The sequence below is a fragment of the Papaver somniferum genome, chromosome 10, assembly GCF_003573695.1.
Source record: "Papaver somniferum cultivar HN1 chromosome 10, ASM357369v1, whole genome shotgun sequence".
Lineage (NCBI taxonomy): Eukaryota > Viridiplantae > Streptophyta > Magnoliopsida > Ranunculales > Papaveraceae > Papaver > Papaver somniferum.
Genome location: NC_039367.1, coordinates 144,511,185 through 144,583,273, shown reverse-complemented (window position 1 = coordinate 144,583,273; position 72,089 = coordinate 144,511,185). Strand labels below are relative to the sequence as shown.

The following is a 72,089-nucleotide window of genomic DNA, read 5'->3' as shown; positions in this document are numbered from 1 at the left end:
CATTTCCCATGTCTGACACCAAGTTGTACATCCTAGTCGCAGTTGATTACGTTTCTAAGTGGGTAGAAGCCATAGCGACCAGAACAAATGACCACAAGGTGGTACTTTCATTTCTAAAGGAGAACATATTTTCACGTTTTGGTACCCCTAGAGCTATCATCAGTGACGACGGTTCACATTTTCGTAACAAGTACTTTGAGTCTTTAGTACGCAAGTATGGCATAACTCACAAGGTTGCTACTCCGTACCACCCTCAGACTAGTGGACAAGTGGAAGTGTCTAATAGGGAAATCAAGCACATTCTGGAGAAGACGGTCAACCCGTCCAGGAAAGATTGGTCATTGAGATTGAATGATGCTTTGTGGGCCTATAGAACAGCTTATAAGACACCAATTGGCATGTCCCCCTATCGTCTAGTGTATGGAAAGCCGTGCCATCTACCTGTGGAATTAGAACATCGTGCCTACTGGGCAATCAAAGAGCTGAACTTCTCTCTGGACGAAGCTGGAATTCAACGGAAACTTCAACTCAACGAGTTGGATGAATTGAGAAATGAGGCTTATGACAGTGCCAAGCTGTACAAGCAAAAGATGAAGATATTTCATGACAAGCGTATTCTACGCAAATCCTTCACTCCTGGTCAGAAAGTCTTGCTGTATGACTCCCGATTACATCTTTTTCCAGGAAAACTGCGTTCCAGATGGAAGGGTCCGTACCTAGTACGCACAGTTTTTCCTCATGGAGCTGTAGAGCTGGAGGATGTCTCCAACAAGAACGTTTTCAAAGTCAACGGGCAGAGATTAAAGCCATTCCTTGAGCCATTTCCACCCGACATTGAAACAACCAACCTGGAGGACCCAGTCTATGTGGACTAAACTGGTCCACTCTTTCCCTAAATAACCAAAAAAAAAGTTTTCCAAATCTTTCCCTAAAAACCAAAATTTTTCGTTTTCCCATCAAAACCAAAATTTGTCTTTTTCCCAACAAAACCAATTTTTTTCCAAAAATCCAACCCCATTAAAAATCAAATTTTCTTGTAGATAATGTGTTAGTTAAATTTCCTTTTGTATATATTTTGTGCTCATCCATTGTGACTGCTAATATGATGGATTTTTGCCTTGAAATAACGGAGTTTTAATCGAGCTGCCGCCGTACAATCAGGTATTCTCTCTCCTTTTACTCTACTCAGCATGTTCCTCTTCATATATTGTTTTTTTTAATTCTTTCCATATTTTGAAACATTGAAGACAATGTTTAGTTTAGGTTTGGGGGTATAGAGTAGATACCATGATAATTTGCCATAATTGAAAACGAACTCCTTCTTCTTTTTGAAAAAATTGAAAAATTCCAAAAAAATTAAAAAAATCAAAATTCAATAAAAAATTAAAAAAATGAAAAATCATAAAAATGGAGCTCATCTACCTTGAAATGCTGACTCTTGTGCAAATATGTATTTTTATTAGGAGTCTTAGTCTAGATATTTAGGCACCCTGATTCTAGCACAATTCACATAGTGATAAGAAATTTGCACGCGCACGATCTACCAATACATGTATGGACTCGATCTTCAAGGTGTTGGATAGGAAGTTACGATTGCCAATCACTTTAGAATACTGAACGAAACTGGACTAGCTTGTTCTTTGGTTGGTTGGGATAGAAGGTGGAGGTTACATTAAGAAAGACAACCATCGAATTTAACTGGGTGCATCAAAAAGGGCTACCTCTTGCAAAGTGTCATGTAATCTTTTGTTTCTTTTTGTTATGTATCAAAAGTGTTTCCATTTTCAGTGAAAAAAAAAAAAAAAAAAAAAAAACGATGTATATATTCAGAAAAAAAAAAAAATATCAGAAAAATACAAAAAAATCAAGTATTTATCAATTCCATCCTCTCTTGTTCCAAAAATAAAAAGAGAATTGTCAATGTAAATAAGAGTCATGTAAATAGTCATCTTTTGTGTTTTGGTGTTATAAGCAAGGAGGGTGTATGCCATTGATGTACAACGCGAGCAATTGTGAAATACCTCCAACTCATTCACAATTCTCGTAAAGTCCGGACAGCTAGCTAGATTTCGACCTCAGTTCTTAGCCTGAGAAACTATCTCTTGGTGATTAGTAGTCATAACTTCAGATCTTTCTTTACACATGTGTAGATACACTTTACACTCTTATCACATGTCTTTTTTTGTTATCAGTGCTAGGATTGTGCCTTCGATAGCTAGATTGACATCTCCATTTTGCTGTGAGCTTAAAATGTTTTGCACATGTCACATTTGATGGAATCTGAGCTTATATTTTGACCTAGAACTTTGTAGGTACGTTCTAAGCAAACCTTCACGAGACTTCAACTCGTCCACTAGGGACACTTAGTGGTTTAAAAGGCTTAGTGCATGCGCTAAATGCATTCGAGAGACCAGCGACAGTGGTATAGTTAGGATTTCCTTAGTTTTGTTTTACTTGAGGACAAGTAAAATTCAGGTTTGGGGGTATTTGATGAGTGCCAAATATTGTATATATTTATCCCTTTTTGTTGGCATTTTAACTCATCTTTTGTGCATTAATTCTACATTTTATCCCATATTCTGTATTTTCATTGTTTTCAAGAATAAATATTTTTCTTACTTAATTTTATATTTTTAGGTAATAAATAAAGTATGGATGAATTGCGGAGCGGAATAGAGCAGAAAAGTAGTGAAAAGCCGGGAGGAGTTACGCAAGGAAGCCGCGAAGAACGTTGTGCATAAGACCAAGAGGCTAGGAATGGGCTTGAAGAAGAAGAATTGTCCTTAAAGAAGATATGGGATTGGCATACCCAAGGCCCAAAACCCTTTCTCAAACCCATTTCCACTATCCAAGCCCGTCTCGGATTTCAACCGTCAGATCGAAGCATTTCAGCATCCTACGGTCGCTCCATCATCGCACATCAAACTCCGAAGCTCCCGCTTTACATCGCAACGCCCATCTCCATCTTGGGTCGTCCTTTTCGTTGCATTCCTCCATCCGACGGTCGCTACCCACAGCCTCCCATCTCACCGTTGGATCCACCTACCATCGTCACATCCCACAGACCATAGCGCGATACATCAAACTTCGATGATCCCGCTCAACACTCAAACACCTAAGTTTATATCCCACAAACCAAACAACCCCTAGCCAAAACCTAATCGAGCTCACCCCATCTTCTTCCCCATTCTCTCTGCAAAAACCATGTCCGCCACCAACTCCGCCTGCCTATGCCGCAACCACCACCACGCCTCTTCCAAAAGCCATCATGGCTACTTGTAATCATAACCCATCATTACCCTACCTCTCTAGACACATATTCTATCGATTTCAACCCTTTTTCTTCACAGAAACCCTAGGTTTGAAATTGGTAGAATAGGTGAAGTTGGAGAAGAAATCAGAGCATGGGTAGATGCGATTGGATCAACAGAAGCATGGGGGGAAGATTTAGAGTTGTTATCAGTGTATTAGGTAAGTCAATTTCACCTTTTTGAAAAACCCTAATTTCTGACATTTGGGTATTTTGGGGGAATTGTAACTGACTATAAATTGGGGTCATGGGTTGTGAAATTGACATCTCTGGGCTAGCCAGTGAACACATGTTTAAGTTTCCATTTTACTTCATATATCAGTTACATTTTCAGTTCATGTGGAATGTTTGTTATGCATAAAAATTGACTGTGAATTGTATGTTATAATGTGGAGCATGTTTATACCTGTTGACATCATGATTACAAGCATGTTCATGTTCTAATTCATTTGCTAGGGCTTAGAGGAAGCTCTTGATCATATGCTAGGATAGTAAATGTATATGTATTATCTTGGATTGATTTAACTGCCTTAGGATTGTTGAATTGCCACTTGGGTTACCTCACTTGTGATCAGCTGTGCTGTTAGAAGACAGCTGATGCTAGGAGTGCAGCTAGGTCAGTGTGTAAGAATTTAATCCATTAGAGAGACTGCATTAAGCTCAGTTAACTAGTTGAGCTAAATACTTGTGATCAGTTGTGCTGTTGAAAGACAGCTGATTCTAGGGGTCATTTAGCTAGGTTAGTTACTCTATTCTTCATTGTAGTCTTTCATGAAAGAACAAGACATACATTGCATCACAATTTCCTTAGCCTAGGGTCAAGTAGTGGAATCAAAAGCCTTAGTACCCTCCCTTGAACTCAGATAACCTTAGAAACTCCCCAAAGAGAACTTTAGCAAATCCTCCAAGTCCCTGTGGACAAACCCTTTCTTACTCCACCTATCTACAACAACTCTGTATACTTGCAGGCTAGTTTAGGTAGTTCTTTTCCCCTTACACCACCTACAAAAAATGAGCGAGCTTCCCCTGTTCCACTAGACGAAGTATAATCCTCCATATGTTTCGACATTCGTATGATGTCTGTGAAACCGATGATACCTGCAGAATTCATGACTCCTCGTACTCGAAGGTGGTCCTCTTCCCAGATTTGGTGGGGGCGGAATCTCTTCTGTCAGTACTATCGCTTCTGATACCTTCACCACAATTGTATTGAGTTTGAGAAGCTTTACATCTTCAAAGGCTGGTACATTTGGTCTTCGTTCTCCAAACTAAGGTCCTTGATTGCTTCTGTGTGGATATCCTTTGATATGGCTTCGTGGCTCATAATTCCTTCGTCTTGACTCCTCATACCTCTGTTGATCGATCCACTCCTGATCTCCGCTTGACACAACTACAAGTTTCCCCGGAACTGGGGTTGAAGGTTCCCCTTTCTCATATTTCGGATCATCCTCCATGACATGTACTGTCCTTGGTAATAGCCTTGAATTTCCTTCTTTTGCTGGAATTGGTGTTACTTCGCTGACTTGCATCTGCTTCTCTTCCAACGCTATATTTTCCTCTTGGTATTCCCTTAATTCATTCATTGTCAAGGAGTTCCGGATTATGAATATTTGGGTGTATAACAGGTGGTTCGGGAATAAGGTGTTCACGAAGGCTAGGATAAAAAATTTCTCGTCAACTCGTCCCGCGAGTTTGCTACACAGAGTCCTCCATCTCGTCACTAGTCCTCGCAAACTTTACGTTGATCTTCACCTTAGGTTAAACAAGGTCTCGATTCCTTTCCTCAGTAGGTTGTTACTTATGTACATCGTTAGGAATATTCTCTGCAGGTCTTTGAATGACGAAATCGACCTTTCTGGTAGTCTGTCGAACCATGCCAACGCGTCGCCGGTCAAGCTCGTCGGGAAATACTTCGTTTCGTCCCCACTGCATCAATGATAAATTATATTGTTTCAAGTGTTGCACAACACTTTTCGATCCACTGAATATGCTTGAAAATGTCGGTAGCACGCACTTCTCAGGAATGTCCGCATACATTATCTCGTAGGTAAATGGAGATTTATCTGCCTCCTCTATCGCCTCTGCCAGCTGTACCCTGCCACCTCTTCACGAATTGTTTATTAACGTCCTCATATCTCATAGCTCATTGAAGGCCTCTTGGTTCCGGTTTCCTCCATTTCCTTCGTGATGGTCGCCTCTCATCAGGCTAAGCCTTCCCTCCCCACGTATGATTGCTTCCTCGTGTCTCCGGTTTACATCGTGTTTCCTTTCCTCCTCTCGCGTCATTTCGTCTTCGTTCCTTCTTTCTTCCTCATACCTTCGTCTTTGATCTTCCCATCTCGTTTCCTCCAACGTCCTTCTCATATTTATTTCTTCACTTTTTTCTCTTCGTTGTCTCCTTCGTCGGTCTCCATCGTCCTCGCGGGCGTACCTCCTCTGTCATGTTTCTTCTTCTCCTGACGATATCCTGTTTCCTTCCGAGTCCATGGCGTCTGCCGCCGCTTCCTCGTTAAGTTGCCGATTTTGTAGTGCCAACATAGAGTTTTGCCTCATCAATCGAGCATGCTTCTCGGCGAGATCCCTGTCTCGTTCCCGTTCAAGGAGAAGTGTCTCCCTTATCTGCTCCAGCGTCCTGTGTTCCTCATCAATATTTTCTTCCAACTCTTCATGGGTCATTTCTTCATCCATAGCGGTGTCCGTGTCAGAATTGTGTACCGAGCCTTCCCTAAAGTCATCTTCATCGGTCTGATTATTCCTTCGTTGGTTAACCCCTTGTTTCCCCTGCAATCGATGTTTCTCCCCTTTCCATTCTTCCTCCTCTCTTTGCTTCCAAACGTTTGCTTCTTCTTGTCGCTATCAAGTGCCTTGTTCGATCTGGTGTTCAGGCCATCAACTGATCCTTGGTTCAATCTCTTCCGACTACGACTAATTTCTTGCCTTCAATCTTCCGATGCAATACCCATGGATCACTCTCTCTCCTAGATTTCTAGCCTTGACTACAATGAATCGTTTAAGATCTACAAAACCCTAATTTTAAAACAACTCGCCAAAATCTCTAATTTCTACAATTTCAAAGCAATTTCAACCTTTCTCAAACTCTTAGATAAGGATGAATCCCCGATCTAAGTCCATGTTTCTGGACGCGAAAATGTAACTACTGGAAACCCAGTAGCACACCCAAGTAAGAAAAGAAACGGATCTAAGACATGATAAAGGTTTTGAATAGAAATTATTTATTGATTAACTATTCCGAATAGTGAAAAATATAATTTTTTGAGTACAAGGAAACCCTAATCTCTCACTCTAAGCAAAGCTCTCTCTCCAAAGAATCCGACCCCCCATACATTGCCCAAGGACCCCTATTTATAGACCGATCAACCCTAATGATGTACAACTCATTTTTCTTCGCCGGGATCTCGTGGAGATGCTTTATACTTCGCCCATATCGTTTTCCATGAAGTTTTCCCCTTTCTTTCGCTGACAACTTCGGGTGTTTGTCGGGACAACTATCTCCTTTTTTGCTCCATAATTTACTTACTTCACAGTTTATCTTTCTAACCAAGTAACTTTACTTCGTCCATCTTTATTTCGTGGTTGATGTCTTGCCGGGTACTCCAACTGATTCTTTGCAGTTTAGATTCCTTATACGAGGTACTTCGTTTTAGGATGCTTTGTGCTTTGTGTTAGTAGTTAGTGGCGAGGTAATTCTGACATTTGATTTGACAAGTCACTGACTGAGATCTTTAAGTGAGATTCTTCAGTCCTATTTTGTGCTTTCATGTGCGGCCACGTGGCGAACCTGTTTTCAGTACCTACATTAGTGACCCGCTACTGCGTATATTTTAACACCGCACGGTATCACGGGGAGATTATACCTACGCATGTTCTGGTTGGAGTTTATACTTGCGCTTAAAAATGCATCCACTCAGTGTCGATCACCTTGTTACATAAAGTTGCCTGGTAGGATTTCTTTGAACTAATTGGGTTTAGTGTCGATGGGCCAAAGATAAAGGTGTAACAAAGCTTCATTTAGAGGGAGATAGCCAGAGAGTGGTGAAAGCAATCAATGGAACCAAAGGAATAGTGAATTGGACCAATGCAGGCATAATAAGAGACTCGGTTTTTCTTTTAAAAAGTTTTAACACATGGACATGTACTTTTGTTCATCGTGAAGGGAATAATGTGACAGACACTATTACGAAAAATGCTTTATCTTTTACTAGTTCCCAGGATTGGTTACATAATTTGCCAACCTGGTTAAAATCAGCTATTACAGCTGATGAAACTTTGTTAAACTCTAGCTCTTAAGCTCATTATCAATATTATTTCTTTCGTATTAGAAAAAAAAAAAGCTAATTGGGTTTAGTGTGTCTTTAATTACGAATGGGCCCGTGAGAAAAGAGCTTACATGTTCCAACAAGAAAATTGTGTGAAGTCAAAGTAGCAGACAATCCGGTTCGTATCTTTGGGTGAAAATTGGAATATATTCCTCGCAAATAATTACTTCTACTGGGGAACAGGTTTCTTTCTCAAAAACACTCCGCGCCCTTGACTTTTAGTCTCTCTCCATAGCCAGAGTTCCCAATTTTTGCAACCCTGAAATTAAGTTTTTACTTCATCTGTCTGTAAGTCCCTCTTCTCCAATTCAATGGGGTACTTCAATCGTCTCCCAGCTGACATTCAACTTGAAATTATATCTCGTTTACCGATTGAATCGGCATTAGACTGCAAATTAATTTGCAGATCATGGAGGAATTTGGTTTCTCATCATCCATCATTCTCTCAATTGCATTTAGCTCGTGTTAATCAATCAGCTGATCCTGGTAAGTTGAGTTTTCTTGTCAGAGATAGGAATCATCAACTTTACTACTTTGAGTTTAATGAGACACATGTTGATTGTATTAGAAGGTTCAATCTAACCCCTCCATTTCCAGATCCGTATAAGTTTATTGGTTCGTTTAATGGTTTAGTCTGCCTATATGATTGCCATAATCATACTGCTTGTATTTGTAACCCGTTGACGAGAGAATATGTTCTTCTTCCGAGCGTTAACAGAGATTGTGATCGGCACTGGATTTATCGTTCAAGCGGATTTGGTTACCTTCCTTTAACGAATGAGTATAAAGTTGTTGAATTGTATAAGCTGAGTGCAGAATCTGATTTTATAGAGGTTGCGGTATACACACTTGGCGGCGGCAATGGGTGGAAAAATGTTGGGAGGTTGGATTCTAAATCTTTCAATATAGAAACTAGTCGTTGTGTCTTTGTGAACGGAGCCCTGCTTTGGAAGACTGCAATAGAAGGAAGGGTGATGGCCTTTGATTTGGCTGAGGAGAAGTTTCGTAAACATATTACACCACCTCCTTTGCCACAAGACTATATGTACTGCACTACAGGAGAGGTGGGCGGGGTTTTATGTTATGAAACCAGACATTACTTGAGCTCATCTTCTAACATATGGTTGCTAAAAGAGAAGAATAATAATCTTGACATGAAAGAGCAGGTGGAAGATGAGCCATTGTGCTGGAGGAAAGAGTTTAATCTTCGCGAGAGTACTCCGTTAGCCTTTACCAAGAGTGGTGGTGTTTTATGTTACAATTGGAGGTCTCTTGATATCTATGACCCAATAGCTTCGACATTGAAAAAGCTTGTGGATTTCGGTACGTTTCTTCAAATAATCCCTCACAAGAACACCTTAATTTCATTAAAAGAATTTGGAGAAGAAGATGTAAATTTTTTGAACTCATCTGAAATCGAGGAGAAAGAAAGCCGTGGTGATTTGACGACAATGCTGCTAGCAAAATGAGATCCCTGGACACTTTTAACTGGTAAGCTTCAATGGGCTTCAGAAGTAGTATTATGTATATTTATATGGGTTTCAAGTTCCATTGGGATTGCAACTTTTTAACATTGTCTCAATGAGTAGATACAGATTACTGTTGCCATTATAGGCTATATTGCTTTCTTAATGTACCATTTGTTGGTCATTTGGTCTATTTGCTATCTGAGAATGTGAGGCATATTGGAGTGGAATATATATGGAACCAAAAGGTGGAAGGTGAGAGTTCTCTCAGAAGTTTGAGGGATTCTCTCTTGTGCTTACTTCATAACATAGTCGTCTATCGATGATTTTAGGGGGTCCAAATATGAAACTCCGCATGTTATGCTAGTGATACAATTACATTCACTCATCGGTAAAATTTTGTAAGAACATAGTCACATAGGCACAGAGTAAATTAATCAGAGTTCTTGTGTTACAGCTATCAATAACTATCATGGCTTATTCAACTCTATAGTTAACTACAACCAAACTAATTGTGAAGCTAATTATTCAGAGTTCCGTCTTCAAATAATGCTAATTTTCCATCTCAATTGGAAAGCTCAATTCTGGCTAGGTACAATGATTCTCTTAACAGAGTGGATTTTCCCATCTTCTTACCAATGGATGAGTTTTCTACAGGGCCGTACCAAGATTTTTAGGGGCCCTAGGCGAAGAGCGAAAATAGGGCCCTCAAATAAAAATTCAAATTTTGTTTAAAAGTAAAAAAATCGATAACAAAAGTATGTTTCCAAGAAAAGAAAAAAAACAAACATAAGTATGTAATAGAATTTTCAAATGGAAACTACTAGGCAAAAGTAATTAATTTACGAAAATTTGATTTTTCTTGCCTGTTCGATGCGAATCAATCCAGTAAAACTAGTCAAATGTTCAATTGTTAATTATGGTTATGGGATTACCAATTGTGAATCAATTCTTCGAAAAACGTTGTTATTATGAAATCATAAATAGCAATTGATGAAAATCAGTACCGTCAACATCTGATCTTAAAAAATTTGTACCCGTATACATTGATGTCATGTAGATTTAAACATAAATAAATACAAAATTGAAGAATCTTGTGTCGAAATATTTCTAATCGATGAACTTACCATACCGAGGTGAATGTCGAGAGATGCAGAGACAACCTTTTCACGAATGACGAAATCAATTTGTGTAAATGAATTTAGACAGTTAGGTTTTCACTTTCGTATATACTAGACAGTGGGATGGGATAACAATACAATGTTCCAATGGGCCAAAATAGTTAAGAAATGGGCTATCAGTAGTTTCTTTCTTTCTTTTCTTTTTCACTCGGACGGGTGAATGTACGGCTATTAGTAGTATACATATAAAGAAAAATGGAAAAAAAAATGGGGGCCCCTATCATCCGGGGGGCCTAGGCAATTGCCTATCTTTCCTATAAGCTTGGTACGGCCCTGTCCAGACTAAACAGTACCAGCTGCAAAGAAACATTACACTTGAGATGATTATGCTGCAAGAAAACAAGAGGAGCACGTCATTAACATTGCACTTCAAAATTTCAAATTGCATGGTTGCAAGTAAACAAGAAGAGCACGTCATTAATTGAAATATTCTTTGTGCTGAAAATGTAGAGACGGGTTTCACCTATTGCATCGAAATGTGAGTATTGGCAGCTCGGAAAGTTGTAGCCGTAACTGAAACAGCTGAGGTGAAAATTTAGTTCCATTTAATTGGATTATTGCTTGAGCTGAAATTGTACCGGCAGATTGTCGACCAATCTTTTGTCAATCCTCAGCAAGCATTTTGAAGTTGATAACTGACACATGGTTTACTACGTGCGTCCTCAAGTGATCTTAGTAGTTAGTACAATAAGTTTTACATTTGTACAAAACCCTCATTGTCTAACTTATGGATTATAGATCATTGATTCAATGATACTCATACTATGCTCTTTTCGTATACATTGGCAACGTCTGTTTGTCCATCGGAAAATAGTATGCTTATTCCTTCGTCCTAAGAAATATATGGCCTGCAAAACCAATTCATCACGACACTAATAAAGTGTACAAAACAATGTCAAGTAGAATTTTATTTCGAAAGAAACATGTTATTACTTTGATCACAGTATTTATAAATGTATCACAGCTTTACCTGAAATAATACGGGATACACTTACAACTGCTTTAAGTTTTAAATTATCAGTCAAATGAGGACCAAACAAAAGGACATAACCTTTCTCAACTGTAACAAAAATGACTCAAATGAAATCAGCTGCTCATCGGATACAAACCGGTCTCCTAGAACAAAAATAAACTCAGTAATTACTGTGCAACAGCTGTTGGATGGAATGAATATCTACCTGTGATATCACTAACAGTTTGGAACATGCATGACAGTACCATAGGGTAATAGAAGAGATTACCATACTACATATACTGGTAACGTCTTTGGTGGTCATAGTAATCCAACTCCTCTCATTTCGCCGTGACCCCGCTTTTACGTACAAAACCATCATTTCGGTGTCTGCTCATGTTGCAATATAACAAGAAGCAAGTATTTGGTAAGGAATAAAAATTGATTTCCTTTTTTTTCTTCTGCCAATAGTTTCTTAGTAGAACCCAAACTACAAACAAAAAAATATCTAAGTGAGTCATATGCAAGAAATGGTTCAAATCTTTTTGAAACGGAGGGAGTAGTTCATCACTGCCTTTACATCTACCCCATGAACTCAAATTTTATGCGACCAAAAAAATCGCACATTTTGTTCCTTCCATGTCAGAATAAGAAAATCAAAATCAACTCTAACTTTTTACGCCTTCCGCTCAAAGAAGATGTAATATTCTCTCATTTGATAAAGAGACCAACGACACTGGCAGCATCTACCCATGCTCATGTGTTCCATGGCTGTAAGTAGAGAGACGTTTGACATCCATGACTTCTTCCTTATGTCTTCCATCTTAGCCTCACTTACCATCGAACTTGTTGTTTTCGTAGCATTTATTGAGTTACCATGTTTTACAACATGTGATGTTTGGTGACCTAGCATATTGCGAGGAGTAGTTTTTCTCCACGAAACCAATAGTTGCAGTTCTCCTTTGATAACTCTCTAAAAACCTTGTCCACTTTATGAGGTTGTTGCTTAGGTGGCGGCATATCAAGACCCATCAGACATGCAATAACACTGGGGGAACGTCGTCCGGAAATTGATTTCCTTTCTCGTCTTCTGCCAATAGTTTCGTTATCCACGTTCCACTATTTCTCCTAGTCGAATCCTGTCTCAACTCAAACCCACAAAAAAAAAAAAAGAAAAAAATATCAAAGTGAGTCAGATGCATGAAATTAAAGTTTCTTTATCCATGTTCCACTATTTGATTTTTTCTTTTCTTTTTCCATAGTGTATTATAAGGATACCTTGCACACACACTTAAGTAGATTAAGCACAACATTGAAGTATCCAACTTTGAACACAAAAAGAAAGAATGAGATGCGAGCGTCACAAAATCAACATTAAACAATAAAAATTTGATGTAAAGAATAAGAGAAAACACACCAAAGTAAATTATGATTTTCTTAGACATTAGTTCTTGATGGTTTGATGATTTCTGGTCTAGATATCATACTAACGATCAACGAAGAAAATGAATTCATAAGGAAACGCATAGCAATTTTTCCATTGAATGAAGAATTACCTGATTTTTATGGCAGGGGAGATGCAGTGTCAATCATGTTCACTTCTTCTGATATCTGCGAGAAAAATTGGTTTCAAAACCTGTAGAGCCCAAAATCCAAGGCCTAAAATCATTCTCCAGCCGCTCTTCTCATTATTTAAGCCTTGTAAACGTGTCAGTTGGCCGAACAAAGTGGTTGATTTTGTCTGCAAAAAAAAGCCTTCGCTTACAACATCAACGTGTACATGGTAGAGGGAACCTGCAAAACAACCAACCAAGTAGATCAGATGAAAAATACTAAGCTGCGAGGGAAAAAATCGTAGAAGAGAAGCAACATGGAGACCTTTATTAAAGTATCTCATCTAAGTCTGCACCTTGTGCACTAAATCTGAAGTGAACCTTATTTTCCATTTAAATTTTTTAGAAGAAAAAAAAACTGATTCAAAATTAGCCAAAACAAAATTCTGAAAACTTGTAACATTAATGTAGAGATAATACGCCACCATTTCATCAGATAAAAATTTACAGAAATAACGCCAAAGATCTCTTTTATTACCTTGTTTGGTCAAACAAACAACCAACAGAAAACATAAAATGAGAAAAATTAAGAAACAACAATTATACAAACACGATCAGCAAGAGGTGATGCAACAACAACCTAAATAAAGAACAATTTTAAGATTTGCAAAACTCGATTATGCATAGTAAGACCTGCAAAAAAAAAGGCCTTCGATATCACAACAATATTTGCAAGAGTGATTTTGATACCTTCATATATTGCTTTCCGTATGCTCGCTTACAACAGCAACATGTGCATGGTCGAGGGAACCTGCAAAACAAACAACCAAGTAGATCAGACGAAAAATACTAAACTGCGAAGGTGTGGAATGTGTAAAATCTTCTCCCAGTAGTGTCCTTCCTCATTCCTACATTGTCTATGTAGATCTAGATAGCAAGCAGAGATACTCAAAGATTGAAGAGCAGTGAGCCGTTCCAGTCCTTCATCTGGGAAAGATTTCAAATTCTTACAGCGCATAGTGCACAAATCTGTAAGTGCCGTGAGTCCTTGCAGCCCATTTGATAAAGAAACCAAATTCCCAAAATCGAAGATGCTTAAACTCTGAAGTGATGTGAGGTTAGGCATCCACTCTTCCAAAGTCGTGAGTCCTGAACACCCTTCTATAAACAGAGATGTAAGGAAGGGTAATGGAGGCAAATATGTCAACTTATCTAATCCAATAAGTGCTAGTTTTCGAAGCGAATGGAGATTCTGAAAAACTTCATCATCTTAATGTGAGAACTCCAGTTCTGGAAAATGTCTGATTTCCAATTCCTAAAGGTTTGCTAGATTCCATGAGCACTGGTTCATACGCAGAGTCTCCAGCTTGGGGCAGCGCTGAACAGATAGAAAAGTAAGATTAATAAGCCTTCTCTCTTCGTGTACTTCTTCTCCAACCGGAAAGGAGACCCATATTAGGAAAACCTGCAATTTCTAGCCTTGCAAGAGAAGAAGGGGATTGTTTCAGGTATCTAAGAAGTAACTCATCCCGAGTATTCTGTAGAACTAATTCGTCTAGAGAAGGTGGCAATGAGATAAGACTTTCCAGTTCGGGGCTATCAATAATTTTTAATATTCGAAGGAACGGGTATGATGATACTTGTGTTGCGGCTGTAACAATAAAAACACTCAAAGAAGATGTGAAGATGTTAGAATTAAAATTTCTGGAAGGTAAATAAACATTCAAATGGACAGCAAACAGAAGACAGAGTCACGTGTTCAACACGCTGTCCTTAACACAATAGTTGACCGGTACACCTCAAGAATGAGTGATGCTTATACCCTGTGGTCAAGTTGTATCCAGGATAAAACTACCTGATACAAGTATTATTAGCACTACAATACTTTCCCACTCATACGAACTTAACATCAAAGCACAGAAGAAAAGAAAAGACCGCACAGAGGGAGAGAGACGGAAAGAAGAGGATAATAGCTCTTCTGGACACAAAGAGAAAAATGAAGAAGAAAAGTTCTTTTTATAGGCGAACAGAGGAGGTGAAGTCAATGCACATTAATGTGCGAAATAATTCTGCATGCGAAATAATGCTGTCAAGATGTCGACATAATTATGTCATCAAACAGTCAAAAAACGGTAAGATATGTCGACATACATGCAAATAAATTCGTTAGAAAATTTGTTTTCATTAAGAAAATAAATTCGCCCAGGTCACACGCCCCCCACATTTAAGAAATAATTTATTTTGATTTTCAAAACGTTTTAGGAAATAATTCAAATTAATTATGTCCAAAAATGATAAGTCTTGGTTGACCAGTCAGTGACGGAGGAGGAGGTGAAGTCAATGCACATTAATGTGCGAAATAATTCTGCATGCGAAATAATGCTGTCAAGATGTCGACATAATTATGTCATCAAACAGTCAAAAAACGGTAAGATATGTCGACATCCATGCAAATAAATTCGTTAGAAAATTTGTTTTCATTAAGAAAATAAATTCGCCCAGGTCACACGCCCCCCACATTTAAAAAAATAATTTATTTTGATTTTCAAAACGTTTTAGGAAATAATTCAAATTAATTATGTCCAAAAATGTTAAGTCTTGGTTGACCAGTCAGTGACGGAGGCCCGAGCCCGAGCCATACGCCCAGGCCTTAGTGGCGACAACTATCTAGTTATATAGTGGACTAACTATCTAGTTATACCCAATGTGGGACTTTCATTCACTCGTATGAAAATGAGTAAGTGCCCTTAAAGACCCAAGGTCCTAAGTTCCATTCCCACCAAGACTATAAAACAAAAAAATAAACTCATTTTCTCCAACAATCCCTCACATAAATGAAATACCAAAATGGAAAGCGAGAAATACCACTTAGGCAAGAGGTGTCCATGAGGTCTTGAACCTTTGCTTAGTGAGAAATTGCCGGAACTACTTGATGGACAGTGAACGCGATGTCTTGAACTGCCATCGTTTGGTGTAGTACGCGATAATAACCACGCGTCATATCTCTCTAGGCGGTTTCAAGTTTGTGTCGTTGTGTCCTTTTTGGCCCTGGACAAATCCCTTTTCTCAGAATGCTCTAGAGAATCATCTCTATTCTCATAGGAAGCGACCCACTTCCACATTCAGATAGGTGAGTTCCATCAAGAGTGTTTACTTCTACACCCCACTTCAATCTTAAATTGAAACTATAGAACTCATTAAGATTTAGTTTAAAGTCATCCTTCTCATGCAGTCACACTATCACGTCTACACCATGGGGAAGGGGCAGAGAATGAAATTCTCTGATAGTATTTACCTTGACCCACCACAAATTAGTTTCTCATTCAAAACCTTGATCTTGGGATCTTCAGTCAGCAAGGTTGAGTATCCTTCATGGAAAGTTTATTTAATGATCCTAAGCCCCATCCCCTTAGATGCATTATTAACTATCTCCTTGGACAAACCTTTCGTCAAAGGGTCCGCGATATTCTCCTTGGACTTGACCCAATCAATGGAAATAACGCCTTTTGAGATTAGTTGTTTTAGGGTATCGTGTCTTCTATTTATATGTATAGACTTCCCATTATAGTATATGTTTTTAGCTTTAGCTATGGCAGATTGATTATCACAATTTATAGATATAGCTGGCACAGGCCTATGCCAGAGAGGAATGTCTTCTAAAAAGCATCTTAGCCATGCGGCTTCCTTTCCTGCTTTATCTAACGCAATAAACTCAGATTCCATAGTGGATCGAGCTATGCAGGTCTGTTTGGAACTCTTCCAAGAAACAACCCCACCTGCTAGAGTGAAAACATATCCACTCGTAGACTTGGACTCCTCAGAGTCTGATATCCAGTTTGCATCACAAAATCCCTCAAGGACGGCAGGATACCTTTCATAATTCAAACAAAAGGTCAAAGTGTATTTCAAATACCTCAACACTCTTAAAATTTCATCCCAATGTTCCTGCCCTGGATTACAAGTATACCTACTTAACCTACTCACAACATAAGAAATGTCTGGCCTAGTACAGTTCATCAAATACATCATACTTCCTATAACTCGAGAGTATTCAAGTTGTGATACTCCATTATCCCTATACTTTTTGAGTTTACAACAAGGATCATACGGAGTATAAGCAGGTTTACAATCAAAATGATTGAATTTTCTAAGCACAGATTCAACATAATGAGATTGACTAAGACTATAACCGTTAGAATTTCTTCTAATTTTCATCACTAAGATTACATCTGCGGGGCCTAAGTCTTTCATGTCAAAGTTCTCATTCAACATGCTCTTAGTGGAATTAATTATATCCATGTTTGTACCAAGTATAAGCATATCGTCAACATACAAGCATACAATCACACAGGCATCATTCACAAGTTTAGTATAGACAAACTTGTCAGATTCATTGATTTTAAAACCACTAAAAACATTACATGATCAAATTTTTCATGCCATTGTTTAGGTGTTTGTTTCAATCCATACAAAGATTTTTTCAGTTTACAAACTTTGTTTTCACAACCTTTCACTTCAAAGCCCTCAGGTTGTTCCATGTAAATTTCTTCATCTAATTCACCATGTAGAAAAGTTGTCTTTACATCCATTTGATGTATCTTTAGGTTATGAACCGTAGCTATAGCAATTAACATCCTAATGGAAGTAATTCTCGTAACGGGTGAGTAAGTATCAAAGAAATCTACACCTTCCTTTTGTTTGTAGCCTTTAACTACTAACCTAGCCTTGTATTTTCGAATAGTTCCATCTATGTTACGCTTCCTCCTGAAGATCCATTTACATCCTATGGCCTTACACCCTGGAGGTAAATCTACTATCTCCCATTATCATTCTCTTTGATGGATTCCATTTCACTAATACTGGACTCTTTCTACCATGGATCTTCTAGTGAAGTCATGGCTTCTCTATAAGTCTGAGGATTAGACTTTGCTAGTGTTATGAAGTCAGGTCCAAAGGAGGTTTTGGTTCTAGCCCTTTTACTTCTCCTAGGATCAGTTTCTACTTCATCTTCCTCTAAAGGTAAAGTCTAACTGGTTGAAGGGACATCTAAGGGATCAACACCTCTCTTGCGAGAGTCAGTTTTTAAAGGAAAAACATTTTCAAAAGACACAACATCTATAGACTCCATAATATTATTCACACCAGTTTCAGAAATATCAGAACTCACAACCATGAACCTATATGAAGGTGTATGCTCAGCATACCCTATGAAGACACAGTCAACAGTTTTGGGTCCTATCTTGGTTGCTTTAGGTTTAGGGATCTGAACCTAATCCAAACACCCTTACACTTTGAAGTATGCTAAAGAAGGTTGTTTAACTTTCCATAATTCATATGGAGTTTTATCTGATCCTTTAAAAGGTACTCTATTCAGGATGTATCAGGCTGAGAGGACAGCTTCCCCCCACAAGTTCGAAGGTAATTCTGAACTAATTAACATGGCATTCATCATCTCCTTAAGGGTACGGTTCTTACGTTCATCTACACCATTTTACTGAGGTGAATAAGGAGGGGTAACCTCGTGTATTATGCCATGTTCTACACAGAAATCTCCTGTAGGAGTTATGTACTCCCCACCACGGTCAGACCTAATGGTTTTAATGGTAGTATTCAATTGGTTTTCAACTTCTAATTTATACCTCTTAAAGGATTCTAAGGCATCATCCTTACCTCTAAGCAAATAAATATGATTGTACCTAGTACAGTCGTCTATAAAGGTAACAAACCATTTCTTACCACCTCTAGTTTGAACCGATTGCATGTCAACTAGGTCTGAGTGAATTAATTCTAAGGGTTTAGAATTTCTGTGAACATTTTTGCTAAAAGGTTTTCTAGCATACTTTGATTCTACGCATATTTCACATTTGTGTTCCTTTTCCAAACTAAATTTGGGTATGCAGCCTGCATCAGCTAGTTTAAGCATTGACTTATAATTAACATGTCCAAGTCTACCATGCCAAACATTCACAGACTCACAAACATAAGCAGAAGAATCATTCTTATTCATAACAACAGAGTTTACATTAAATTTATTCAGACCCTCAGTTTTATAACCCTGCCCCACATAATCCTTACCCTTAGTTACAACACATTTCCCAGATTCTATTACAATTTTAAAGCCCTTATCATCTAAAACAGCACAAGAAACAAGATTTTTGCACCTGTCCGGAACATAAAGAACTTCATTCAATGTGAGAGTCTTGCCAGAAGTGAGTTTGAGCCCAACTTTGCCTTTTCCTACAGCCGCAGCTGCAGATGAGTTACCCATATAAAGTTTTTCTCCTTCCCATACCTTATTATATGAGGTGAACATATCTATGTTTCCACAGACATATTTGGTAGCACCAGAGTCTACCCACCAGTCTCTCACATTTGTTACCAAATTGACTTCATACACCGTGCCAGAAAATTCATCTTTGTTGTTTTCAACCAAATTAGCATTATTTTTATTTTTAAGGTCCTTACGGTTTCTACAGTGAACCGCCATATGGCTGGGATTACCACAAGCATAACAATCACCCTTAATTTTATTAATGCTAGATTTGGGTTTCTGAAACATACCTTTCTTGTCGGGAGGTTTCTTGGAGTTGTTTCGGTTCTTATCAGCATTGGAACCTTTGTGTTCAGTCACATGAGCTTTGTTAGACATGTCCCTTGCAGAAGAAACATTTTTGTCCTTGGCGCACAACAATTCTTTTACTTGAATCTTCTTACCCAAATCAACCATAGTAAACTCAGCCGTTTCATGTCTCAGTTTCTTCTTGTAGTCGGACCAGGAAGAAGGCAATTTCTCGATGACAGTAGACATTTGAAAAGTTTCATCAATCACCATACCTTCCGCAATAATTTCATTCATAATTTGCTGGAGTTCAAGGAATTGATCAACCACAGATTTGTCATTCACCATTTTATACTCATAAAGCCTAGCTACCAAGAATTTCTTACTTCTAGCAGTTTCAGCTTGGTATTTTGCCTCCAAAGCAGCCCATAAATCAAAAACATTAAAGTTCTCTTTTGCAATGTAGAAGTCACACAAATCATCTTCCAAACAGTTCAGAATATGATTTTTGGCCATATAGTTCTGCCTAACCCAATCCTCCAACTCAAGTTCACGTCCCATATCCTTCAAACCCTCATCATAAGGAACCAAAACATAATGATCTAGCTCATGATAACTCAGAAAAAATAACATCTTCGATTGCCATCTTTTGAAATCTTTCACAGAAAATTTTGCTGGCCTTTCAACATCGTTCTTACCCATTGTTACAGACAGAAATAAACTATTGTGTTAAGATTGTTGCGGTTGTAACAATAAAAAACACTCAAAGAAGATGCAAAGATGTTAGAATTAAAATTTATGGAAGGTAAATAAACACTCAAATGGACAGCAAACAGAAGACAGGGTCACGTGTTCAACACGCTGTCCTTAACACAATAGTTGACAGGTACGCCTCAAGAATGAGTGATGCTTATATCCTGTGGTCAAGTTGTATCCAGGATAAAACTGTCTGATAAAAGTATTGTTAGCACTACAATACATGTTCACTCATACGAACTTAACAACAAAGCACGGAAGAAAAGAAAAGACCACACAGAGGGAGAGAGACGAAAAGAAGAGGATAGTAGCTCTTCTGGACACAAAGAGAAATGAATAAGAAGAGTTATTTTTATAGGAGAACAGAGGAGGTGAAATCAATGCACATTAATGTGCGAAATAATGCTTTCAAGATGTCGACATAATTCTGTCATCAAACAGTCAAAAAACGGTAAGAAATATCGACATCCATGCAAATAAATTCATTAGAAAATTTGTTTTTCATTAAGAGAATAAATTCGCTCAGGTCACACGCCCCCCACATTTAAGAAATAATTTATTTTGATTTTCAAAACGTTTTAGGAAATAATTCAAATTAATTATGTCCAAAAATGATAAGTCTTGGTTGACCAGTCAGTGACGGAGGAGGAGGTGAAATCAATGCACATTAATGTGCGAAGTAATTCTGCATGCGAAATAATGCTGTCAAGATGTCGACATAATTCTGTCATCAAACAGTCAAAAAACGGTCAGAAATGTCAACATCCATGCAAATAAATTCGTTAGAAAATTTGTTTTCAGTAAGAGAATAAATTCGCCCAGGTCACACGCCCCCCACATTTAAGAAATAATTTATTTTGATTTTCAAAACGTTTTAGGAAATAATTTAAATTAATTATGTCCAAAAATGATAAGTCCTGGTTGACCGGTCAGTGACGGAGGAGGAGGTGAAATCAATGCACATTAATGTGCGAAATAATTCTGCATGCGAAATAATGCTGTCAAGATGTCGACATAATTCTGTCAGCAAACAGTCAAAAAACGGTAAGAAATGCCGACACATGCAAATAAATTCATTAGAAAATTTGTTTTCATTAAGAGAATAAATTCGCCCGAGTCACACGCCCCTCACATTTAAGAAATAGTTTATTTTGATTTTCAAAACGCTTTAGGAAATAATTCAAATTAATTATGTCCAAAAATGATAAGTCTTGGTTGACCAGTCAGTGACGGAGGAGGTGAAATCAATGCACATTAATGTGCGAAATAATTATGTCTAACTATCCATAATGGAATAGCTACATAGGGGACTAACTATCTAGTTATACCCAATGTGGGACTTTCATTCACTCATATGAAAATGAGTAAGTTCCCTTAAAAGACCCAAGGTCCTAAGTTCCATTCCCACCAAGACTATAAAACAAAACAATAAACTCATTTTCTCCGACAACTTGTGCTTGATTCGTGGATAATAATGACTGCAAAGAAGAAGACGGCGACAACGACGATGGTGATGAGATTTCCCCGGAATGATACATAGAATGTATTAAAAGCTCTTGAAGTGACGGGAACAAAGGAATGGCTTGAGCACCCTGACGATATGATGGATTTCACTGAATCCATATTACGCAATTTAAGGATCCTAAGGAGCCGTAGTTTACCAAGTTGTTGCGGGAATTTTCACATTTGCAGCAATTTCTAAGTGTGACTTTCACCATATCGGAAAGACACAAAGAAACCCCAGCCACAATCAAATGAGGAAATATGACACCTCCATAACCATCTATCGACAATCTCTTTAAATTTGGGTGAGGCTGGAGGCCTTCTCCTACCAGTAGCTGCGCTTGTGCTTCTTCAGTATCTGGTAATCCTGAAGACCAACACAAACTAAGCGATTGTAAACAATTCTGAAATAAATTGGAATTTCTTGCCTCTGTTTCATTTTTCACATGCTCCAATCCACGAATCCATAGCTCTCCTTTGAGATGCTGTAGGCTTTTCAGCTCCTTTATACCACAACCAGACTCTTTACCCATGATGAAAAAACTTGAGGTTTGGAGGAAAATCAATTTCCCCATCTCGATTGGCATTTTGGTTAACTTATCACATCCTGTAATGTCTAAGATTTGTCATTTTTCTCATGTCTGCGGGTAAACATCTGAGATCAAAACAATCGTGTAGTTTCAAGATCTGCAAATTAATTAGGCAACAGACATCCTTCGGGAATAATTTGATATTAGTTCCAGAAAGGTTGAGGTACCTCAGGTGTTTCAATTTCCCAATTGAATTCGGGAATCTCCTTAAGGTCAACCCCGCCAAAGTTAATACACACAAGCATTTTAGATTTGAGAAGATAAATCCAAGGAAAGTTGATGGATGGTTGAACTTATAAAATGAAGGAACTAGGCGAAACTCCCGGATCCGAAGCATGGTTTCCAGAAAAGAGAACTCAAATTCTTCATTGTCTAAGTATGACTAGTTGTACTACTAATGTCTTGCTCTAATCACTATCCACGAATAAACATTCATCACCCATCACAGAAAAGGCGAGATCATGCATTTTACAGTATGTAATATTTCCTTCTTCTTCATCTTTGTCGAAATCCTGGAAGAAGGATCTTCAAAATCCATTATTCCTCTTTCAGATTGAATAAAACCATTGGCCATCCACGAAAATATTAATTCTTCTTTTTTTTATCTGGTAATGTTTTGGATAAATAGAGCAGTAAGCAAAACATTGCTTCAACTGTGAAGATAAATGTTTATAACTCAATTGTAAGGCGGGTAATGCATCTCCATAAAGCTTCCAAATTTGACTGTCTTTCACATTCAACCACTGATTTTTTTCTCTCTTGAAGCGAAGTAAGCCTCCTAACGCTTTTGCAGCCAAAGGTATCCCGCAGCACTTCTTTACAATCTCCATCCCAACTGCTTCCAGTTCTGGATAGTTTTTCTCTTCATTACACATAAATGCACGTTGCTTAAACAGAGTCCAGCAATCCTCTTCTGACAAAGGGTTAGGAGAGTAATGCGGAAGAGTAGACATTATCGACGCTACGGTTTGAAGACGAGTTGTTACAACAATAAAACTACCTTTACGTCCGCAACATAATGAAGTCCTTAGAGTCTCCCACGGGCCCTGATCTTCACTCGATACATCATCTAACACCACAAGGAACCTCTTACCATCGAGTCGTTTTTGAAGGCGAGACTGTAGTAAGTCCATGGTGTGTTTATCATGTGCAACCTCGTCACCCAAGGATTCTAAAATAGTTTTGACAAAGATTTTTGGGTTGAAATTGTCGGACACACAGATCCAACATTTGACCTCAAAATAATCTGTGGACCTTATATCATGGTAAACCTTTTGCGCAAGGGTAGTCTTTCCTAGACCACCCATCCCTACAATGGCACAAACAGAAACATCTCTTTCTTCACGGTCATTTCCATCTGCATCGTTTAGCAATAGATTAACTATGTAATCCATATCCTCGTCCCTTCCGTAAACTGCCGGTTCATCTGCGTAAGAGGTAGTTTCTCTCAGTTGTCTTGAACCCAATTGAACATCTGCAGCAGTCACATAGGGATTCAAATGGAACTGGCTCCTTTGCTTGGCAATTTCATCAAATCGGTGTATGAAACTCTGAACTCTTTTTGCAATTGTACAACGGGATAGTGAGGTTGGCTGGGAACAGAAAAAGTAAGGAACAGAACCAGTCATGAATTCCTTAATTGTGTACCCGCTACATGGTGTAAGTATTCGTGACGAGCATCTTAAAGCAGCATCAGTCTTGCACTCGTCGTCAACATCATAAGTAACATCTATGAGCTTCTTTAGCCAATTATACATCGGTTTTTTGGTAAGTTGCTGCTAGAAAAGGACTCCTCCAAAAAACTGGATTTTAAAATGTACTACAATTCAAACATCAGTTTTAAGAGAACCCGATAAATTAGAGACAATACAACCAATAATAAACCTGTCTGGTCTCTCAAACGTGATAAAATTTGAATTTGTTCTCTCAGTATTTGGAAGAAAACTTGGTGGTGGTTTAGCCACGAAAGCATCAACAAATTCGTACTCATAAGAACATTAGAAAAAAAAATGACAAATTGATTTCTCTATAAAAGGAAATCAGAAGAATCGAGTTTGATAGTAACAAAATGAGTAATTTTAATGTTGAAAGGTAGAGTAGTGGAAGAAATGAATTGAGACACCATTACAAAAAAGAAAAAAAAGAAAACAAAAAGAAAGGTGATAAGAAGACCAGTCGTCAGAAGAAACTGAAGGTTATAATTTGTTGAAGTTGTTCCGAAAACAATTTCAGAAAATTCTACCTATCATAGGTATGTTTGTACCATGATAAAATTATCACATATTGGAAGGTATTTACTAGTACAACCATTGTCACGGTGGGAGGAACGACGGAAGAATTTGACGAAACGACACCCTCAAGTACAGAGAGTCAAACCTCATTTTTTAAAAAATAGCTGGGAGATAAAAACTAGAGACACATGCACAGTTAAGGGTTAGAGACAAACTCTATAATTTCTCTGCCCTCTCAACAATCAATGACTACTGGTTGCGGAACAGATTTAATTGCAAGCTTTAACAAGGAGTTTCAATTTTTCTAGATTTACGGGCTTGTGAGTCGATCAGAAAAAGCCTAGAAACTCTCTAAAATACTCGATCATTCATATAACGAGTAAGGAAATACAAAGTTATCAGCAGGTACTTTAACTGTGTACACCGCCAGGAACATTGAATACAGACCTGTGACCTTTGTGCGTCAACCGACAGCAACATACAGTAGTGCATGCCGCTTGGCACGATTTCGAAGAAAATCCATTATTCCTCCTTTAGGCATCCACGGTGGTGTATTAAGTGCCACCCTGAATCACCAGCGGCAATAATAAGCCTCCTACTGAATCTTATTCTAAGCGGCTTATGACAGATTCACAGATGTGCATGAGTGTTTGGCGATTACTTGCATTCTAAAGCACTATCATGCTACCAGAAGTTGTGATATCCTTATCGAACATCCTGTCATGTATTGAGTCCCCTATCGAAGATTAAATATTATGTAAGAAGATGAATTTGGTTGGAGTAAAACCTGATTTGGATTCATTCAGCGTTGTTGATAAAAGGTTGCATACGTACTACTTGTACTGGGGATAAGAGCATCTACTATAAGTAGTATCTTATAGGATACTAGCTCGGTGAGAAATCCACGCACAATGGCTCTTAATGCAAATCTCTTATAGGATTAGGATAACAAACAACATGACATAAAAACTTCGGCATAGGGGAATTGTCTACATGACATGAAAACATTTAATTCGCATGAGTCGAGCGTGTTTGACCTAACATGATTCCACATATTTCTAGTAAATCCAGGGGAATCCCACCAAATCCGAAACCCATTCAGCTTAAATATCATCAATATCGTCAAATACGATTCTATTTCCTGCAGCAGGCATAGCTTCTCGTAGGTCAGCACCAGCACCAAGGTCTACTGGCACATAATCCTTAATGCTCAGGGAGTTACCATCAACTTCTTGTCCATCCAATTCAAGAGATAGGTGGAAAGCTTCAAGACTGGAAAAATTCATTAACGCAGTCCCCCAGGGAACACCAGTGTTGTGATCCTTTAGAATGTCAATGTGAACAATGTATCTGCAAGTCCGGAAATTCTTTATAAGGATTTTGTGGATCTGGTCAGAAGAAGTATCAAAACCTTGGACACAGACGGTTTCACGAACAATGCCAAGTTCAACAGGACAGCCCTTCAAATATTTTCCATTCCACTTCACTGCCTCCTTTGCAGCTTCTTCAGTTGCAAACTCAACATGGACGATTCCCCTGAAAGTTCCATATTCGTCATAAGAGAAACGCAAGTCAGCAACATCCCCAACATCTTCAAAGAAGTCAATCACATGAGATTTATCAATGGAAAGTGGTACGTTCTTGAGACAAAGTGTTCTTGATGCTCCAGTGCCTTTCACTTCACGGCGAAGATGAACAGGACTGCCCAATAACTCTATCCCATTTAGCCTTTCTGCCTTCTTTGCACCTTCTTCAGTTGCAAACTCAATATGCGCAGATCGGCTGTACTCATCCGCTCTACTAAAGAAACACACATCAACAACATCCCCGGCCTGTTTAAAGAACTTGATCACATCAGATTTTTCCGTTTTATATGGTATGTCCTTCATGACAAGTTTTTTTTTTTTTGCTGCTGCTCCGGTGCCGTCCAGTACAGGGGAAAGTCTAATAGTGCGGCACAACAAGTCTAGGCGATGAAGCTTTCTTGCCTTGTTTGCAGCTTCTTCAGTTGCAAACTCAATATAGGCAGAGTGAGCTCTGAGATTTCCACCGGCATGTTTATATAAATAGACGCGCACATCAACAATATCCCAAGCCTGTTTATCAACGGAAATCGATGGGTTGCTGGCGGTAACTGTCTTTGATGCTTTGGTAATTTTCACTGGCTTGGCTGAACCAGCTGCAGCGACCGTGGTTTTTGTTCTAAACTCATCATAAGAGATTTGATAGAACGGCTTTAGGGCTAAAGACAGGTTAGGCTCAAACCACTTATTTTTCTTTAGATTCAAGTTTTGCTCGATTTCTTCCTCAGCATCCCTCTTGTTACCTTGTCCTGAATTAACAAAGTGTGAAGCAGCAACAACATTGCTGGATTTACCCATGTCGGCGGAAGACTACTCAGAAGAGAAGAAGAGAAGAGCTACGACTTAGCCCAAAGTAAAAACAAGACAGTGAACTGTCCTTCAATCCCACCAAGACAGTGAACTGTTCTCGCCTTCTAGGTGTAAAGATAGCAATGCCGGCGCAGCCATCCGAAGTATGTTTGGTACAAAGTAAAATCCATCTATATACTGGGAAAAATATGTAGCTAACTAATGAGCAATAATGCGTCTGTGAGTGCACAAACCACGAGGGGTCCGAACGCTCACAATCAATCATTATCATCTAAAGAGATTGTGATGATGGTACCCTGGTGTTAATTCATTGGCTCAAAACCTTCGGGTTTATCATGGCCTCATCTAACAACTCCATGCGAGGCGTTTGCGCATGGGATATAAGTATTAAGGAAAACAAAACATATAAGTAAACGTGCATGGAGCTAAATGAATGTAAAGTGCTGAAATGTAAATAAGACCAAGGTTTACGTGGTTCAGCACTAAGGCCTACATCCACGGGGTTTGTTGTTTTACTATGTTCTTCACGGTTACACGAATAGTTGAATGACTTTTGGGGTTTACATGTTTCTCTCCTCTAAGGGGTTAACTTACCCTTACTATTTCTCTCTCTCTCTCTCCTTCCCTTCCTGATATTTCCGATCCCCTTTCCTCTTGGTGGAGATTGGGTATTTATAAGGTTAGAACGTGGGACCCATCTCTGAAGACCGTTGGAAACTTATCTTCTTGTGTCCTTGCGTCCATCACGCGGAGGTCTGCGTTTGCCCCTTGATCCCGCAGAGGCATCCTCGCTCGTTCCACAGGCTGGTCGACACGTACACTGCTCAGAGTGTTTAATGCGGGTAGTTGAGGGGTCTGCTCGTGTCAGACAAGTGTCTTCTGCCCCTGTCAGTCCGTGTCAGCTAACTTTCTCTCCACCGTTGATCTTAGCTTCTCTTTTGGGGATGAGATAAAGTAACTCCTCGGGGTTTATTTGGTGTTTCATGACGCATCATGTTTTGATGTTTTGGCATGCATGCTTTCCACGTATCTTTTTATATACACGTGTCTGATAGTGAGATATATGTGTACACAATTTGCCCCTTTTCTTCGGGCTTGAATGACTAATGGGTGCCTTGAAGAAAAACTATCGTCGCATATTCTTCTCACTCCTAATAACTTCTCCTAGATACTTGGGCACGTCTTTTATTCGTGCATTAACTGCTTATGTAACGGGCACGTTTCCCATTCCTCCCTTAATTTCCTTCTCTTTCTTTCGGGTATTTTAAGGATAGAAAGAAAATTTAATTTCATTCTTCCTAAACACTCTCTCAGTTTTCATTCTTTTTTCAGCCTTTAAATTTTCTGTCTGTCTTCATTGAACCTGTGACCTTAAATTCTCTGTCAGTCTTCATTGCCCCTGTGATCTTAAATTCTCTGTCAGTCTTCATTGCACCTGTGATCTTAAATTCTCTCCACCTTAGCATTAATCACGCCCGCTTCTCCTGTTTGTTTCTTCTACTGCTGTTTTTGCCGGTAAGTTTTCTTTTCTTTATTTCCACCGTTTTATGCTGTGTTGATTTGTGAATTCTCTGCTACTGTTGTTCCTTGTTTGTGATGAAGAACTTCTTCTGATGCTTGCATACTATTTTGCCCCTGTTCTTCATCTTAAATTAAGGAAGCCACTACTTCGAGGGTGAAATTTTGAGCATGTATACTAATTTTAGGGTTGCTGCGTTATCGTGGTTGTATTGCTATGGATGTGGGTTTTTTTTTTTTTTTTTTTTTTTTTTTTTTTTTTTTGATCTTTGGTAATGTTTTTTGATTGTGTGTAACTTGTTCTTGATTTTATTCTTTTCGCAGCCATGTCTGACCGTCCGCGGCCTACTTATCAAACTCCTGATTCTGGGTTATCGAGATCTCCTCCGCGTCGAGAGTCTCAAGATGATGTTCGTCGGAGTCGAGTTTCTTCTGGAGCGAAAGCCTCGTCCTCTAGGGAAGAGATTCCTCCGATAATTCCGTCTGGTTCTCGAAGAGTCTTTGATCGCTCAGCGGCTCGTCCTCGTGATGATACTAGGAGTACGCAGGCTCCGCCCCGCGCTGTTGCTTTTGACATTCCTCCTCTACGTTCGTTAGTGCCCGAGCATCATCTACGGTCTTCTCCAACTTTTAAGGGAAGAATATGAAGGGTGTAGCTCCTAGGGTTGAATCTTCAAAGAATCCCCCCGTGAAGAGAAAAGCTTCGGAAGCTTTCGTTAGTTCATCCGGCCCCGCTGAGGATGATGAGGCTGCTCCCTTGATACGCAGTGTCTCTGTTAGCAGGAAAAAAGTAATCTTCAAGCATATCGATCTCGAAATATTCAAGGAAAAGCATGAGCTTCAAGCCTTCGGGGTTCGTTTCTATGCCCCTGAGGATGATATTACGTATGAGCTTATCTCCAAGTATGAGTTCGATGAATTTCATTTGTTAACGACGGTTGGGGCATTCGAAGCTGGTCTCATGCTGCCGTTGTACAAATCAGGTGATTCCTTCTACTACGACGTGCTCGCTAGTCGTGAGGGCTCTTCCACCAATACTCACAGCCGTTCCGTATCCCAACTATCGGGGAATTATCTCCGCGCCCTGAAGGAATGCTATCTGCGGAGTAAGGGGGAAACGTCGATGACTTGTTACGTCCCCAATCCCATGGAGAAGGAATGGTATACTCCTGAGAATTTCAATAACTCCTTCGGTGATTACGTCAATAGTAGGAATCGCAAGCCGTGGAGTGTCAGCCTTCGGAATCTCCCTGCTCCTCGGGGCGAGATTCGTCTGTTAAATGAGGTCAGCGATGCCAAGCTGAAGTATGTTCCTGGCACGGAGGCGTCTAGTCGTCGGAAACTCTTCCCCGCGCGAGAGAGGATCAAGCGCGATCACGACTATGAGTGGCACGCCACCGTTATCGAGATAGTTGGTCCGTGGGCTTACGGTTGGATTCCTGGTCCCCGCGGTTGGCGGCCTACCGAGAATAGTAAGCCGCGCGAGTCTCCTCCTGTTCGCTACGGAGATTTCTGTCCCTGGCGTCTGAACTTTGCGGGCATAAATTTTCCTTATGCCCTGGACGTCGTAGAGGGAGACGAGGAGGATGGTTCCGGTGCTATACCCCCACCGAAGAATATCTCAACTGCTCAGGTACGCAGATTCTAGCTGCGCTTCTTTTTAGAACTTCCATCAGTCGGGAAAAATAATTCTTTTTGTGGTGTTGGTTTCAGGTGTTGAAGAAGAAAAAGATTAGGCCGAAGCAGTCTTCTACTACGGTGATGGGCGAGGTTGAGCCCAAGAAGAAGTTACTAGTCCAGTGAACGAAGAGTTTGCTGAGGACGAGATTACAGATGGGGAGGAACGTACTGGTACCTCCCCTATCAATGTCGAAGAAGAGGTCTTCGCTGGTCACGCTGGTGATGAAGGAAGGAACAAAGTGTGGTGGCTGATGACGTTGTTATCGGGGATGTTTCCGTCCCTGCTGGTGATGTCGCGGATACCCTTCCCACTTCTCAAGAATTTTCTTTTGATCGGATGTATTCCACGGGGGAGTTCTTTGACGAAGCCCTCGATTTTCCCGAGGACTTCTCTTTACTTTCCCCCAATGATGATTGGGATGTTCTTGGTGGTGATGGTAATGGGATGCTACTGTAGAAGATGTTGGTGCGGAGGAGCCTGCTGTGCATGTAGGCGCGGAGGAGCATGCCAACATTGTGCTGAGGGGGTCGTGTCAGAGAAGGAAAATCTGTCGTTGATGCGCCTGCCGATAGTCTTCCCCAGTCGCCGACGTCTGAGGGTGAGGACGCCATCATGGATTGGTTTAAGGAAAAGAATCTTCTGTTTGTCTCTCATCCCGCTCCTGTTGTTGCTGGGGAAAAGGAATCAACCGCGTATACCCGTCGCATGATGGAGATGTCTTCTAAGGCGCAGGTGTCTGAAGCCTGGGGAAAAAGGTTGACTGTTCCCGAAGCTACCCTCGTGCCGGAGCCTCCTACTTCCGTTGCCGATATGATGGCCATCGCCGACGGGTATCAATATGGCTTTCCGCAGCAGCGTGTGCTGGAGGTAAATTTTCGTACATACTTCTACGTGACGATCAACGCTTCGGTGAAATAATGTTTTGTCATCTTGATGTGTAGATGATGAGGAGAGCATTGTAACCACGTGCTGTATCAGTTCTTCAAAGCGAAATCTCTGAAGCTCGAGGCTAAGCTTCGTCACCGAGAAAAGGAATTATCTGCGGCTGAGGTGGAAATAGAAGAGCTGAAGAAAAGCCTTAAGGAGAAAGAAAAGCTGGGTGAAGCAGAGGCTGATCTTCGTTCAGAACTTGTTGCAGTGCGCGCTGAGTTAGAGCAAACTCGTAGCCAAGTTTCCACTTTCACAGGTTTGGTTCTTTTCCCTCGCCGTATGTCGTCATTCTTTATCTCTTAGTTGTTCTGTCTGAGTCTCCCCCCCTATCTCCAGTGGGTGGCGTCCCCGAGCTGATATGGCTTCGAAACGAAAGAGCTCGGCAAAAATCTCGTATTAGAGATTTGGTTGAGAAAATTAAGAGTGAAGCTAAGAAATGGGATGCTCGGGCTGAGGTATGGCGCGCGCGGCATGTTCAGATGGTCGACATGCAAAATCTGTACAACCATGATCGTGCTTTATTTAATGGCACACTGCTGTGGACCCGTGATAATCTGCGGGAAGCCCGTGAGCGTACTTCCTTGTTGGAATCTAGGATTCAGCTGTTGGAAGAAGAATTACAGACGGCTCGATCCATTCCTCTTTCAGGGGTCCAGGATAATATGCTCTGTCTTGCCAGAAAGAGATGATGCTCGTGCTGAAGTCTACGCTCTCAGCAATGCTCTTTCCGCGTCTCGTGCCGACGTAGCTCGTCATGCTGAGTCTGAGAGGAATCTTGAAGTGTGCATGTACAGACTCAGCAAAGGGGTCTCAGAGATAAATAAAGAGGTCGACCACCTTCGTCATATGGACTCGATGAAGCAGGTAGAATTAGATGCCTGTCAATTTACTCTCACCAACCTTCAACTAGACTATAAGAAATTATCCGCGGAATATGATCATCTTGATGAAGCGCGAGATGCGGTTGTTAATGAGTATGAAGAGGCTTCGGCTTGTGTCGAAGGTATAATCTCCATTTCATCGAGTGTGACCTTGTTTTTTTCTACGCTAACTCCGTGGTGTTGTCTTTTTCAGAGCTCGAGGGACGCCTTCGCGTCACAAATGAAAAACTTGAAAAGGCTCAATCTTCCTTAGCGCAGCAGGAAGAACAGACCAATCACTTCAAGAATTTAGCAGCAACCCGCGAGGAGGCCGTTGGTGCTGCTTCTAGAGAAGTGAATCGGCTATCTTCGTTATTATCCCAAGCCCAACAGCGGACAACAGTTATTAACACAAGGCTCGTTGTCAATTGGCTGAGGAGACGAACAAGATGCTGGAGAGGATAGAACTTGGCCTAAGGAAAACATGGTCTCGTGAAGAACTATCCTCGTCGTCCCGTTCCTTCTGCCTTGCCCAGCTCCTCGGGCCCCTCTTCTGGTGGGAGCGTCCCATCAAGTCTTCGGAATAATCCTGCCGATGGGGCCGCCACTAGGTAGAGACGCAGCATTTGTAGGGTCCGCGGCATCATTATCTTTTTGTAATCATGTAACAAGGATATTTTTTGCTGATGATCCTGTAAAAGGAATATTTTTTGATTGTGTATCCTTGACTTTGGCCTTTCACTTCTTGTAATCACCCTTTATGAAATGAATCCTCTTCTTGATATACCTACAATGTTGTTTGTTTTTATTTTAAGTATTTGTGAAAAAAAACAAAAGTTTTTAAGTGTTTTTGAGTGCGATACTGAAGGAAGGTACCTTCGTGATCGTCTTGAGACCTGTCACCCCGCTGGCGAATCCTGGGCCAGAGGATTCCCAGACGGTGGGGGCCGGGGCAACGTTCTAGGATATGGGATTAAAATATTTACACCCATTCCGTCGACCCGTTGCCTTAAGATTGGTTGGGTATCTCTTTCTGCTGGGTGCCTTCCCCCTGGTCCTACACTTATGGACACTGATGGGGGAGCCCTGAGAGATTGTAGATTAACTACTTTCCCCAATATTGTAGGTAGATTCCACTGACTTGATAATTTGAAAGCTTGTTTGATTGATAAGTTGAGGCTGCAATTCCTCTTCCAGAGATAGAAACATGTGGAGCGGTCAGGCTCCCTTCTTCTTCTGGTACACTCCAAGCAGATTCAAATCTGCGTTGCTTCTATGGGAAGTATGGTTTGAGCCATTAGCATTCCAAGGATGCCGGAGGACCTCGCCTTTTAGATTACGAAGGTAGTAGGAACCGTTACCCGCAATGTCGTGTCATAAAAGGTCCTCCCCATGTAGGTGCTAACTTTCCCCATTTCTTTTCTTGCTGATACCGTGGGATTGTTCTCAACACATACTGTCCCTCTACAAAATTCCGTAGCTTTACCTTTTTGTTGTACTCCCTTGCTAGTCTTCGTTGATAATTTTCCATCTTTTGCAATGCTACTTCCCTTCTTCCTTCCAAGTCGTCCAACCTTTCTAACATCATATCTGTTGTGAGGTTTTTCTCCCAAGCTTCGGTCTTCGTGGTTGGCATGAGGATTTCCGTAGGTATGACTGCTTCAGCTCCATAAGTTAGAAGAAACGGGGATTCCCCGGTGCGGATCTTCGTGTTGTCCTGTATGCCCATAAGACATTGTGCAGTTGTTCGCACCATCTTCCCTTATGCTCGTCTAATTGTTTTTTGAGTATAAGGGCGAGGGTCTTGTTGGTAGCTTCCGCTTGTCCGTTGCTTTGAGGGTATATGGGGGTGGACTTGTTCTTTCTTATTTTGAAGTGTCGAAGAGCATGTCTATATTTTTCCCTGTAATTGCTTGCCGTTATCAGATACAATTTCAGCAGGTATACCAAATCTGCAAATGATGTTCTGGAATATGAAAGTGAACACATCCGCGTCTCTGATCCTGGCCAAGGCCTTAGCCTCCACCCATTTACTGAAGTAGTCCGTGGCTACTATCAAAAATCGTCTCTTCCCTGATCCTTCGATGAAAGGCCCGACGATGTCTACGCCCCATTTTGCAAATGGCCACGGGCTATCGACGGTTTAACATTGTTGCCGGCGCGTGGATCTTTTTTCGCGAAGCGCTGACATTCTTCACATCGTCGGGACATCCTCGCGCATCTTGTATCATTGTCGGCCAGTAATATCCTTGCGTTTTTGCTTGTCAGCTAGTGATCTCATGCCGCTATGATTCCCCGCGTCACCATAATGGATATCATTTAGAATTCGATGCCCCTCTTCCGGGACAAGCAGCGTAGTAATGGTCCAAGGAAGGATTTCTATACAGGACCCCCTCCCGAAGATCATATCTTCCCACTTTGGAGAGTATCTTCCTAGCTTGTTTCCGATCCGCAGGTAAGCTTCCTTTTTCGAGAAAGGCATGTATTGTCACCCTCCAGTCATCTTCGTTGCTGAAGTCTTCGTCTTGATTTGCTCTTGACAGGATGTCCTCTTCATCAAAGTCATTATGGATGTCTTCTCCTACCTGGTCTTCGATATTTTCTTCCATCACATCTTGATTGGTAGCGAAGGAGAATTGAGATGCAATCGAAGGCTCGTATACCCTTGCTATTTTAATACCTTCGCATTTTTATCCCTCAGCATGGATGATATATATGCTAGGGCATCCGCGTGCCTGAGGTCCCTTCTGCATAAGTGCCGGAACTTAATGTTCGGGATTTGTGATGCCAATGTTTGGACCAAGGCCATGTAAGCTGAAAGGGTGTCATCGTACACATTATACTCGAGCCCTATTTGCCGTATGACAAGCTGCGAATCACTTGTCAGCCTTACATCGGTTACCCCCATCTCTATTATTATACGTAGGGCATGTACGACAGCTTCGTATTCAACAATGTTTTGGTATGCTCTTTGAATTCCAATCTAAGTGCCTGTATAATCCTTTCTCCAGTTGGGGTGATAATGACAATACCTATTCCTGCTCCTTCCTTATTTTTAGATCCGTCGACAAAGACTTCCCATTGTCTTGACTCGCAGGTTCGAGGATATCCATTGGATCCTTGATTTCTTCCTCGGCTTCTGGTATTCCCTTAATCTCTTCGTCGTTGTCAGGGGGAGGTCTGCTAAGAAATCTGCCAGAACTTGGGACTTCTGAGAATGTTGAATTTCATGAATGATGTTGAATTGGTCCAGATGGGTGTTCCATTTGGCTATTCGGCCCACTTTTCCCGTGCTTTTGAGGACTGCTTCCAATGGTGCTTTGCATGGTACCCTGACGAGGTGAGTTAGGAAGTAGGTTCTCAGTTTTTGGGTAGCCCATACCAGTGCGAGGATGAGTTGTTCAATCTTAGTATAATTTCTTTCCGCGGAATTGAGTGTCTTGCTGACGTAATAGATAGGCTGTTCTACCTTTGTATTGGTTTTGACTAATACCGCGCTGACTGCGTCCTCCGTTGCTGCTATGTACAGTGCCAAAACTTCATCAGGGTCTGGCTTCTGCAGGATCGGGATTGAAGCTAGATGTTCTTTGATTTTTTGGAATGCTTCCTCGCATTCGCGGTCCATTCGAACCTGCTCCCTTTTTTAAGAATATTGAAGAAATGTTTGCATTTGTCCGAAGACCGTGCAATAAATCTGCCCAACGCTGCTATGACCCATTGAGCTTCTGCACTTCCTTCAGATTCTTTGGGACGGCATCTCTACTATGGCTTGAATCTTGCTGGGTCTACCTCGATGCCCCTTTTCGTCACCAGATACCCGAGGAACTTCCCCGAGGTGACACCGAAAGTACATTTCTCCGGATTCACTTTCATGTGATGCTGTCTCATTGCTTCGAAGATATTCCTCAGGTCCTGGTGGTGATTTTTACGCAGCTTGCTTTTGACGAGCATGTCGTCCACGTAGACTTCTAGGGTTCCTCCAATCCATGGCTTGAAGATAGCATCGACCATCCTTTGGTATGTTGCCCCTGCGTTTCGAGTCCGAAAGGCATTCTGGTATAGCAATAAAGGCCATGTGGGGTATAGAACGCTGTGTGTGGCTGATCTTCTTCTGCCAGGGCTACTTGGTTGTAACCAGAATGTCCGTCCATGAATGACAGTCTTCGTACCTTCACTGCTTCACCAGTGTCTATGCTCGGCAGGGGATAGCTGTCCTTTGGACATGCCTTGTTGAGATTAGTAAAGTCGATGCATATTCTAACCCCTCCATTTTTCTTAGGAACAATGACCATGTTGGAGATCCAGGTAGGGTACTTGACTTCCTTGATAAATCCTGCGTAGTAGCTTCCGAAGTTCTGTTTCTACTGCGCTCATGATATTCTGGAGCCACTTTTCGTATTTTCTGCCTGAACGGGGGCGTGCCCGGTTTGATGCGTAGTTCATGTTGGATTACTTTTGGGTCAATCCCCGGCATATCTCCTAACTTCCAGGCGAACACATCCGCATATTCCTTAAGTAATTTGGTTAAGGAATGTTCTCTTCCTTCGTCCATGATGGTCCCATTTTGATCATCTTCGGGTCTTCTTCCGTTCCTATGTTGATTTCCTTTACGGGTTCTACTGGTGTGAACACAGGCTTCGGGTTTCCGAGGACTGGGGCCTCTTTAATTGCTATTTAGCGTGTTTCTGTTCTTCGCTGGTTGTTGAGGTACTTGTTTCCGAGCCTTGGACATTACCATCTTTCGTCAAGCCTTTCCTGTAGTTTCCTTAAGGAATAGGTCTACGGCTTCTCTTTCGCGGTTTCTTGATTTTTACTCTTCGGATTTTTCGCTGCTCTTCTTGCTCATTGTTGATATGATCCTGAGTGGCCTGGCACTCGCGCGTAGTGATTCGATCTCCCTTGATCTCCATTATTCCCTCAGGTGTTGGAAATCTGAGGTATTGGTGGTATGTTGCCGCAACTCCTTTGAGCTTGTATGTACCCATTTCGTCCAATAATGGCGTTGTAGGGGGAAGGGGTGTCCACCACACTGAATCGGGTATCCAGTTTCATGGGCCCTGCGTTAACCTGTAACACGATGTCTCCCAAGGGCTTCGTGGCTGCTCCATTGAATCCGTAGATGGTGTGATAAGAGGTCATTAACTGTTCATCATGGAGCTTCATCCGTTTGAATGCATCATAGAATAGGACATTTACAGAGCTTCCCCCGTCTATGAGGATCTTTTTGAGGTTACATCCAGCTACTGGTAATGTTAGGACCAAGGGATCGTTATGGTCTTCCATATCTTCTTCGATATCCTCGGCATCGAAGATGATAGGAGATTCCATCCATTCTTCGTGTTCGTCCACCGCTATCCCATCGACCTTATATAACTCGCAGCGGTCTTCGAATTGCTTCCGTAACCTTTTTCCAATCTGCGCTGTGAGTGAGGGTCCTGTGGCTTCGGAACACGAGATGGTGTTGATTGTTCGGTTTTCTTCCGGAAGTTGGACTGGTTTGGTTCGTTTGGATCTGTCCTCGGTAACCTCCTTTCGTATGTAATGTTTGAGCTCTCCCGCATCAATTAATTTTTGGATCATTATTTTAAGGTTCTTGCATTTTTCGGTCTGGTGTCCGTTGAAACAGTGATACTCACAGTAATCTTTAGACTTCTCGGATCTCGGGGCTGCTTTCCCTTAGACCATGGCCACTCTAAGTTTTCCCTCCCTTTGATCTCTCGTAGGATACGAGCATAGCTAGCGTTGAGTTTCGTGTAAACTTGATCTTCGAATTTTCGGTCGCCTGTTCTTCGTTCATCCCTCCGTTCCTTCCTATCTTCGTGAGGTCTCTCATCTGAGCAACCCCTTTTGGCCCCATTGGTTTGTTCCGCTGAATTGGTGCGGTGAGACCTCTGCGGATATGCCCTCGGGTTTTCCCGTTGAATTTCTTCAAGTCGAGCGTGCTTTCGATAATTATTCGGAGATCTCCTTCTGTCTTGGGCACGCTCCCATGAATTTCAACAAATAGGGGACTCATTCGGTCTAAGCCCCATTTGTAGCAGTTGATGCTTACCACTGGGTCCACGCTCCCTATGGCTTGGCAGATCTTGCCATCTGTTTGTGTACTCCCTCGTGGTTTCCTTGTAGCCAATTGCTAGTGAAAAGAGCTTATCCATCCCGGTGTTTACAGTCTTGTTGTACATGTATGTTCTTAAGAATTTCTCTGCGAGTTGGTCGTATGAGTGGATGGAGTTTGGTGGCAGATTATCAAACCATGATAACGCCGATCCCTTCAGCTTGACGGGAAGTATCTACAGAGTACGGCGTCGTTCTGACCCCATCTAGCTAAGACACGGTTGTAGTACCGAATATGTGCAGCAGGGTCGCTGGATCCATCATAGCATTCGAACGTCGGGACAGGGCATTTCAGTGGAATAGGGGTGTTGGCCAAGCGATGCGTTAAGGGCGTGGAGTTAGCTTCTCTCATGACCTCTTCTAACCTTCCCCCCCTTGTTTATTTTTTAATTGCCTGATCTCGCCATCATCTCATCTCGTAGTTCCTCCATTGCGCGTTGGTGCTCTAAATTCTTCGCTCATTACCGTCTGACTCTCCATCGTCATAATCCGGGTCGGATACGCTACGTCTCCTTGTCGCGTCTTCATTAGCCGCTAGGACGACTCTACAGTCTTGGTTTGGCTCTGGTGCTTTGGAGCTTGCTTCATCAAGTTGTTGGCTGGTCTTCGTGCTTAGAGCAATCCGCTCCTTTAAATCTTGATTTTCTCTGGCCAACAGAGCTACAGCTTCTGCGTAAACCTGCTGGCCTTCCTCAGTTCCTCAAGCTCAGCCATTAGTCGGTGTGATTGGTTGGACCCCTGATTGGGAGTCCCAGCGCGTGCCGCTACAGCCGTGGTGCCGCCCTCCTCCATGGTCTGTACTAAAGGTGGCAGGGGTTCAGCTTCGGTTGCTGGTGTTTCCAAATTGGAGTGAGCGCCCCTCTGCGGTGCCAGAGCCGCCGGTATGGTTTGATTCTGATTATTTGTTAGCGGCATTCCAAAGTTAGAAGGTGCGCGGGTTGGAATGTTCTGGATTCATCCACCCTTTCTCTTGGTTGATTAAGTTGACTCATGGCGAAGGTATTGCTAGCCTCCGCAGCCTTCGGGACTACCGCAGCCTCCCCGTACTTTATCGTTGCTGCTCTGAGAGCCGCCGCTGCAACTGAATTAGCGTTCATGGTGAAGTGATTTCTGCAGTATCTTGCCTTCGATTGGTCATTTTAGCTTTATCTCCTTTCTGCTTGCTTCGGGTGATGATCGGGGTTGTCCTGGGTGTTTCTTTTGACAAAGCTTTGGATTTTCCTGCTTCCTGCGTCTTTTCCATCACGTGCCCTTTTGTTGATAATGAAATCTCGCGTAAACTTGCCTTCTTTACTCACAACGTTCTCTTGCATAAGTTATTTCAAACAACAAAACGGGAATATCCGCGTGAAGCGGGTTAGTTGGCGAAATACAATTTTTCAAGAGGGAATTAATACCGCAGGCTATAATATACGGGTTAAGTTTTATTAAAGGACAATAAAAATACGAAAATGTAAATCCGAGGATAAACTACGAAATAACCGCGGATTAGAACAATAACTCTTATCGAAGAAAAGGTGGGTTTTTGAACATAATACAGTTAACGAATGATCTATACGGTCCGAGCTGATAAATCAGAGCAATCATATGCCAAATTAAAATGAAATCACAGGACAAGATAAATCTTTTACCGGGACGAAGTCCCTGTTTCTAGCGCCAAATTGTGAGCACACAACCACGAGGGGTCCGAACGCTCACAATCAATCTTATCATCTAAAGAGATGATGATGGTACCCTGGTGTTGATTCATTGGCTCAAAACCTTCGGGTTTATCATGGCCTCATCTAACAACTCCATGCGTGGCGTTTGCGCATGGGATATAAGTATTAAGGAAAACAAAACATATAAGTAAACATGCATGGAGCTAAATGAATGTAAAGTGCTGAAATGTAAATAAGACCAAGGTTTACGTGGTTCAGCACTAAGGCCTACATCCACGGGGTTTGTTGTTTTACTATGTTCTTCACGGTTACACGAAGTTGAATGACTTTTGGGGTTTACATGTTTCTCTCCTCTAAGGGTTAACTTACCCTTACTATTCTCTCTCCTCTCTCCTTCCCTTCCTGATTTTTCCGATCCCCTTTCCTCTTGGTGGAGATTGGGTATTTATAAGGTTAGAACGTGGGACCCATCTCTGAAGACCGTTGGAACCTTATCTTCTTGTGTCCTTGCGTCCATCACGCGGAGGTCTGCGTTTGCCCCTTGATCCCGCAGAGGCATCCTCGCTCGTTCCACAGGCTGGTCGACACGTACACTGCTCAGAGGGTTTAATGCGGGTAGTTGAGGGGTCTGCTCGTGTCAGACAAGTGTCTTCTGCCCCTGTCAGTCCGTGTCAGCTAACTTTCTCTCCACCGTTGATCTTAGCTTCTCTTTTGGGGATGAGATAAAGTAACTCCTCGGGGTTTATTTGGTGTTTCATGACGCATCATGTTTTGATGTTTTGGCCTGCATGCTTTCCACGTATCTTTTTATATACACTTGTCTGATAGTGAGATATATGTGTACACAGCGTCATTTGGGTCAACGAGCGGTATCATTTCTGTGATCTATTTTCGATATCCGTGCTTGTTAGCTCTGTGGATTTGATAGGCTTGTGGTCTTAAACGAGCTTCTTCAGAACTAAATGAAAAAACAAAAAACCAAGAGTCAGAAAATGCAAATTTTAATTCTTACACATCCGTACCAAGCTGGTAAGTACTATGATCAAAAAATGGATCTACGTTCAATTTGAACACATCTTTAAAGGAGGTTTCCATTGTGATGTTTTAATTGTATTATGGGTATGCAAATGAGGCTGGAAAAGGTAGAATTTGAGATGGATTCGCAGCTAGTAGCAAATGCCGTTAACAAGGATAGCCTCAATACTGAGCGGAGGATTCGTAACTTGCTTTTAGACATAAAAAATATTTTTCCTTTGAATAATTCCGGGCAATGTAGGTATGTGCCTAATGAAAAGAATAAAGTAGAGATATTTTATAAAAGAGTCTTATGTTTATTGGCAAATTAGGGTCTGGGTCGTAGAACATGTCGTTGATTCGTTAGGGTCGAAGACTAAAATTGACCGTCTAAATTAGCAAGCCGTTATATGCAAAGTCCACGCAAGTCTCATGGTGATGTAATAAAGCAGATATTGAGATATCTAAGAGGAACAATCAGCTGTGGATTGAAGTATGGTCCAGGAGGATCAAAAGGAATTGTTGGGTATAGTGACAGCAGTCATAATATTGACCAAGATGATGGAAAAGGTACAACTGGTCATATATTTTATCTAGGTGAAGCACCTATTACATGGTATTCACAGAAGCAAGACATTGTAGCCCTCTCATCCTGTGAAGCTGAGTTTATGGATGCAACAGAAGCAGCTAAACAATCAATATGGCTTCAAGAACTGTTGGGTGAAATTAAAGGAAGAGAACCTGGAAAAGTTCTCATCAAGATTGATAATAAGTCTGCAATTGCACTCACTAAAAATCCAGTGTTTCATGGGAAGACGAAACACATTCACAGAAGGTATCATTTCATACGAGAATGTATCGAGAAGGAGATCATCAACGTTGAACACATACCAGGAACTGAGCAGAAAGCAGATATATTGACAAAGGCATTAGCTCGGATCAATTTTGAAGAAATGAGACAATTGATTGGAGTACAAGATATGTCACGGGTAAGGTTGAAGCTTAACGGGGAGAATGTTGGTTAAACTTCAATATAGAAGTCACTAACAAGCTGGTTAGGACAAGATTAGGAAATTGATGTAATCCTAAGGGAATTAGAAGTCATCTAGTTCTAAGAAAAGGAAAGACATGTGATAAGGTAATAGGACTAGGAAAAGGAATTCATAGTTCTATATATATATGATCACCAAAGTTGTGGTTGATCATATGAGCAAGATTAGAGCTTGTGTTTAGTTTTGAGAGATTTTCTAAACATCAATCAAGAGAGTTGTCTTTATATAAGGTAAGTTTCATCTTGCAGTTGCCATTATGAACGCTATAATAGAGTGCGTTCAGTTCTAAGATTACAAGCAATATGTTGAAGCGGTGATGAGAGGTCTTCCTCATCAACAAGTTCCTAAACCTAGACATTTCTCAACTGAAGCTTTCAAACATTTGCAGTAAACAAGCACAGGGTCCAAACTCCAAAATCCAATACTCGTTTTTTTTTTCGTGTTTTGCCATCAGCTTAACCATCATCGTCAAATGCAATTTTATATCCAGTAGGAACGTTGTAGGTGTCATGTTTTTCTAGGCCAGCAGCATCATAACCTGCGCTATAACGACCATAATGTCTTCTGCCAATTTTCTGTCTACCACCCGTTCCTCTTTAACATTAAGGTGTGCACTGGCACATAATCAGTGTTTGGCCTGCTGAGAAAGTCAGACAAACTTTTATCGATTTCTTTGAAGAAAAAAATCACAAAATCTGGCCATCGAGTCGTGTTGTTCCCGAGGATGATCCCAGTCTTTTGTTTGTTAACGCCGGCATGAACCAGTTCAACCCGATTTTCCTAGGATCTTCGGATCTTGACAGTACATTGAGTAATCTGAAGCGTGCTTGCAATTCTCAAAAGTGTATTCATGCAGGTGGGAAACATAACGATCTGGATGATGTTGGCAAAGATACTTGCCATCACACATGTTGGAAATTTTGGGTTAAACAAGAGGATGAAAACAGAAACAGAAAATAGTGTACCCCTGACTTCAAGGCTCTTTCGATTCTTTTAGACAATAATTCGACCTTTTCCAATAAATTTGGCGAGTACAAACGGTCTCTCGAATTATGTCTTCAGGATTCAATGAAGCCCTAACACCGTAATCGAATTCAAGGATTGTACTTCCTTGACCCGACCAAGAATCACACTGTATAAGGTTCTGATGATGCTTTTTAGAGAAGAAGAAAACTGATTGTTTTTGATGTGTTGGAATGGGAGAACATCTTCGCTACTTATAGTGATTTTCTTCGCTACTTTTTTAATTTTTTTTTTTACTTTATGTTTTTCTCATTTTTGAAAAATAGAGGGAGATAAAACTAATTATTTCGACCATTCCCAAATAATTGGCGAGTATAACCGGTCAGCGAAATATTGCTTTCAGGATACAATGAAGCCCTAACAACGTAATTGGATTCAAGAGTTGTACTTCCCTTGACCCAACCAAGAACACACAGTATTTAGATTCTGATGATGCTTAGAGAGAAAAAAAATCAGATGTTTTAGATATGTTTTTCCATTGTATGAATGAAAACAAACCATCACTACTTATAGGGAACTCATGTCTATTGGATATGCCTCTTCACTTTCAAAAGACACAAAAGGTGTCTATTGAGAATGGTTGTGTCTTTTATGAACCATCACACCTATTAAAGGTGTCTCTTCATCCCCAACTAACATTCATTGTGTTTATTCAACACAGGACACTCCCCCGTCGTAGCGGCAAACCAAAAACGAAAACGTTTTATTTTCTATGTTATTGAAAATATCCAACAATACATTCTTTGAGATGCTCGGTAACTGGTCCTTCGGAGATTACTTCAAAGTTGAAGCCATTACATGGGCATGGGAGCTCCTCACTCGGGTATATAAACTACCATCTGACAGAATATATGCTACATATTTCGGTGGTGACGAAAAACTCAAAGCTGATGATGAAGCAAGTGGCTGAAATTTTTGCCACCTAATCGTGTTTTGCCTTTCGGGTGCAAGGATAACTTCTGGGAGATGGGGGATACTGGTCCTTGTGGACCTTGCACCGAAATCCATTTTGATAGAATTGGTAACAGAGATGCTTCTTCTTTAGTCAATAATGATGATCCAACATGCATTGAGATATGGAATCTTGTATTTATTCAGTTCAACAGGGAAAGTTATAAATCTCTGACACCTCTTCCTATGGAGCATGTCGACACTGGGATGGGTTTTGAACGCTTGACTTCAATTCTCCAGAACAAAAACAGCAACTACGACACAGATCTCTTCATGCCTATTTTTGATGCAATCCAACAGACCACTGGAGTTCGACCCTATTCTGGAAGAGTTGGAGAAGATGATGAAGGCAACATAGACATGGCCTATAGGGTTGTGGCAGATCATATTAGAACTCTATGTTTTGCGATTGCTGATGGATCTAGTCCAGACAAGATGGGTCGTGAATATGTGCTACGTCGTATTCTTAGACGAGGAGTGCGCTATGGACGTGAAATCCTTAAATGTAAAGAAGGTTTCTTTAGTGGACTTGTAGGAGTCGTGGTGGAATTAATGGGGAATGTCTATCCAGAGCTGAAGCAGCAGGAAGAAAATATTCGAAAGACCATCAAAGATGAGGAAACAAGGTTTGGAAAGTCATTATTAAAGGGTATTGAGATGTTTAAGAAGATCGCTAACGAAGTACAGGGGAAGGTAATAAGTGGAGAGGATGCGTTTGTCTTGCAGGATAGGTATGGGTTTCCTTTGGACCTTACTCATAAGGGTCCAAAGGAAAAGGGCTTTGACATAAACCTCCTAGTTGATGAAAAGGGCTTTGACAAGTGAAAACTACAGGGAGACCCATTCTTACACATTTTCCTACTATAAATCCCACCCTCACAAAATCTCACGGGCGCACCCAAAAGCAGCCAACAAATTATTTGCAGGCCCAGAGTTTTCAAAATTCGTTTAGTTTCTTTTTTATTTCCCAGTTTAGCCTCACTTTTAGTTTCAGTATATCCTGTTTATTTTCGAGAGATTGATTCAATTTACTCAGCAAGCTTTAGCCTCACTTGTCCTTGATTACCGAGAGAGATTCAGTTTACTCAGCAAAGCTTCAGGTTCGTTCGTCTTTATTCCAATCTTGATTCTGATTTTTGTTTAATCTTGATTCGATTCTATGTTTTAGTTTCTGTAAGATTAGGATCTATTATTTTAGGTTTCCGAAGCTTAATTTAGTTTTTCGAATCGTTTTTTAGATCTTTTAAGCTTGCTTTTGAATTTTTGTTTATTTTCTAGGTTTTGAATTTGTTAACATCAATGTAGATCTTTTCGATTAAATTTTTTTGTTTCCATTTCATGTTCCAATGTTGACATACCAATTTACTAGGTTTTGCTTCTGTTTTGTTGGATTTTTTATTTGATTTGTTTTTCCATTCTTATTTTTGATCTGTTATCTGTTATTGATTTTGATATCCTGTTGATTTCTCATCTGATTATGGTTAATGAAGATTGTTTGTTGTTGTTGATTTGATCTTTTAATGATGGAAGCAAGTTTGTGCGAGTTGATTCTGATATTCTGCTTCAATGTTTTGTATCTCGTTGCCACTGTAAAGGTCAGAAGAGCTTTGATTTACTTGTCGAAGTTGGCTGTAATTCTTCCAGAAGTCGTAGTAGAGCTTCAAGTAGTCGTGTAATAGAACCTGAACCCGAACAAGCTATGGTGAATTTCCTTGAAGATGGTTCCGTGCCTGTTAACAAGGTTCTTAGGACTGAAGGTTGGGATAAATTACTTGGTGAATTTGGTAAAGTGTTTTTTGGAGGTGTGGTAGAGGTACGTATCATAGTGAAGAAATACGAGTTAAAAGCTGGGCGTGTTCTTGTATATAAGAAGAATGAACCTAGCAGGTTCTATGCAAAATGCTGAAAAGAAAATTGCCCTTGGGAGTATAAGGTTTGTGCTGTTGATGTTGAAAACAGGATGCTTAAGGTTAAGAAATATGAGAGCAGTCATACCTGTGGTGTTGGAACTGAAAGGCTTTTCCACAGGCTCAGCAGTAAATTTGTTTCTAGTCTGATCAAGGATGAAATCCGAAGTGATCCGAGTTTCAAAGCATCTGATTTGGCAAAGTTTTTCAAAACTAGCTACGGGATCAATGTGAAATACTACCAAGCTTACAACGGAAGAGAGAAAGTGTATGAGGATATATTTGGTGATGAATCCATGTCGTATTCGCATCTCTCATGGTATGTAGATTCCATTCGCAGCACAAATCCTGGGAGTTGGATTGATTTTCAAGTTCAAACGGATGAACCTGAAGTGAACGAGGATAGTTCAGCTGAATTAGAAGATGAGGCACCTTCAAATAAGTTTGTGCGTCTTTTTATTGCTTTCGAGGCATGCATCCATGGTTACCGTTACCTTCGCCCCATGGTTTATGTCGATGCTACCTTTCTTACAGGGACATATAGAGGATGCCTCATGGCTGCAACCGCTATCAATGCTGAAAATGGTAATTTTTCTGATAATGCATCCTTTATATATATGTGCACAATGTCTCATGCATTATTTATTTTTGCTTCATAATGTCTTATGCATTATTGTTTTCACTTTTCTGGTTATGCATCATTTCTGTTTTTGATGCATAAGACATTATACATTTTTTGTTTTAGGTGCATAATGTCTTATGCATTATGGTTTTCACTTATTGATTTTATGCATCCTTTTTTATGCACATGCATAATGTCTTATGCATCATTTAGTTTAGATGCATAAGACATTATGCATTATTTGTTTTCACTTTTCTGGTTATGCATCATTTCTGTTTTAGATGCATAAGACATTATACATTTTTTGTTTTAGGTGCATAATGTCTTATGCATTATGGTTTTCACTTATTGATTTTATGCATCCTTTTTATGCACATGCATAATGTATTATGCATCATTTAGTTTAGATGCATAAGACATTATGCATTATTTGTTTTCACTTTTCTGGTTATGCATCATTTTCTGTTTTAGATGCATAATGTCTTATGAATTATTTAGTTTAGATGCATGAGCCATTATGCATTTTTTTAGCTGCACATACTTCATGTAGACGCTGGCTTGATTTTATATTTTTTTTCTGTGCAGGCTTCTTCCCACTAGCCATGGCCCTGGTACCTGGTGAAGATAATGATAACTGGGAATGGTTCATGAGGAATTTGAGTAATGTTCTTGATCATGATTAAAGGCCAATCACATTTTTATCTGATCGTGCAGAAGGATTAAAGAGAGCGATTCCATTTTACTTTCCTGGAGCCTTCCATAGTTTCTGCTATTATCATCTTAAGATGAACTTACCTATTAATGCATCTGACGAAAGGTATGGTGCAGTTATTGATTCATTTCAAGCTGTGCTTATGCTCTTAGTCGCGAAGGTTTCCAAACTGCCATCGCTACTATTAGGGGTCTTGGTTGTGGTTGGGTTGCCGACTATATTGAAGATATCCCTCAGAGAAGTGGTCAAATGCCTTTTTCCAGGGTTGTAGGTATGGTAGGACATCTTCTACTCTTGCTGAATCCTTCAATAGTTGGATGAAGGTACACAAGAAGCTCCCTGCAAATGCTCTTCTGGATCAGATAAGGAAGGATGTGATGAGTATGATGTCAGAAAGGCGGAATACGGGTAATAGTTTCATAACAATTCTCACACCGAAGAATGAAAATAAGATGAAGGCTCTTATTGATGGGGGTTTAACCTGGCTGGTTATACAGTCCGATACTCATGTTTATGAAGAGGAAGGAGGGGACAGTTCTCATAGTGTTAACCTTGAGGCAAGGACATGTACCTGTCAGAGGTGGCGCGTCTATGGGTTTCCATGTGTGCATGCTTTCGCATCGATAACAATGTCTGGTTCTAATCCATATGATTTTGTTGAACCTTATTTCACTACTTCATACTTCAATAATGTCTACAGTCATGCAATTCATCCTATTCCGAACTATAACAGGCCTGAAGTTTATGAAGGTAATGATATTATCGATGTACCTGATGTTAGGAGGCCGCCAGGGAGACCACAAGCTAATAGGCATTTGAGCAGATATGAGAAGCCTCCCAGGAGAGCTATTCGCTGTGGTAATTTTTTTGAGATTGGTCATCATAACAAGCAAACATGTACGTATCCTACCTGTTACAAGAAGCCTCTGAAGCCGCCGAAGCAGCCTAAGGGAAGTTAAAGAAGAGCAATTATCTTGTTTGTTTCTTCAGACTATTACTTTTATGTTTGAACCTTATTCATTTTTCTTTCATTAGTTTTTGTATTAGTTTTTATGAACAAGTACTTTTTCTTTACTTAGTTTCTTTTTTGTATTGGTTTTATGAAAAATACTTTTTTTTCACTGTGTGTTTTTCTGCTTCTATCAGATAATGTTTTCATTTTTATTCTTAAATGCATAATGGATTATGCTTTAGTTTTTGATGATGCATAACTTGTTATGCATTAGTTTTTATGATGCATAACGTATTATGCGTTATTGTTTTGAAGATGCATAATCTCTTATGCATTGTTTTTCGACGATGCACGATCTGTTATGCATTTATTCTTTTAAAGATGGCGTCATAACGACTCATGCAAATGTGGTTCCTTCATGCATCTGCATGCATAACAAGTCATGCGTCTGCATAACAAGTCATGCACATTTATTTTATTAGGAATAACATGTTATTCAGGTTTATTTTGTTGCATAACTTGTTATTTAGATGTTTATATGTAACCTGTTGTTCCTTCATTTTCCTTGTAAGATTTATATCATAGTACAGTTAAATGAAATAAGATTGCAGCAAATAGAAGCACTGAAACCAGCATTGATATATAATAAATATAATATAAACATCGACAAGATAACATAAGTTGTTCTGACAAGAACTACTGACTAAAGTTAAGTTTTCATACCAACACATTACACATAACTATGACTGAAGTTAAGCTTCACACTAACTACTTTCCCATTAGTTTCACTCCCAAGTTAAATTTCTCAACCTACCAACAACACACAGGTTGTTAAAACAAAGTTATGTTTGAGCCTTTCTATTATGCACAGCTTCACATTTGACGTCAGCTTCATCACATTGACGCGCAACATCATCCCAGATGTCTTCATTGGCATCTATCGCCCAACTGTTTCTAAGATCCGTCAGCATTTTCAATACCAGACTTACTTTTTCTTGTTGGCTTTTTCTACTGCATCTTCCTTTCCCAACTTCAGCCATTTGTCCCTGACTTGAGACTTCATGCTCATCTTCATATAATAGCATACAAATATGAGGCAGTCGGGGTGACCTTGTTCAGGAACAATCTTGGTAAAAATATCCTTGTATACAAGCGGTTCCCGCTTTATATCCACGATTTGTGGTGATAGATTCAGTTCATCATATCTTTGGATCAAATACGGCATACAAGCCTTTGCCATTATGAGAGCTTGTTTCTTGCAGTTAGATTTATAGCCTTCAACACTGTTATAGTAGTTCCACTCACCCTATGAAAAGTCATACTCTAACAATGTCCAATGTGTACCAGCAGGGTTTTCCTTTGTCATATAGTTCATTGGAATGAACATTCTCTCAACTTCAATAGGGAGATTCAAGATGAATTTCCAACAAATTTGGCAATCCCATCTTTTCCTTTGTTTTAACAAAGAACTGCAAAAGAAATATTTTTTAGGAAAAAAAAGTTAGTGGATGCAATTGAAAGGGTGCACAACAGGTGTAGAAAACAATGCTGAATAACTTGTTATGCAGTTCAATCTAGTTGCATAACATTTTATGCTGAAGTAATTATATGGGCATAAGATAATATGCAGGAATGACTTGTTATGTAGCAAAATGATTTTATTTTCTTGACTTACCCAAGCATCTGCGTCATGAATGCAGACTCCGCATACCTATGTTCAACACTATCAGCCATCTTTTCATTTTCCCGCTTCCTGAACAACCTATAACTGTAGTAGCGTACTACTTGGTCTTCTAAGTATTCGTTGTTCATTAGCTGCCTTATTATATCTCCGTGAATCCGAATATCCCACAAGTACGGTCTTCTCCTTCTCTGATACTCCAAGCCGAATTTTGTAGATGATAAGACATAATTGGTGAGATGTTTTATTCAAGTGACATGCGGCAGAACCATAAACTAGAGGGTTGTGTTATGCATGGGTTTTTTTTAAGCATAACTTGTTATTTTATTTCATAAGAAGCATAACCTGTAATGCATTGATTTCTTAAACAAGCATAATAAATATAACAACATTTTTTGCATAACTGAACATGCATTAAACATTGGAGTGCATAACATGTGATGTAGATATTTTAAACAATGCATAACTAACCATGCATTAAACATTGGGAGCTGCATGACATATTATGCAAACAAGCATAAAGGTAATTTTGATGTACTTACAGGCTGTTGGCATTCTCAAAGTATGTCTCCAGTACTTCCATCATGGCTGGTTCTATTGTATCCTTGTAATCTTGAAAGCATTCCATTGTTTCCAGCGGAGGTAATTTTCTGAACGGCAAGCCAGCAGACGTACGGGGATTTTCTTCTTCAACTTTATTCTCATCAGGCTTGTCTTTTTGCTTCTTCTGCTTCCCTAGCTCACAATCTTTGAGTAGTACACTGGTTGTCCTTTGATTCCATGTTGTCCTTTCCTTGATTCTTCTTACCTTGCTTCCGGTTGCTTCCCATCCTCTTCTGCCTTGTTTGCTTTTCGCTTCAATACTGACTTTTTCTTCAATGGTGACCTCTTCAAAAATTTGTTCTTGGTACAAACTCCCCTCCTACGTCTTCTTCCTAGAGATTCATGTAACCAAAATGTGTTAGATATAAACAGTTTATTATGAAATTAAGTAAATAGTTAATTAAACAACAAAACAACAATATAGTAAACAGTTTATAGTTGATTAAAAATAATAAGTAGTACATAGTTGATTTGACATTAATAAAAATACCATAATAAAAGATGTTATATTTTAGGTACCAGGTTTTTTGAAATGGTCTCCATCTCAGCATCTTCATTATAGCCTTTTTCTTTTTCAGCATCTTGTGTGGCACCAGGAGTTAAAGGATTCTCAACCACCATCTCCTTCTCTGCATCAACAACCATCTCAACAGCTACTTGTTGTGGCTTTTCAGCCACTGGCTCTTCTGGTTGTTGTGGTTCTTCAGTTTGATGTTGTGGTATCTCAACAGCGGGTTGTTGCATATTTTCAGCTTGCTCTTGTGGTCCACCAGCATCATCTTTAATTGCAGCAACAGGTTGTGATAAATGAAGATTAAATGTGGGAACCACTTATTCTTCTGCTTTCTTCTGAGTTTCTGGAAGAATGTCATCATCACCACCGGCCAAAAAGTCTCTTTCCTGTGCTTCAAGTCTTTCTTGTGTTGTTGCTATATTTGGTGTTGTCTCCAATTCTACTTGAGTTTTTGTTTCTTTGTCATCACTGGAGAGATTAACAGCTTTTTCCATGTCCATGAACTTGAAAGGTGAAGACTGGATCCTTGACTAGCCGTTTGGTCTTGGCTATCGAGTCTGCTAACTTCTGGAACTGATTCTTGTATAGGTGGTTCAGTTGAAGATACCAGTTCAACAAGAGTCTCATTCCTTGGAAAGTTTTGGCTCAGTGGGTCGCTTGGCTCAGCTGATGATACATTGACACTAGGTCCACCTGACGACTCCTCCTGCACTTCTATGTTGCCACAATCAACGAGCAATTCCTTCACGTAATCATACAACTTTTCTTTGAAGTCTACTCCACTCTGTCTATTCCTCTCCTGAGTCTGCTTCATGTCTTTCAGCTTTGCTTCAATGATCTGCAACCTTTCTTCAGCACAATCGGGGGGACACGTTTCTTGTTCAATGATCTTAATCTCATCCAGAAATGCTTCTTCATACTTGTCCCTGTTCTCTTCAAGATTCATTGCGACGAGATCATATATCTCTTTCCTTTTTCTTGGTTTTCTTGGTTCACAGAATTCCATCTCCATTGCACTGTACTCATTTCTAAATTTCTCATTATACTGCAACATGATTAATGACACTCATCAAAGGAATGCATAAAAAATATAACAACATTTTTTATATGCATAACCTGTGATGCAGCTAATCTAAACAATGCATAACTAGTCATGCATTTAATATTGGAACTGAATAATATGTCATGCATTGATTTTTGTTAAGGTGCATAACTTGTTATGCATTTAAAAACACAACCCTGCTTAACTCCTTTTCAATATTGAAAATGCATAACCGGTCATGCATTCATATATTGGGCTGCATAACATGTTATGCATTGATTTATTAAGGTGCATAACTTATTATGCAGTTATCATTTTTTGCTAACGTAACTTATTATGCATTCATTTTTAAGGAATTTAGAGATACAATCATAGATGCATGAAGGTCAATTATAAATCATGAAATGTTCACAAACAGGTACCTTTAAGAACGTAATATTCTTCTTGAGCATTGCTTTCTTCATTGCTGCCAAGTCCCACTTCGCAGCTGTCGGTGTAGCATTGGAAATGACCTTGACGATGTCTGATGATATCTCATCTATGTTAGAATGCTCAGCCAACCAAAGCTGCAAAAAATAATAACTAATAAGATATTATGTATCCAAGAAAGTAATATTTATTGACAGATGTTATGAAAGTAAAAAAAAACTAACTCACAAGAGAATATATAGTGCAACTACTGCAATTCCTGATATGAATATTGTTTCTTTTGACAGTCTTGATGCTCTCCATCAGGTGTTCATGAATAAGATCAGGAAAAGAGACAGAGTCCATGGTTCCAAATCCTTAACCAAACCAACATACGAGACATCTAAATTGTCTCCACTTGAACGAAAAAAGAACAAGACGACTAGCATGTAAAGGCAGATAAGGCAGACAACTTCCTCTTCATGACCTTTCTTATCAAGTTTTTCCAACACCAGCCTTTCAATATCATCTATCCACACTTTTGTTACCCGTGCTTTGGGATCTTTGCTGATAAATCCTGGCTTTGTTTTGAATGGAATTGCTTGACGAGGGGATGTGACTGAGTCAGCTCTATCTCTGCCTTCGAAGTCAGAATATCATTTCTTATGTCTCCTTCAATTCTTGGAATCAAAAATGTAACATCAAGCTCACTAGACGTTGATGCTATGGACTTGTTTTCAGACAACTTGAATGAATGTTGATTCAAATCTTCATGGTCATATGATAGAAAGACTTCATCCATCAGCTTGTTGCTCTTACCATCCAAGTATGTCATGTTTGCAGCATATAACCAGTTATAGAACTTTCCAAACACACACACATTCATCATGTTAGCCTGCAACGGATTCAAACCACCTCTGTCTTTTATCTTACTAAACAAGTGACCTACCCTAAGGAAACCTGCTCTATAAGTACCTCCTTAAACTGCAGATTTGGTTTTAGGTTTAACTGCGTAAAAAAAAGAACAAAAAAAATGCATTTTAGAACTGCTATTTCAGAACAACAAAGGAATGCATAACAAATATAACAACATTTTTTATATGCATAACATGTGATGCAGCAAGTCTAAACAATGCATAACTAGTCATGCATTTAATATTTTAGAACAACAAATGAATGCATAACAAATATAACAACATTTTTTTATATGCATAACCTGTGATGCAGCAAGTCTAAACAATGCATAACTAGTCATGCATTTAATATTTTAGAACAACAAAGGAATGCATAACAAATATAACAACATTTTTTTATGCATAACCTGTGATGCAGCAAGTCTAAACAATGCATAACTAGTCATGCATTTATTATTGGAACTGAATAATATGTCATGCATTGATTTGTTAAGGTGCATAACTTATTATGCATTTAAAAACACAACCCTGCTTAATTTATTATGCATTTAAATGATAAGAGAAGTTTATTAACTGATGCATAACAGGAACAGGAACAGGAAGGAATTCAACGCACCTTGTTTATAGACAACACATTGCTTATTAGATCCAAAGCAAATCTTACCATCTTCGGCATCATTTGTATTATCATCCTCATTATCTGTATCATCACCCAATACTTCCTTTGGTGCAGTTTTCTTTGCTTTCTTTGCCTTGATTTGCATCTCCTTCAGTGTTTCGACACTATCAATTTCTTCTTGTTCATCTTCAACATCAGTAGGTAAAATCACATTGAGGAGAAAATTATGTTAAAATCGAAGAAGAATAAAGTGATAACTCAAAAAAAATTATGGGTATTCAGGATGAAACAGTTTTCTTTTTAGGTTTACTCTTTTTTTCTGGTTCATCATCGGCAATTACTGTAACAAAATTTAAGATTAAAAAAAAATTCAAAAAAAACAAAATCAAACACTAACAGATGAAGCTAATGATAAATCTCACCGGGTTTTTTCTGTTTCTTCGACTTCATTTTTCCTTTTTCATCTGAAGCATCAAGAACAAAAATTAAAATCGAAAATCAAATAAAATCAAATGTACCGAATGCATGCAAGAATAAGATCGATTAAACTAGTTTTAGTACCTAATTTCTTCTCTTTTGATTTCTGAAAACGTGTTTTTGTCGGTGTTTCATCCATTTTGGTTCTACTTAATTCTAGGGTTAAGGTTTTTTAGAGTTTGAAATTGATTTTTAGGGTTTGATCAACTTCAATAATCAATCATCCGTTACAGTGTTTATGGAGGAATAGGAATAGAAAAACGGATGAAGAAAAAATGAGAAGAACGGATGAAGAAAAAATGAGAAGAAGAGAAAAGAAATGGTTCTGACCGTTTTTGGGAGTTAATAAAACTTCCCAGAACCGCTGAAGGGTAATTGAGAAACTCTGCACGTTTTTAATAATTTTAAATAATGTTGGGTGCGACTGTAGAGAAAAGTAATTCTGGACCTGGCGGTAAGAAAAAAAAAAACTGGACCTGCGCCTAAGTTCCCCCTTTGACAAGGCAATGGAGGAGGCAAGGGAAAGATCTAGGAGTGCCCATAAGGGTAGGAAGGGAGAGGATCTCCCCCTTGCTGATTGAAGTAACTTTGTTTTGTTCTCTTTTTGGTTGACTAGTGTTGCCCGTTTATTTCTCTTCTACTTCTTAATTTAGTTTACTACTTGTCATTGTCAGTACATCATTATATTTTAGACACTACTACTACAACTTTCACTTCTCAGAACCCTCTATGATATTGTCACAGATTTGGATGAATTTTTGGATATACAAAGAAATTGAGTGTCTTACTACCTTCTACATATATCAAGATTTAGAAGATTGTTTTTTATGACTACACATTGAGGAAATAGAAAAACATTGTGGCTCAAGACTAGAGTGCCTTCTCTCAGTGTGTACCCTTTTTCATATCAATTGAAGCGCCTTGAGATGGTATCATAGCTCTCAAGTTTTGAAACTGTCAGAAAAAAACAATGAAACAGGAGAATCAATAAAGTTACAATAAATATAGACTAGACTAAATGTCGAAAGTGAATAGGCGTAAGATTTGTGGCAAAGGTTCGTAGATTTACCTTGTCCATGTGCTGCCATAGTGAGTGGAGAAGAAATAATCCTTTGGGCAATGGAAGCAATATCATCCAAGGTAACTGCGTCTATTGCATTCAAGAAATCTTCAACAGGTTTCCTGCAAGTAGTAATTCCTCCACATAAAACTTTGATGAAACATTGTACTTTTCCCCAAATGTAAATCAAGGTTTTCTGGTAATTCTAGTGAGTATGTTAAAGAAAATGGATCGCCCATTTTAAGCAGGGTAGAAGCTTAGCCATAAAGACGAAATAAAAGACAGAACAACAAAGATAAAACTATGCACAAGAGTGTCAATAAAGCAGTCCATACCTCTCTCCATAGGTCAATATCTGTCGCCCTATATCTTCTGATGCAACTGTCTGGAGAAATTACAAGATTCAAAAATGTGAATAGAAGGATAGCAGACTTATGTGTATAAGCATGCTACTATATAAATGTTGCGAGTTGTACTTATAAATAAGAATAAATAAGAAAAGGATTCTTACTCTTGATTCCATATTCATCAGGACTGCAGATTTAGCTGCCTCCTTTGCTCTGTTTAGTTCGCACTCTTTCACTGCCAAGAAAGAAGTAACTTTCAAATACTATTCCAAAGATTGACACATCTAACCCAAGAAACCAGACTATTGAAAAAGATAAAGAGTGGAGCAGACCATCTCCTGGTGTGGCAACATCCTGAAATTCTCTTACTAACAAATTCACAGCTAGAAAAACATACTCGGAATCCTAATACATGAAAAGAAAAGAAAAAATCAGTCCAAAAGGTCATTCACGTAATAATAACATTTATGTATGGTGCATACAAGTCAACATATGACAACTGACCAATACTTGTTGCCCATAAGAATACTATGATCACAAAGATGCAAACAAAATGTAGTTGCTAAAGTATGTGTTTAACTAAATACAAAACGCAGGAATGTATATAACATTTATTTATATGATTGAACTCTGAAAAATAGTTGAAGACTTAACCTAATCCCCGGTTATGTAAAGCCAGCAGATGTGAAAGTTAAAAAAGAAAAGCAAAAAACAGCAGCGTCAATATAAAGACATTCTTATTGAAACACATACAAGCCAATCTTGAACAGAGTCTTGACAAAAATATGACTCCGGGCAAAGATTGAGTTGATTATCTTAGTGAGTTTGTATTTCTAGAGAAAAACCAAAATCCTCTTTTGAGTAGATTTCTGATCCATGTATATATCTTATTCTAACCTCTCCTTAATAGTGCATTTGACATAGAAGATTAACCAACTCTTTTATTTGATTACTTCTGACAATAATAACAATAAAAAAATGGATCAGATGGCTGCATAACAGTGTTTAAAATAGCGAAAGCGTAAAGCGACGCGCTCACTTAGTAAAGCGTAAAGCGCTATTAAAAAGCGTTAGTAAAGCGCTGCCCCGCAAAATATGTTGTAATATTAAGAAATAAATACTTATAGATGTAAATGAAACTTCCTAGCAGAAAATCATAAAATCCGTATGAAACCAAGTTGTGAATGGAAATTAAGAAGTTCTGAAACCTAACAAAGGGAAATAAAGAAGTTCTGAAACATAACAAGGGGAACAGTTAAACTAGTAAATAGCAAGAATGTCAGCATCATCCAAATCTTCCTCAAAGTAACCATCATCATCACCATGCCGAAGAAGAAGGGGCAGATACTAGAAGAAGATAGGGCGATAAAATATAAGGAGAAGAAGCAACATTTTCTTCTTATAGAATATAGAAGTTTAAGAGATCTGTTCAGGTTTTTTTATCGTATAGTATAAGAAACAGGGCCTATTATTTTACTGGGCTATGATTAAAGCCCATTTCCTAATATTAACCTAATTTCATAGCGCACGTTATGAAGCGTTTTGGAACTGAGGCGTCAAAAAGCCCCCAGAATGCTTTTTTAAACACTGCTGCATAATTCGTACTACGCTGGGGTATGACTCATGAGGTACTTGATTACCTGATACAAGTTGTAAAGGACGATGGTAGTGCGGTCGAAAAGACGGACAGATGAAAAGCTTCATCAATTTGGATGGTTTATATTTGGTTTAGTTCCTAATGATCAACATGGACCCATGACTCTACAGTAAAGATCAAGTTGCAACTCCATCCAATATCACCTCAAGATTATAGATTGCTTCTTCATTCCAAAGTAAACTTAAAACTAATAGACAATAAAATGAAAGTTCAAACTTCAAAGTAGTGAATATGCAACTAATAGATCAAATTTTCGGAGCAATCTAATAATTAATAAATTCAACGGGAAAACAGATAAACATAGAGTTTGACACAATGACAGCAAACAACGAAAATCATATGAAGAGAAAACATATATAGATGTACTTACAATTGTAGTATGAATGCCAAAAAGACCACTTCTATCGTATATGGCGTTGAATGCTGTAAATGATTGTGTTTCTGTATGTTTATTTAGGACACGGCGATCTGCTCATGTAAGAGTGTCAAAGAGTATCAGTATACATAAAACATGGGAAAAGGAAGAAAGGAACATAAATTTTCATTGTCTACTCTTCGTGTCAATTAAATTGAACAAAAGTAAGACATAACTTACATAATCGTGAGTACATTCCTTTCCCTGGACCCCCTTGCGAGAAAGAGCCACCACCTCCCATGAGAAACTGCAAGAGGATGACATGTTAGTTTTATCTTGACATTGGGAAGATAAAGAAAGGGATAGAGGAACATCCAAAGAACAACAGGAACAGTGAAGAAAGAAAAATAAATAACACAATTCTAAGTGCACTTTGGATAAGCTGACTTATCTCGCACCCACGGAATGATTCAAAAATGGGCGTTAAAAACAAAAAAAATCAAAGGGTGCAAAGTGCAGTCTGGATTGACAAGATCAAAATTCAGGACCTGAAGGACAGTCAATTGCATACACTCCTTTTCTGCTTGCCAGCCACCGGGAATTTCAAAAGCAAAAGCTATATCTGTGGTCTGCAATCAAAACAGGGAGGAAAATATATTAGAAAAGGTAAGAATCACTGATAAATTGCTTGCTATGGAGCCCAAATGAATAAGATATATCAATTTACACACCGGTGTTTCAGCATGACAACGAAACTCTCCTCCAATATAAACAGATTTTGGCTTCATTGGATGAGGCACCGCAGGAAGGTCTGATAGAAGTGGCTCCGCAATAGATAAGAGCTCCTCGTGATCAAGTCCATACGCAGAAAGTACAATACGAGGAGCTGTGTAATTTTCCTGAAATGCTCAGTGCAATATACAGTCTAAAATTAGAATGAACCCAAGACTCAAACAAATAATAGGGTATATAAAAGTAATAAAAGACATAATGTTAAGGATCTTGAACTTACAGCAGCAAATTTCTCCAAGAGATCTCCATTTAATCTATCTACTGCATCTTCAGGAGCCAAAAGGGGATTCGCAAGTGCACCAGTGTATCCAGTAGAATGAAGCGCTTCCAAAAGTAACCCCTGAGGATTATTTTTAAGTTCCTGAATGTCTTGTTTCACCTTATCGAACTGCAGTAACAGAAACAAAACTTCCATAAACATCAATTACAAAAATCTCACAACATCATTTAATCAGTCCACAAGACACCACCAAAACAACAAAATACCTGTTCCTTGAGATCCCAATCAAGGAACACAGGGTTTCTCACAGAATCCACAAGCAACTCCACCATCTGAGGTGCATAAGTCTTCAACGCATCATAAGTATAACCCATTTGCTCACGAGAAGCCGAAGCAGTCACATGTCCACCAATTGCCTCCACTTCTCTCACAACCCTCAAATGACTCCTGTTCGCAGTACTCTTAAACGCCATACTCTCTAACAAATGTGTACACCCACATGTACTCGGTGTCTCATAAATCGAACCACTATCAACATAAAATCCAATCGACGCAGTAGGACCCTATAACCAAAGAAAACAACCCAAACACACACACTGAACTCAACATCACAACACAAAACCAAAATAAACAAAATTCAACCTAAAAAGTAAAATTCGACATTACCGTAGAATCCTGCGATGCAATGCGTACACCATTAGGTAACGTTGTCATCTTAGTCACAGATGGTTTGACATAATCAGGTAAGGGAGATGGATTGATAACTCCAGGTAAAGGGAAATTAAGAGGAGGTAGGGTTTTAGAGTTTTCTCCAGTAAGCCAGTTAAAGAAACTTCCTGAAGAAGGTGCTGAAGCTACAGAAGCTGATGTCGCGAACCTATTCTGACCGTAACCCTACATTTTTAATCAATCAATCAATTAAAAAACAAAAAGAAATAGGAACCTAGATCGATCAATGTGAGAGTAGACCTAAATGAAGTAAGATTGTGGTTGAGGATTACCTTGAGAGCTCCTCGGAGCCGAGAACTTGAAGCTCTGTACATGATTGCTGGTTTGTGATGGTGAAATCAGAAACCCTAGAGGGGGATTTTGTCGAGGGTTTTTGAGTTTTTCTTCTGTGTGTAGAGAAGAGAGAGACTGTGTTTTGGGAGACTGTGTTTTGGGAGACTGTTTTACTCGGTCTTTTCATCAATGTTCGGAAACGGGTTTGGATATGGGTCAGTTAGAGCAAGTATGGACCTTTGTTATTTGGGTCCGGAAACTCAATTTTTCAGCAATAGTGGCAGCCAAAAGTGAGTTTCCGGAGAGCTTCTACATTGGTGTTTTTTTTTAATAAATAAACCAGGACATAAGCATGAGGTTACATCACGAAAAAACAGAACACAAAAACATTACACAAGGTGACTTCCAAACAGTTCATAACTTCGTAACCAGAATCGCTTCCAACCAGAATTTCGTAGTAGCCAGAATCCCATAACGTAAATCCAGTAGTAGTGGTCGGGTGTTGTACAGTAACAGTAACTCTAAAACTAACAGTAACAGTATCATCCGGCATACATACCGGTGATTTTGGATGGTTGAAACATGATCCACAACTCGGTAATTTTTTTCTTCAAAAGATTCGATAATTTTTTCCTCCAAAAGGAGATATGACTGAAGACCAAAAGTGAGCTCCATCTTCCGCAGCTCGCCGAAAAAGTCATCAAAACCTTTCAACTCGCTTGAGAAATAGATATCAACCTTGGGGTACCAATTCTTCCGAAGAAGATCGTCACCTTTCTTGAGCCACAAAAATATCAGAATCAAATCAACAACCCCTACTAACAGAACTACAAGAAGGATTAAAAGCACACGAGTAAGAGCAATCACTAAGCCGATCTGAGACAGAGATTCAATAACCCCAGGAGCAAAACCGAACTCTCCTTTTACAGAGAAATCAAAGACCCACCGGAGATAATGATCGCTGATTAGAACACAACCCACTACCTCTTGCAACTCAGGATCTTGAGATTCATCAAAATATTTCAGTTGCCGGAGAAGCTTGCCGTGAAAGAAATGGTCGCTGCAAATCACTGTTATTTCACCATCACAAACACAACATACATATAGATATGATCTTGTTAAAACCCCTTCATAATAGCCGGACAAGCCAAAAACCAGAAGAGGAACAAAACCAAGACTGAAAATTATAAAACAAGCCGTAAACATTGAAAAAAGATTACAGACTACCACATAAACACTACTACAAGCTAATAAAGCGAAACACGGAAGAGATCTGCTCAGATCTGCTCCCGAAGAAGCCGATATGAGCAGAAAAGGGGACGTCGGCGGAGGGTTTCTCGTTAGGTTCAGAGAGAGAGAGGGTTTTAAGACATTTCATGAGAATCTATATTGGTGAATCTATATGTTTCTTGTGTGGCTGCACTTTTAAGACATTTCATGGTATAAAATCATAAATATTTGGAGAAAGTTTCATCGCAACCGATAAAATTTGTATCTCTTGCAGTGGAAAATATGGAGAAAGTAAAGAGACAAAGAGAGGTTTCTATTGATCAGGATAATAGAGTTACATGGATACAATATCCTTTATATATATGTAAAGGGAAACCCTAGGTTCCTAGTCGGGACGCACATCCGTGGGCTGTAAGCCCTACAACACTCCCCCTTATGCGGTCCAATAGAACTCCGTATACAGTGCTTCACATAAAATTCTTCGAATATAGTTCTTCAAATGTTGTCTTCTCCTTGGTGACTTGTGCTGAAATCAATTGCCTCATTAAAACTTTGATAAGGAAAATCCCAGTGGGGAAAACCTTGGTACAACTCTCACATGTAGTACTTCTTATGTTGTCTCGTACTTTACATGTAGTTCATCACTTGCAATACGATCTTCAAAGATCGATGAGTCTAAGTTAATTGTCTCGTTAAAACTTCGTCAGGCTAACCCAGAGGGATAAAACCTGAACTAAAGAAAAAGAGTACAATATTAAGTAAACTTAGAACATAGTTGGATGCATATACGTTGCCTCATTAAAACCTTGACAAGGAAAACCCAGTGGGATAAAACCTTGACGAAAGGAAAACAGTATAAAGTGACAGATGCAAGTAAAGGTGATCCGTTGCAGATTATCACTTTGGTCCGTTGAAGTTGACTAGTTTCTTCACAACTCCTAAGGCAGAAGATCCTCGTGGGAAAGACAATAGCCTTAGCTGGGAAATTACATTCCGGGTGTTTGTTGTTGTCTCATTAAAAACCTTGCCGAGTAACAAAACCCTGTGGGAAAAAGCAACCTCGGTGAAGGAAAATAGTTCAACATACCATTAGATGCTCCCCCTGATGTCAGATAATTTTCATTAGTCTAATGCATTCAAAAGGAGTTTATCACACTTTACTTTGGTGACTTGAATGTTTATAAGACCATGTTGTTGATTCTTGAAGTTACGTTGCTTAAGAGAATACCGCGTTTCATTTCTTTGATTCAGATATTTTCAGTAAGATCAAGGTGATCCATGTGTCTTCAACGTTGAACATACTTGATGTTTTTAGTGTTGTCTCGCTAAAACCTTGTCGAATAACAAAACCCTTTGGGAAAAACTATTCTCGATCGAAGGGAAAAAGAGTACGACACATCTTCAATTTCGAAGTAAAATATGTCGACATCATATCCTTGGATCTTCGCTCTGATGTCGGCATCTCCCCCTGATTACTTTCAGAGTTGTTCCAGACAGTTCCTTTAGTCATGTACTTTCAAATCTGAATATCGGTAATGACTTAGAAAATAGTCTACCATATCTCCCCCTGATTACTTTCGTTGGAGAAGAGATTATTGTTCCTTCATAATCAACAACCTTTGGATTGCAGTTCCTTTAGCATTTCTTTTTATATCTTTGCAGGGATAAAACAAACTCATGTCAATGGTTACTTTTAAGTACATGATTACATTCATTGTACCATTCCAAAGACGTTGTGTTGGCGTTGAGCTATATCTAGCTAACAAGTTCCCCGAGGATGTAAAATTTAATCGAGTATATTACGATACTAAGTACAACAATGCGTATATTGTACTTAGATATGGGAATTTCATCCCCAACACATCTTCGTCATCTTCCTTTAGACGAAATGGTCACTTACTAACATTTGAACCTCGACTAATCATGGGAGTGCTATCAGGATGCATATCTTTATTAAATTGCCTGACAACTTTAAACATATGCAAACTGGTGGAATAATATACCACAAGCTCAGTATTCGGTCGAGCTTTCCCCAAAATTTTCATCTAAAATTCGGATTTTAAATATCTTTTAAGGTCTCTTATTACATCAAGAGTACCCATCATGTCTGTATCATCGACATAGATAGCTGCAATTCCAAAGCAGGAACTTTCTTGTGAATACGCAATGAAAATAACTTACTTGTCTATCCCCTCCAAATCAAATAGTCACTTAGACGGGTATACCACATCCGCCTGATTACTTCAATCTATAAGTGAGTGTTATATCTAACTGCAAACGCACTTTGTGGTTTAGAGTCACTTGATTTGGGAAACAAAAGGCTATCAAGTACTTTTGTAAATATCTGCTATCTCTTGATTCTTTTAGAGATTCGTAACAACCACATACATATGCTGCATTTCAAGTCCTTTTGAAATTACCAAGATAACTAAGTAGCGGAATGCTATAACGTTCATTAAAAGAAAATAATTACAGAGCTTTGTGAGAAACCTCGCGCCACAAGGTGAGTCTTTATCCTTTAAGACTTCTTTCTTCTCATTATGCTTTGTGACAAATTAATCATGTATGTCCAATAGGATTTACACTTGGTTGGTTAGCACTACCACACCAAATACCTGTATATTTGTCAAAGAACCAAGTTTTACCTGGATTGCATAGGCCAAATATGCTCTTCGTTGACATTGAGCAACAAGGAGCTTGGTTTGATCTTATCTTGCTCTATTTTCTTAAGCAAGTGTATATGAAATTAATCATCAATATGCTCGCATGATCTTTCCATTGACTCGTGAGCATTCTCATAATCTACTTGGGATGTCATTGTTCTCTGGAATCATTAAACTTCGGAGCGTCCTCCAGTTTGATTCATGGACATATTCAGATACAATCTTATGAGATGATTTCTGATGATATAAGTAAGTTGTGCCTTCCTCACCTACTTCCTTTCTAGGTGAGGATTGATCGAACCAAGTGGTCCCTCCACCTTCCTTTATGGAGCCACGGCCTCAACCACACTTCCACTAAGTGTAATTGAAACACCTTAGTCTATGGTGTATATCCCTTATTGAGGATTTGTAACCTTACGGGTAGGTTTGCAGCTGGTATGTGTGATCTTATCACTTTAGCGACATCAATGTACATTCTGAAAATCGATTATTTTTTCACTTCACATTTATATTTCTGGAGTACAAGAATCAATATGAAATACAGTGGGAACACACCACGACAATTCATGTCGTTCCCTTAGAAAATACTTTTTCTTATCTCCCCCTAATGACGGGAAGACTATCTCATTAAAGTGATAACCCGCAAACCTAGCGGTAAGAGATCTCCTGCCAAAGGTTTTAAAATACGGATAATTGTTGAGAGTAAATATCCAACAAAATTATGTAATCATTTTCGTGACCCATCATAGTACGTTGTGGACTCGTAATGGCACATATATAGTGCAACCAAAAATGTGTAAGAACACAAATGTCACGCTTATAACCAGTTACCAACTGGTACGCAAAAATAGTTGACTAATTGTGGGTTCTAAAACGAATAAGTGAATATGCGTATAATATTGCATATCCCCCAAGCATTTGTAGGAAGGTTGTTACGCATAACCTATCCTTAGACACCATATAACCTATGGTGGTAGCCTCTGCGAGACCATGGGGTATAGGATGCTCTACAATGATCCTATTAAACATGCAATATCCATCAAGTCCTTTTGATGGAAAATATCTAGCAATAACAAGGTTGGTGAGACCTTAAATTGTATAATATGTGCTAGAATTGTTTCAAAAACGTATAATTTCTTGTGAACAATAATTAATTCAACACTTCGAATTATCCATCAGAGCCATAATCACTTGAATGGACCGCATTCTGTATGGATATGTCCACAAATATAACCTTGTTTCTTTTGAAAAAAAATAGGTTGTTTACCATTTGCATCTTAGGATGGTCTCAATCCTTTTTACTAAAGAATGACTTTGTAAAATAAGTTACATGTTTTATTACTTTAAAGGCATAATGGGAGGGGAGGTGGTGTTTCCGGTACTTTAGAAAGAATTGATTATGAGAGATGTCGTGACTTTGCATTCTTTCAATCTTTGTGATTCCCATTTTCTTGTTAATTCAAATAAAAGGATGTCCATTTGAGTTCTTTCAAAACAAAACATCATATTACAACAAAGTGTCTTTATGGTTATGTCAAAACCTGAGTGAGTCAATTCCCAACATTATATTGTCAATTATCCAAGTATTAGTGATTTACAGTTCACTAGACTAATTGACTCATTATTTTCTCTAAAATGTGATTCCTTTTACAGTCGTTGGAGGTAATTTATAGATGCATTCTCATTCTCACGGTTAGTTTTCGTTCAATAACCGTTTGCACATACTTCGTAGAAACTTAACAAAGTGTGACTATCTCTTGATTCTTATAGAGCTCATGTAGCTTTTACTAATTATGCAACAAAGATTGAGCATTTTTTTCATTCGGCTATTATCTGTAATGATCCAATCATCGCATGGTATTACATAAGGAAACAATTCAATAAGCAGCTTAATATATTTCCTTAAGAGCTTCGTGTAATAAGTGGTGTGGCCTTATTACGTAACAAAAGAAAATTTATCTCATTTACTTTAGAGTGTTACAATTCATGAGGATGATATACTTTTCATCATAATGTACGAATGATCCTTTTATAACTCAAGTACGAGTATATCTCAGGTGCTTTAGAGTCTCATGGAAATGATATACTTTTCATTTCATAAGTACAAACTATGAATTTAGTTCTTTGCATAAAAAAGTTCTTTATTTTAACTTGAAAGAAAAAAAAATGTTTACTAAACTACCATACAACCAATAGTCCAGGATCAAATCATACAAAATTCAGTTGAATAAAGATAATTAATAAAAACTTAACAAAATGTAAGTATATCAATTGGGCAAGTTTCTTATTGCCACTGAAGTTGACAAGCGGGGGTATGGCCTTCTTTTAACATATAGTGAGTTTGTTGTCATTTGAACTCTCTATATATCTTGTAGTTGGCTGCCTAAAACTAATGTCCATTGATCTCAATGCCTTTGTTTACAAACTATTGCTTTTCAACGTCATTGTTTTCACATTTCTACACAGAGCACATAATTTAACATATCATTAGAAGACTAGGCCATTTCCATTGAGCACAAAAAACAAGGTATCATTGAGGAACCATTTATATTGAAATCTTTACCTTTACCCATTCACATAATCATAATAACATTCATAAGATTATGTAGATGTCATGTCTACAAAGTTCAAAAGATAAGCGTTATACTTCGTAGTCTAATTCCCTAATATTATGATCATGTAATCACGTCTCACTACTAGAGTAATATATCCAATACACAGCTTCGTAGTTATGTTTTCAATATAGCACGACTTGAAAGATACCTTAGGAATGAAACAGTTCAAGTCAATATTACTGACCTCAAGAGGAAGGATGATGTCGTCGTTTTAGCTCGTTACTTCTTCACTTTCTTCAGGTCTTCGAGTAATACTTGTCTGTCTCAACATTCCTCGACTTTCTAGTCTAACCTAAACGAAGTTGTCTCTAGTACATAATCAAGCGATTCTTAGATGAGATTTGACTCAGTAAAATACGGCAATCAAACTTGACATACCAACACTTGGTGGGTTCAACCGAGCTATGCTCTAACACGTACAAAACAAGCATGCCAACTAATAGCAAAAATGTACATAGAGAAATCGTTTTATGGAAGTTATTGGATGATAATATTTAAGTTTTAAAAACATGACGACCTTAATTACTGCAACACTATTCGGCAAAGTGTAAGGATGAATAGCGTGACGACCCTGTAACTGTTACTTTCAGAGATGAAAAGTCGTCACGATACTCAACCTAGGAAGATAACGACCAATACTAGTCGTTAAGTTAGTTGAATTAACATCTTCATTGTCGTCAAGGTAGATATGTATTCATATGGGATTTGAGATTAGGTATGACCAGTCTCAAATAGTTTATATACATACTCGATTTGAGACTGCGTACAAATTCATGCCCAATCTCAAATCCCATATGCCCAAATTTTAGTTTATTCTCGATTAATTGAGATCAATGACATTAGTTTTAGGCTGTTGTTCAAGGAACAATTCAATAAGCAGTTTAATATATTTCCTTAAGAGCTTCGTGTAATAAGTGGTGTGTCCTTATTACGTAACAAAAGAAAATTTATCTCATTTACTTTAGAGTGTTACAATTCATGAGGATGATATACTTTTCATCATAATGTACGAATGATCCTTTTATAACTCAAGTACTTATGAGTATATCTCAGGTGCTTTAGAGTATTTCAGTCTCATGGAAATGATATATTTTTCATTTCTTAAGTACAAACTATGAATTTAGTTCATCGCATAAAAAAGTTCTTTATTTTAACTTGAAAGAAAAAAGAAATGTTTACTAAACTACCATACAACCAATAGTCCAGGATCAAATCATACAAAATTCAGTTGAATAAAGATAATTAATAAAAACTTAACAAAATGTAAGTACATCAATTGGGCAAGTTTCTTATTGCCACTGAAGTTGACAAGCGGGGTTATGGCCTTCTTTTAACATATAGTGAGTTTGTTGTCATTTGAATTCTCTATATATCTTGTAGTTGGCTGCCTAAAACTAATGTCCATTGATCTCATTGCCTTTGTTTACAAACCATTGCTTTTCAATGTCATTGTTTTCACATTTCTACATAGAGCACGTAATTTAACATATCATTAGAAGTTCTAAACAAAGATTAACCTGAATCTAACCCTCTCAGAAATAATTACAAGAACTCCTCTCAGATGATACATAATTAATAGTGAGTTGATATACAAACAGATTATAAACACAAAATAAACATAGCGGGAAGCTAACCAACTAACACAACCAACTCCTCGAAGCTTTCATCGCCATGTGCACATCTTGAATCTGTCTCTGAAACTGAAAGTGGGAATGGTTGAGCACATCATCCCTAAAAGGGGTGCCCATCAGAAATAACAACTAACTTTCAAGTAATCACTAAAATGATTTAAAAACAATGTAGGTTTTACTGAAAACCGATAAAACACGGAAAACAGTTAAAGCATATTAAAATAATAAGTTGTATTGAAATATAAAGTTCTACCAACCACTAAACCGGCACACACTCACAACATAAATAATAGTTGAGCGACGTCTTCCTTCGGAGTAGCAAGGCATGACTGTTGCGGATTCTTCAATGATCATTAAAGCTCCCATGAGGTTTCCGTCCTCAAGTCATAAACGATATGTACCTTACCAGTACCTTATTCTACGCGCGCTCTACATAGAAAGTATTCAAAGAGACTAATGGTAACAACATTATATCCGATCGTAGTGCTTACACAGTGGAGAGCCCACAACCGCCCACGTGTAAATCCAACAATCATATATAATATTCTCAACATCATTCTCTCTAAACATCAAAACATAATATAATAGCTTTTGAAAGTAATTTAAAAGAATAGTAAACATTCATGTATGAGACATACGTTTCCCGTACATAAATAGGGAAAATATAATGGCTAAATTAAAACCAGACCTATATAATATTCAACCCAACGAGGTCTATCTTGGTTGCATAAAATAGATATAGCATTTGGGCCACACATCTCACACCAATCAAAAGGAAACCTTCTCCCTTTCATGCTAACAATAAATAAAAATTGTAACCAATTTCCAGTCAATGGAAAGAATCACTTTTTGAAAATAAATAATTACTCCCAAAATACAGATATCAGTTGTTTCTAAAGATCCAAACCCATCCCGAAATGTAAAAGAAAACGAGTTTGTATTACACACAAATAATACATGCATACACTATCATATAGTAACAAAGATATGGTTTTCACAAAAGATAGATTTGTAAAACAATAATGAATACAAGAGAGTTCGTTATCGATTCCCACCTCTTTTGATGACAAGACTCGCATACCTTGAGATCCATAATCCATTGGTTCATCCTTTCGAATCGATTGTTGTTAATAAAGAGTAATTGTTAATCACACAAGCACTCTAAAGAATTAGCCAGAAGGCTCACACAAGGCTCATAACATAATCTCATACAATACTCTAGTTATAGCTGTAAGTGAACTATCTAATGGTTCTAAGCCCATTTATGATTCTACACCCTTTTCATTCTCTATCTTTAGCACATATAAGGTTTACTAATTCAATTACGTTAGTTCTATAGTCTAATAATAGGTCTCTCGGAAATCTACAACTTTGTATAAGGAACCAAAGGTTAATTCGGACCACAAGAGGTCCAAATCTTCAAGATGGGAAACTAACTCTAAGGGAAGTTCCTATGGAATGAACAAACTCAGAGTTTGTTCATTTTCCTCCCACTATGGAATGCACAAACATGAAAAATGGATGTTCAAATAAATAAATTTGTTGATTTGAACATCAAGATGGAACCAGCGCACGTCTGTGGTAAGGACGCGCGTTCTTGCCAAAAACGCGGGCATTAGAAGCACCAACGCGCGACCATGCCAAAAACGCCCGCGATTTTCTCATTGACGCCCGCGTCTCTTGGTTTAACACAAGTACAATCCCTGATTATTTTACTACTTTTTAATCTTGTTTTATCTCACTTTATCCTATTTTATCTCACTTCATCCTATTTTATCTCACCTAAATATTATATTTTATTTTTCATCTTTATCATACAAATCATTTTATATTAAAAATAAATACTAGTGGGGCCCTAGAAAACCATATATGTTCATTTTGCCATGCTTTACCATAGTGGAGAAACCTGTTTGGCCATCCACGTGGCTCAACAAAATTTTGAGTTTGAACATTACCATAGGAATTGCTCTAAGCCCAAGCCTACTACATAAACCTATTAATCCAAGGCCTGGTCAAACTGGTCAACATACAGTCACTAACAGTCCAAGTGGTCAACTAACAGTCAACGTCAAAAGTCAAGGTCAAGGTCCAGTCTGATAAGCACGCAAATGCGACACAATTGTACCCATATTTACATTAGCTAGGCCTCATTATTTGGCTAATAATATTGTTTTAAGGCTTTTGCAGGAATTACAAACAAATCCAATCACCTGAAAAATAAGTGGTTAAATAAACAACAAATGACATTTGCGACTAAAATGGGTAAATGTGGCTGGCCTGGTATTCCTATGTATCAGCACCACTGCGCGGCACCAAACATAAACGGAGCCTTATGAACTTGCAAGGAAAAAGGAGTACATGATTAAGTTCACGATTCCTATAGACGTGGGCAGAATTAAAATTCAGTTGGCTAGTGTCACTGGCTTGGCACTCACGAGTTCACAACGGGCAGTCAATTCTTAATCTCAATTAATGCATGGTGAAGCGAGTCGATGTAAGCACACTAATGCCACCTAAGATTGGTCAAGAGTGACTTTATTAATGTTAGCATAAGAATGGAAGAATATGACCTCCATGACCACGTGCAAATGAAGAAAAAGGAAAGATTAATATATCTTGTCCTTACATAAGTTATCTTGCTATATTTAAATAAAGAATCTGAAGGAATATTTGAAGCCAACTGACGTTATTTTGCAAATACAGTTAAGGTGGGACCCAGCACATGCAAGAAAATATCATGCTTTCTAAATGAAATTCATATACTATGGAAAGTGGAGATTCGGTGATACTTTACAATGTCTCGTTATTATGACACGCGGCACAACATCATTGGGTGAATTTATATTTTCATGACATGTGGCAGACTTCTATTGGTAGGTGATGTGGCGACGAAGAAGAAAAACGTGAATTCATTTGTGAGCTATATTTATGTGTTGTTTCAAAATATACCAGGGGGGCGCCCGGCCACAGAGCTGGAAGAGAAACAAGAGAAGGATTTTGGAGTTTTGTTTTCAATTCTTCGTTTTTCTTTAGCTAAAGTTTGATTTTAATATGTTTATGATTTTTGAGAAAGCCATGTCTAGCTAGAGTTATGTTAGGGTTTGGGTAGAAACCAATTTAATTGTGTAAACTCTACATTTATATGCTCAATAATGATTTAAATGAATAATAGTTTTTCTTCATATAGCTTGGTATTTTATTTTTCATGTGATTTTCTTGATTATTTATGATTTGAATAAGATTGAATCCAGTTTTAGCTCTCTAGGTACTAATCATTCTTGCTGAAGGATCTTCTTTTCAGATGACCGGGTTGGTTGGGTTGATCCCCAACTTTTCAGACTCTATATATATGATTGGCAGCTTACTTTGGGGTACCAACCTCATTTTTTTTGAGATTACGTGCTACTGAAAGCAAGGAAACAAATACATTTCCCTTCATGGGAGTCAACCCATCATATTTGTTCCCTTTTCTTCTAGTTTTTTTTTATTTGCTTACTTTTTGCATTTATAATTTCCCACCTTAATTTCTACGTTGGATGACTCAATTACATTGAGGACAATGTAACGTGTAAGTGTGGGGGACTGACACCTTCGTTAGATTTAAAAATAAATAAATTAGGATGACTAGTTGTTTAGCAGGTCTTAAAAAAATATTATTATGATTTTTAGGGTTATGACCAGTTGTGTAGCTGGTCTTCTTCATTTTTCTTACATGATATGACCAGCTATGTAGCGGGTCTTTTTATGCTTGTCTTACATGTTATGACCAGATGTGTAACGGGTCTTTTATACGTTATTTGTCATGACCAGCTGTATAGCGGGTCTAAAAAAATGTTCGATATGACCAGCTGTGTAGCGGGTTTTGTTTTGCTCGAGGACTAGCAAAAATGTAAGTGTGGGGGGTGTTGATAAGCACGCAAATGCAACACAATTATACCCATATTTACATTACCTATGCTTCATTATTTGTCTAATAATATTGTTTTAAGGCTTTTGCAGGAAATACAAACAAATCCAATCACCTGAAAAAATAAGTGGTTAAATAAACAACAAATGACATTTGCGACTAAAATGGGTAAATGTGGCTGGCCTGGTATTCATATGTATCATCACCACTGCGCGGCACCAAACATAAACGGAGCCTTATGAACTTGCAAGGAAAAAGGAGTACATGATTAAGTTCACGATTCCTATAGACGTGGGAAGAATTAAAATTCAGTTGGCTAGTGTCACTGACTTGGCACTCACGAGTTCACAACGGGCAGTCAATTCTTAATCTCAATTAATGCCTGGTGAAGCGAGTTGATGTAAGCACACTAATGCCACCTAAGATTGGTCAAGAGTGACTTTATTAATGTTAGCATAAGAATGGAAGAATATCACCTCCATGACCACGTGCAAATGAAGAAAAAGGAAAGATTAATATATCTT

The 72,089-nt window shown here is 38.9% G+C and overlaps 4 protein-coding genes and 1 pseudogene across 4 annotated transcripts; 2 read left to right on the top strand and 3 right to left on the bottom strand.

Moving 5' to 3' along the window:
- The first annotated feature begins 7,958 nt into the window (after positions 1–7,958).
- On the top strand, positions 7,959–9,116 carry LOC113316412 (putative F-box protein At1g32420). Its single transcript, XM_026564597.1, has one exon. The coding sequence runs from the start codon at positions 7,959–7,961 to the stop codon at positions 9,114–9,116; it is 1,158 nt and encodes a 385-aa protein (XP_026420382.1).
- A 13,639-nt stretch (positions 9,117–22,755) lies between these two features.
- Positions 22,756–23,964, bottom strand: LOC113316411 (putative disease resistance protein RGA3). The gene has a single exon (XM_026564595.1). It carries the CDS (start codon positions 23,962–23,964, stop codon positions 22,756–22,758), a length of 1,209 nt encoding a protein of 402 aa, XP_026420380.1.
- Positions 23,965–25,541: 1,577 nt separating this feature from the next.
- Positions 25,542–26,819, bottom strand: LOC113316410. Its single transcript, XM_026564594.1, has one exon. The coding sequence runs from the start codon at positions 26,817–26,819 to the stop codon at positions 25,542–25,544; it is 1,278 nt and encodes a 425-aa protein (XP_026420379.1).
- Positions 26,820–41,977: 15,158 nt separating this feature from the next.
- Positions 41,978–54,667, top strand: LOC113316409 (annotated as a pseudogene).
- Positions 54,668–54,711: 44 nt separating this feature from the next.
- Positions 54,712–59,661, bottom strand: LOC113319085 (mitochondrial-processing peptidase subunit alpha-like). Its single transcript, XM_026567375.1, has 13 exons — positions 59,519–59,661; positions 59,184–59,411; positions 58,784–59,080; positions 58,518–58,685; positions 58,237–58,404; positions 58,054–58,134; positions 57,746–57,812; positions 57,521–57,618; positions 55,826–55,898; positions 55,658–55,728; positions 55,482–55,531; positions 55,156–55,268; positions 54,712–55,040 (listed from the first exon to the last, which is right to left on the bottom strand). The coding sequence occupies exons 1-13, from the start codon at positions 59,558–59,560 to the stop codon at positions 54,994–54,996; spliced, it is 1,503 nt and encodes a 500-aa protein (XP_026423160.1). The 5' UTR covers positions 59,561–59,661; the 3' UTR covers positions 54,712–54,993.
- Between the last annotated feature and the right edge of the window lie 12,428 nt (positions 59,662–72,089).

What these genes read in the sequence shown, in the direction of transcription:
- LOC113316412 (XM_026564597.1), top strand. Translation starts at nt 7,959, where the DNA reads ATGGGGTACTTCAATCGTCTCCCAGCTGACATTCAACTTGAAATTATA.
- LOC113316411 (XM_026564595.1), bottom strand. Translation starts at nt 23,964, where the DNA reads ATGTATAATTGGCTAAAGAAGCTCATAGATGTTACTTATGATGTTGAC.
- LOC113316410 (XM_026564594.1), bottom strand. Translation starts at nt 26,819, where the DNA reads ATGGGTAAATCCAGCAATGTTGTTGCTGCTTCACACTTTGTTAATTCA.
- LOC113319085 (XM_026567375.1), bottom strand. Translation starts at nt 59,560, where the DNA reads ATGTACAGAGCTTCAAGTTCTCGGCTCCGAGGAGCTCTCAAG. An exon ending in TGTTGCCACACCAGGAGATG is followed by an intron (nt 55,729 to 55,825) that starts GTCTGCTCCACT and finishes CTTTCTTGGCAG; the next exon opens with TGAAAGAGTGCGAACTAAAC. An exon ending in TGATGAATATGGAATCAAGA is followed by an intron (nt 55,532 to 55,657) that starts GTAAGAATCCTT and finishes TAATTTCTCCAG; the next exon opens with ACAGTTGCATCAGAAGATAT.